Source organism: Elephas maximus, chromosome X, assembly GCF_024166365.1.
Source record: "Elephas maximus indicus isolate mEleMax1 chromosome X, mEleMax1 primary haplotype, whole genome shotgun sequence".
Classification (NCBI taxonomy): Eukaryota; Metazoa; Chordata; class Mammalia; order Proboscidea; family Elephantidae; genus Elephas; species Elephas maximus.
The window spans coordinates 47,080,000-47,152,088 of NC_064846.1; positions in this window are offsets into that span (position 1 = coordinate 47,080,000).

Genomic DNA, 72,089 nt, shown 5'->3' on the forward strand with positions numbered 1-72,089 from the left:
TTAAGTCTTTCTATCCGTTAAAGTCACTTTCTTGCTCTGGACTTTGCATCCAGCTTGTCATCATCTGACATCTGATTCTTTGGACTTGAGCCAGTGGCCTGCTGCCCTACCTGTAGATCTTGGGATTCGACAGCCTCTGTAGCCTATGAGCCAGTGGCTATAGGCTGACCTGCTGATCTTGGCTTCATTAGCCCCTGCAGCTACGTGAGTCAGGAAAAGCCTTCAGTCTTAAAGGTACTGATTAATCTGCCTCCAATAGTAAAGAGGGTGCTCCTAATCCATTGTGTGAGGTGGCAATATTAATATACAAAATATCACCATCAATACATCAAACACTTGTGAAAATTGAGGCTCTGGGTGATCATATGTTTGATACTTTTCTACAATTTTGTCAGAATGAGAAGCATAGAGAGGGTGGTTGGTTGGTCCTACTTTTGCTAGACAAAGTGGTGAAAGAAAGGGATGAGCTTAAGGCTTCAGAGTCACAGCACAAGCACCACATAAAAGACCACAAATTTGCCATTTGCACCCTGAAACAAAGCCTTATTTCCTGTAGTAACAGAGCTGATATTGCTGAAAGCCAAACCCAGAGTCTTACTTAAGAGTGGCTGAATTAGAACGCCAATGAATTCCCAGCCTCAAATGGTGGCTGAAGTTAAAGTGAGGGCATTGATTGGGAAGGAATGGATCCCAAAACTTGAGATGGAGACATATGGACAGATAATCAGGAAACTGGGGACATTGAACCCCTAAATTCAGTTAAATCACTCCTGCCAACAGAATCAGCCCACTTACTCCCATCTCAAGGGATCACTCCATCTTCATCTGCTAAGCCACCCTCCCCAGTAAAGTCATTATCCCTTCCACCCCCACCTGATGAGATTAGCCCAGCTGTGCCTGAAGAATCGTTGTCTGAGACATCACCTGAGGCAGCAACTGAGGAGTTCCCTGGGGCATCACCTGAGGTAGATGCCTTACAAGATGTTGCTGAATGTTCCCAGGACCCACCCCCACCACCCATTCTTGCTTCTATACCTATAATAAGACTGAAGTCCCAGCGAACCCCAAAAGGTGAAGTACAATTTGTAACCTAGGAGGAGGTATGCTACACTGCAAAAAAACTTCTTAGGCACACAAATTGGTCACTATTCATCTGGAGCAACAGAGGAAGAAGGAGAGTCAAGAATAAGAGGAAGATACCTAATGTATGGAAATCCTGGTGGTGTAGTGATTAAGAGCTATGCATGCTAGCCAAAAGGTAGCAGTTTGAATCCATCAGGTGGTCCTTGGAAACTCTGCGGAGCAATTCTACTCTGTCCTATAGGGTCCCTATGAGTCAGAATTGACTTGATGGCAGTGGAGTTTTTTGTTTGTTTGGTATCTAATGTGTGGCTAATTGCTCCCATGAACAACTGCCTCCTTTGCCATGAGAACATAAGAAATTGGTGGTGCCCAGCTACCATTACTGAACGTTTTGATCAAATATTCCACAGAGATCCTACAAAAAAACTACAAAAAGACAAATGACCCAATTAAAAAATGGGCAAAGGATATGAACAGGCACCTCACTAAAGAAGACATTCAGGCTGCTAACGGAAACGTGAGGAAAAGCTCACGATCATTAGCTATTAGAGAAAGGCAAATCCAAGCTACAATGAGATTTCATCTCATTCCAAGAAGGCTGGCATTAATCCAAAAAACACAAAATAATAAATGTTGGAGAGGTTGTGGAGAGACTGGAACACTTATACACTGCTGGTGGGAATGTCAAATGATACAACCACTTTGGAAATCAATTTGACCCTGCCTTTAAAAACTAGAAACACAACTACCATACAATCCAGCAATCCCACTGCTTGGAATTTATTCTAGAGAAATAAGAGCCTTTACACGAACAGATATATGCATAACCATGTTCATTGCTGCACTGTTTACAAGAGCAAAAAGTTGGATTCAACCAAGGTGTCCATCAATGGATGAATGGATAAATAAATTATGGTATATTCACGCAATGGAACACTATACATCAACAAAGAACAATGAGGAATCCATGAAACTTTTCATAACATGGAGAAACCTGGAAGACACTATGCTGAGTGAAATTGGTCAGTTGCAAAAGGACAAATATTGTGCAAGACCACTATTATAAGAACTGGAGAAATAGTTCAAACAGAGAAGAAAATATTCTTTGATGGTTATGGGGAGGGAGGGAGGGAGGAAGGAGAGATGTATTCACTAATTTGATAGTAAAAAAAAAGATAAGTTTTATTTTAGGTGAAGGGAAAGACAATACACAATATAGGAGAGGTCAACACAACGGGACTAAACCAAAAGCAAAGAAGTTTCCTGAATAGACCGAATGTTTCAAAGCCCAGTGTAGCAGGGGCGAGGGTTTGAGGACCATGGTTTCAGGGGACGTCTAAGACAATTGGCATAATAAAATCTATTAAGAATATATTCTGCATCACACTTTGGAGAGTGGCATCTTGGGTCTTAAACACTAGCAAGTGGCCATCTAAGATGCTTCAATTTGTCTCAAACCACCTGGAGCAAGGAAGAATGAAGAACACCAAAGACACAAGGTAATTATGAGCCTAAGAGACAGAAAGGACCACACAAACCAGAGACTACATCAGCCTGAGACCAGAAGAACTAGATAATGCCCGGCCACAACCGATGACTTCCCTGACAGGGAACACAACAGAGAACCCTTGAGGGAGCAGGAGAGCAGTGGGGTGCAGACCCCAAATTCTCATAAAAAGACCAGACTTAATGGTCAGACTGGGACTAGAAGGACCCCAGAGGCCATGGTCCCCAGACCTTCTGTTAGCCTGAGACAGGAACCATTTCCAAAGCCAACTCTTCAGATAGGGATTGGACTGGAATATGGGATGGAAAATGATACTGGTGAAGAACGAGCTTCTTGGATCAAGGAGACATATGAGACATATGAGACTATTTTGGTATCTCCTGACTGGTGGGGAGATGAGAGGGCAGAGGGGGCCAGAAACTACCTGAGTGGACATGAGGAGTGAGAATGGAGGGAAGAACTGTGCTATCTCATTAGAGGGAGAGCAATTAGGAGTGTATAGCAAGGTGTATGCAAATTTTTGTATAAAGACTGACCTGATTTGTAAACTTTCACTTAAAGCACAATAAAAATTAATTTAAAAAAAGACCTAGAAGTAATGGCATCCAATAGCAATGAGAACATCTAGCTCCCAGATCTTGGTTTCTAAATACCATTCTTCAAGAAAAGGAACGGGGTTCCTTAACTAATTATCAATTCCATATCTGGAGCAGGGGTAGAACAAGACAAGCATGAAACGACTTGTGATGTCAGAAAGTCACAAAGTGCTCAAAGAATGATAGGGACATGTCAAAAGTAGACAGGAATCTATTTGATGGAGCTCCCAATGGCCAAATCTGGAAAAACTGAGGAACCAGTCTAGATTAAAGGAAACTAAGAAGGCTTGACAATTAAATGCAGTATGAGATCTTTGATGGGAACTTGGGACAGTAAAAGAACATTAATGGGACAACTGGGAAAATTAGAATAAATAGGGTCTGGAAATTAGATAACAGTATTGCTTCAGTGTTAATTTCCTGATTTTAATCATTGCACTATGATTATGTAAGATGTTAACATTTGGGGAGTTGTGGTGAAAGGTATACATTAATTAATTATATATTTTAAGCTTGAAGTTATCTTAAAATGAAAAGCTATAAAAATAAAAAGATTCCACAGAAGGATTCTGATCAAAAGGAGAACATGCAGAACAGAATTTTAAATTCTCATGGACTCTAGACTTTCTGGGACCATGGAGGGTAGATGAACCCCTGAAATTATTGCTCTGAGATAATCTATAAACCTCAAATCAAAAATACCTCCTGAGAAAACCTGAGGTGGTGCCAAGATGATGGAGTGCTCAGACGCTCCCTGTGGTCCATCTTACAACAAAGACCTGAATAAACAAGTGGATTGATTCTATATGACAAACTAGGATCCCTGAACATCAAAGGAAAAGTTGAGGAATTGGACCGAGCAGCAGGGAGAAGGAGAAATGGTTCAGAAGCAGAGAGGAGTTGCCAGACCTCACCTGGTGGGAACCGCACCCCACAGGCTGAGTCTGCCGGCATGAGCACAGTGAGCCAAGCAGTAGCATTCGGGATGCGTTTTCCGTATCAGGAGAGAACAAGCGGTGGACAGCCTGCTCAACCCTATGGAACAAGTGAGAAGTGGCTCTCAATCAGCAAAAGATATATACCTGCATTTAACTTACCTTGTGGATCCAAAAATACCCCTTTGGGAAAACCTCTCTCCCACTCACCTGCTACCTTCCTGCTCTGCATTGAGTCCCAGCTGGCTGCATCCTCTGGGCCAGAAGAAGGATCTTTACACTTCCACTGAGCTATTCTCCTGGCCTTGGAGAGGGAACAAATTAAGAAACAGGGAAAAAATAATCTACTGGCTCCCTTAAGCCAGGAACTCAGGGCAGAAACAGCTCCTTTGCCTAGGCATAGGCATAAGGGGTCCATGGACTTTGAATGCCTTCCACCCCTGCATAGACCTGTGTGGGCCCATTTCAACAGCGTAGGCCCTCATTAGCACAGTACAACAGGGTACATACCTGAAGTCTAACTTCAACTGTTTCAGCTACATGGTGGAGACATGACATTTGACACAGCTCTGCCTATTAAGAAGGGTCCTCACCTACCTACATCACAGGCCTGAGGGGTGGTAGCTCCAGCCATGACATCTAACCACCCATGACAGGGGTCCAAGAATAAGTGGTACCTCCCAGTCCTTACAACTAACACCACTGGGTGCCTATAGTCTGGCTGCAAAACTCAGCCACCTACGTGCTCTAGGGAACAGGGACATGCTTTCCTCACAGACACTCAGGGGCAGTTGTCAGCCCCCAGCCTTGCTCAGCACGTGACCCCCTCCTGCAGCCAGATATCTGTGCCTATACCAATCACCACTGCTCATCTAAGACTGTAGGTGAGAGCCTGTACCACATGCTTGGTGACTGACTACGTGGACATCTGAACTGAATCCATACAAGAAAAGTGAATGGGCTCCTGGGCTCACAGACCTAGTAACAGTTCTAACCACCTGGTGACAGGATGTGAGAGCTTGAAAGTCACCAATAATCAAATTAGCTCACTCAAGGAGCCTATTTGGGCATATCAAAATAAAACAAAACAAGAAGCTAGCACACAGAGTAAGCAAACAAAATAAATAAATACAATAACTTATTGATGGCTCAAAGACAACAGTCAATAGCAAATGACATAAAGAGGCAGACCATGATGGCTTCGGGAAGCTCCCAAAACAATTAGAAATCTTCTGGATGAAGAGAACTTCCTGGAATTACTAGAGGGAGAATACAAAAGGTTAATATACAGAACTCTTCAAAAGATCAGAAGATCAGGCAAAATGCAGAACAAGCCAAGCAGCACACAGACAAAGCAATAGAGGAACTTAAGCAGATTAGACAAGAGAATAATGAAAATTTAATAGACTGCAAGCATCTATAGAGAGAGACCAAACAGAAATTCAAAAGACTAACAATAGAATTTCAGAAAGTTGTAAGAGCAGAATAGAGGCAATGGAAGTCAGAATTAGTGAGACTGAAGATAAAGCACATGGCACCAACATATTTGAGGAAAAATCAGATAAAAGAATTTTTAAAAATGAAGAAACCCTAAGAATTATGTGGGACTTCATCAAGAGGAATGACCTATGAGTGACTGGAGTACCAGAACAGGGAGAGAGAACAGAAAACACGGAGAGAGTTGTTGAAGATTTGTTGGCAGAAAACTTCCCTGATATTGTAAAAGATGAGACGATATCTATCCAAGTTGCTCATTGAACCCCATGCAATGTGGATCCCAGAAGAAATTCATCAAGACATATTATAATGAAATTTGCCAAAACCAAAAATAAAGAGAGAATTTTAAGCGTGGCTAGGGATAAACAAAAAGTCACCTACGAAGGAGAGTCAATAAGACTAAGCTCAGACTACTCAGCAGAAACCATGCAGGCAAGAAGGCAATTGGATGACATATATAAAGCCTTGAAGGAAAAAAAATTGCCAGCCAAGAATTATATATCCAGCAAAACTGTCTCTCAAATATGAAGATGAAATTAGGGCATTTCCAGAAAAACAGAAGTTTAGAGAATTCCCAAATTCAAACCAAAGTTACAAGAAATTTTTAAGTGTATCCTCTGGTTAGAAAGTCAATAACATCAGATAACAAGCCAAAACTAGAACACAGGACAGAGCAACCAGATATTCACCCAGATAGGGAAATCACAAAAATAAATAAAAACTAAACCACTCAAAACAGGGAAACCAAGAAGTCATTGCATAAAAGATGATAACATTAAATCAAAAAAGAGGGACTAAAAAATGTACTCATAGATCTTTCATATGCAGAGGAAGTCAAGGTGATATAAAGAAATAAAATATTGGTTTAAACTTAGAAAAATGGGGGTAAATATTAAGGTAACCACAAAGGAAACTAACAATCCTGCACATCAAAATAAAAAGCAAGAAAAACATAAAGACTTAGCAAATACAAAATCAACAATGAAAAAGAGGAAAAGAAAATATGTAAAGAAAAACGGCTCAGCATAGAAAATGAAGTGGAACAAAGAAACTGTCAACAACATACACACACACACACACACAAGACATCAAAATGACAGCACTAAACTCACACCTATCCATAATTACACTGAATGTAAATAGACTAAAGGCACCAATAAAGAGACCAAGTGTGGCAGAATGGATTTAAAAAAAAAAACATGATTTGTCTATATGCTGCCTACAAGAGACATGCCTTAGACTTAAAGACACAAACAAACTAAAACTCAAAGGATGGAAAGATATATTAAGCAAACAGCAATCAAAAAAGAGCAGGAGTGGCAATATTAATTCCTGACAAAACAGACCTTAAAGTAAAATCCAACACAAAGGATAAGGAAAGACACTATATAATGATTAAAGGGTCAATACATCAGGAGGACATAACCATAAGAAATATTTACACACCCAATGACAGGGCTCCAAAACACATAAAACAAACTCTAACAGCATTGACAAGAGAGATAGACAGCTTCACAATAATAACAGGAGATTTCAACATACCTCTTTCGGTGGAGCACAGGACATCCAGAAAGAAGCTCGATAAAGCCATGGAAGATCTAAATGCCACAATCAACTAACTTGACCTCGTAGACATATAAAGAACACTCCACCCAACACCAGCCAAGTATACTTCCTTTTCTAGTGCACATGAAACATTCTCTAGAATAGACCACATATTAGGTCATAAAGCAAGCCTTAGCAGAATCCAAAACATTGAAATATTACACAGCACCTTTTCTGACCAAAAAGCCATAAAAGTAGAAATCAATAACAGAATAATCAAGGAAAAAAATTCAAATACATGGGACCTGAACAACACCTTGCTCAAAAACTATTGTGTCATAGAAGAAATAAAGGACGGAATAAAGCAATTCACAGAATCCAATGAGAATGAAAACACATCCTACCAGAATCTTTGGGACACAGCAAAAGCAGTGCTCAGAGGTCAATTTATAGCAATAAATGCACATATCCAAAAAGAAGAAAGGGCAAAAATAAAAAAATTAACCCTACAACTCGAACAAACAGAAAGAGAACAGCAAAAGGAGCCCTCAGTCACCAGAAGAATGCAAATAATAAAAATTAGAACAGAATTAAGTGAAATAGAGAATAGAAAAACAATCAAGAGAGTTAACAAGACCAAAAGCTGGTTCTTTGAAAAAAAAAAATCGGTAAAATAGATAAACCACTGGCCAAACTGACAAAAGAAAAACAGGAGAGAAAACCTGAATAAGAAATGAGATGGGCGATATCACAACAGACCCAACTGAAATTAAAGGAATCATAACAGAATACTATGAAAAATTGTACTGTAACAAATTTGAAAACATAGAAGAAATGGACAAATTTCTAGAAACACACTACCTACCTAAACTAACACAAACAGAGGTAGAACAAATAAATAAACCTATAACAAAAGAAGAGATTGAAAAGGTAATTAAAAATCTCCCAACAAAAAAAGCCCTGGTCCTGACAGCTTCACTGGAGAATTCTACCAAACTTCAGAGAAGAGTTAACACCACCACTCCCAAAGTTACTTCAGAGCATAGAAAAGGATGGAATACTCCCGAACTCATTCTATGAAGCCAGCACAACCTTGACACCAAAACCAGGTAAAGACACCACAAAAAAAGAAAATTACACACCAATTTTTTTTTTACTCTCATGAATTTATACACAAAAATCTTCAATAAAATTCTGGCCAATAGAATTCAACAACGTATCAAACAGATAATTCACCATGACCAAGTTGGATTCATACCAGGTCATCTAATGCTGCTATAACAGAAATACAAGTGGATGGCTTTAACAAAGAGAAATTTTTTTTCTCACAGTCTAGTAGCTAGAAGTCCAAATTCAGTGTATCAGCTCCAGGGGAAGGCTCTCTCTGTTGGCTGTGGAGGAAGTCCTTTTCCTTAATCTTGCCCTGGTTGAGGAGCTTCTCAGGCACAGGGTCCTGGGTCTAAAGGACATGCTCTGCTCCTGATGCTGCTTTCTTGGCGGTATGAGGTCTCCCTGTCTCTCTGCTCACTTCTCTCTTTTATATTCAAGAGATTGCCTCAAGACAAAATCCAACGTTGTAGGTTGAATCCTGCCTCACTAACACAACTGCCACCCACCCTCCTTCATTAACATCATAGAGGCAGGATTTACAACACATAGGAAGATCACACAATACTAGGAATCATGGCCCAGCCAAATTGATACACACATTTTTGGGGGGACATAATTCAATCCATGACATTCCACCCTTTTGCCTCCCAAAAATCACATCTTCGCAACATGCAAAAAAACATGCAAAACATATTATAGCAAAAGTCCTAACTCCAAGTCCCAAATCCCCAAATTTCTCTTCATCTGCGAAATGTAGATAACAAGTTATCTGTTTCTAAAAGGTGCAATGGCAGAACAGGCACAAGCGAGACATTTCCATGACAAATGGGAAAAACTGGAGGAAAAGAAGGGATAACAGGCACCAAGCAAGTCAGCAGAACATATTACATTAGCCCTCAAAGATCTGAAAATAATCTGTTCTCTGAGACAATTTATACAACGGCCCTGCCCTCCAGACTCTAGGTATTGGCTACATTCTTTAGATTCTGAGTGGAGGCCCCTTGGCCCTGGGCTTCAACCTCACCTTCCAGGCCCACTGGGACAGCAACTCTGCTCCCTCAGCTTTTGGCGCACCATTCTCCTAGTCCATCTGAGTGGGGACTCCACCATTAGAAATGCCAGAGGCCATGGCTCCACCCTTTGAAACCCTTGAGATCATGGCCATACCTTTTGAGACTGAGGCAGCTCGGCTTCTTATGTTCTTTGTCTCTTCAGCTTCTGCTTCCTGGTTTCTTGGCCTCTTGGCTCCTCGGGCCTCACTCCCACAGCTGCCTTGCTGGGACAAGGGTTCCAAAGCTCTGTAGCTCAACCAGTAAGTGCCTGGAGGCACCCCACTCTGCAAGGAAGCCTCCTGTGCACAGGCACTCAGCTCTCTTGCTCCGTGGGTCAGCTCCAGCACTGCCTTGCACTGGTCTTCTGGTTCTGCTGCTGCTGGTTTTCTGCTGTTGCCACTTCTCTGCTGCTGCAGGTTCCCTGCTACTGTCGCAACTCTATCCATTCACACTTTTAGGTATTAGTTAGAACAGCACACAATTCTCGGTACCAAATTCTGTTTTAGTCACCTAGTGCTGCTATAACAGATATACCACAAGTGGATGGCTTTAACAAAGAGAAATTTATTTTCTCACAGCCTATAACCTAGAAGTCCAAATTCAGGGCATCATCTCCAGGGGAAGACTTTCTCTCTCTGTTGTCTCTGGAGGGAGGTCCTTATCCTCAATTTTCCCCTGGTTGAGGAGCTTCTCAGGCACAGGGTCCCAGGTCCAAAGGACATGCTCTGCTCCAGGTGCTGCTTTCTCAGTGGTCTGAGGTCCCCCTGTCTCTCTGCTCATTTCTCTCTTTTATACTTCAAGAGATTGCCTCAAGACACAATCCAATGTTGTAGGTTGAGTCCTGCCTCATTAACACAACTGCTGCCCATCCTCTCTCACTGACATCATAGATGCAGGATTTATAACATAGAGGAAGATCACACAATACCAGGAAACATGGCCCAGCCAAATTGATACACACATTTTGGGGGGGACATAATTCAATCCATAACAGCAAGTGTGCAGGGATGGTTCAACATTAGAAAAACAATCAAAGTAATCCATCACATAAATAAAAAACAAATAAAATAAAAACCACACGATCCTATCAATTGATGCAGAAAAAGCATTTGACAAAGCCCAACACCAATTCATGATAAAAACTCTCAGCAAAATAGGATTAGAAGGAAAATTCCTCAACAGAAAAGGGCATTTATACAAAGCCAACAGCCAACATTATCCTAAATGGAGAGAGTCTGAAAATATCCTCCTTCAGAATGGGAACCAGACAAGGATGCCCTTTATCACCTTTCTTACTCTGCACTGTGCTGGAGGTCCTAGCCAGAGCAATTAGGCTAGAAAAAGAAATAAAGTGCATGGAAATTGGTAAGGAAGAAGTAAAAGTATCTCTATTTGCAGATAACATGATCTTATACACAGAAAAAACTAAAGAATCCACAAGAAAACTACGGGAACTAATAGAAGATTTCAGCAAAGGATCAGGATACAAGATAAACATACAGAAATCAGTTGGATTCCTCTACATCAACAAAGAGGACTTCAAAAAGAAAATCACCAAATCTATACCATTTACAATAGCCCCCAAGAAGATAAAATATTTAGGAATAAATCTAACCAAAGATGTAAAAGTCCTATACAAAGAAAACTGTAAGACACTACTACAAGAAACCAAAAGAAACCTACAAAAGTGGGAAAACATACCTTGCCCATGGATAGGAAGACTCAACATTGTGAAAATGTCTATTCTACCCAAAGCAGTCTACAGATACAATGCAATCCCAATCCAAATTCTAATGGCATTTTTTAATGAGATGGAGAAACAAATCATCAATTTCAAATGGAAAGGGAAGAGGCCCCAGATAAGCAAAGCATTACTGAAAAAGAAGAACAAAGTGGGACACCTCACTCTACCTGATTTTAGTAACTATTATACTGCCACAGTAGTCAAAACAGCCTGGTACTGGTACAACAACAGATACATAGACCAGTGGAACAGAATTGAGAATTCAGACATAAATTCATCCACCTAAGAGCAGCTGATATTTGACAAAGGCCCAAAGTCCATTAAATGGGGAAAACAGTCTCTTTAACAAATGGTGCTGGCATAACTGGATATCCATCTGCAAAAAAATGAAACAAGACCCATACCTCACACCATGCACAAAAACTAACTCGAAATGAATCAAAGACCTAAATATAAAACCTAAAACAATAAAGACCATGGAAGAAAAAATGGGGACAACTCTAGGAGCCCTAATACATGGCATAAACAGAGTACAAAACATTACTAACAATGCACAAACACCAGGAGAGAAACTAGGTAACTGGCAGCTCCTCAAAATCAAACACTTATGCTCATCCAAAGACTTCAGCAAAAGAGTAAAAAGACAACCTAAAGATTGGGAAAAAGTTTTTGGCTACAACAAATCAGATCAGTGTCTAATCTCTAAAATCTATAAGATACTACAAAACCTCAACAACAAAAGACAAATAACCCAATTAAAAAATGAGCAAAGGATATGAACAGGCCCTTCACCAAAGAAGACATTCAGGCAGGTAACAGATACATGAGGAAATGCTCACAGTCATTACCCATTAGAGAAATGCAAATCAAAACTACAATGAGATTCCATCTCAGCCCAACAACGCTGGCATTAATCCAAAAAACACAAACTAATAAATGTTGGAGAGGTTGTGGAGAGCCTGGAACACTTATACACTGCTGGTGGGAATGTAAAATGGTACAACCACTTTGGAAATTGATTTGGCGCTTCCTTTTTAAAAAGCTAGAAATAGAACTACCGTATGATCCAGCAATCCCACTCCTTGGAATATATCCTAGAGAAAAAACAGCCTTTACATGAACAGATATATGCACACCCATGTTCATTGCAGCACTGTTTACAATAGCAAAAAGATGGAAACAGGCAAGGTGCCCATCAACGGATGAATGGATAAATAAATTATGGTATATTCACATGAAGGAGTAATACACAATGATAAAGAACAACGATGAACCTGTGAAACATCTCATAACATGGGTGGATCTGGAAGGCGTTATGCTGAATGAAGTTAGTCCATCACAAAAGGACAAATATTGTATGAGATCACTACTATAAGAACTCAAAAAAAGGTTTAAACACAGAAGAAAACATTCTTTGATGTTTATGATGGTGGGAAGAGAGGGAGAGTGGTATCCACTAATTAGATAGTAGACAGGAACTATTTTAGGTGAAGGGAAGGACAACACACAATACTGGGGAAATCAGCACAACTGGACCAATCCAAAAGCTAAGAAGTTTCCTGAATACAACCAAACACTTCTAGGGACAGAGTAGCAGGGGTGGGGGTCTGGGGACAACGGTTTCAGGAAACATCTAGGTCAATTGGCATAACAAAGTGTATTAAGAAAACATTCTGCATCCCACTTTGGTGAGTGGTGTCTGGGGTCTTAAAAGCTATCAAGGAGCCATCTAAGATGCATCAATTGGTCTCAACCCACCTGGAGCAAAGGAGAATGAAGAATACCAAAGACACAAGGAAAATATGAGCCCAAGAGACAGAAAGGCACACATAAACCAGAGTCTCCATCAGCCTGAGCCCAGAAGAACTAGATGGTGCCTGGCTTCCACCAATGACTACCCTGACAGGGAACACAGCAGAGAATCTCTGATGGAGCAGGAGAAAAGTGGTACGCAGACCTCAGATTCTAGTGAAAAGATCAGACTTAATGGTCTGACTGAGACTGGAGGGACCCCAGAGTTCATGGCCCATGGACTCTCTTTTAGCCCAAAACTAAAACTGTTCTGAAGCCAACTCTTCAGACAAAGATTAGACTATAAGTGTAAGACATAACATGATACTGGTGAGGAGTGTGCTTCTTAGCTCAAGTAGACGCATGAGACTATGTGGGCAGTTCTTGTCTGGAGATGAGATGAGAAGGCTGAGGGGGACAGAAGCTGGTTGAATGGACATGGGATGTACAGGGTGGAGGGAAGTACTGTGCTGTCACATTGTAGGGAGCGCAAATAGGGTCACATAACAACGTGTGTATAAGTTTTTTTTTTTTAAGGAGAAACTGACTCGAACTGTAAACTTTCACTTAAAGCACAATAAAAAAAGAAATCATTTTATAAGTGAATAACAGTTTAGTTTAACTAGTAAAAAAGGACTGCATCGGGCATTATGATCTTTAAGAACTATCTGTATGGGATCAAATTAAGAACAGCAACTCAAAAGTTTAGATAGGAACCTTAGTGGGCTGTAAGCTTATGTTAATGAGGGAGGGACAACCCAGAGAGGGATGATGAGAATGGTTGTACAACTTGAAGAATGTAATCGATGTCTCCAAACTGTACATCTAGAAACTTGAATTGGTATATGTTTTGCTGTGTATATTCGCAACAACATCAACAGAATAAGAAAAAAAAAAAAAAAGAATTGCTTGAGTTTTCCAAGATGGACAAACAGAAACCTGGGTAATATGTGTGGGAATGGCTATTAAGAGCGTGGGATAACAGTGCAAAGAACATAAAGTTGAATCGGTCTGAGTTTATTGATATGGGCCCACTAAGCACAGATTCTTAATTCAGTGTTTCAGCTCAAGAGGATAGAAAGGGATCTAACAGTTTATTTGGTCGGTTCATGGAAGCATGGAATACCTGGTGGCCTACAGTAAATCAAACTGAAATACCAGACCTGCCTTGGTATACTGTAAAATAAGGTATCCACAGGCTTAAGGAAATTGGTACATTAGAGTGGATTTATTAGGCTAGACCCACAGATGCAAACATGGGGTACCCAGAGGACACACCTTTCACCACAACAGTGGAGAACAAATTTGTGAAGGGAGCCTCAGCATCCTTAAAGACTGTGGTGATTGCTATTTTATGTAAGTCATATTTGACAGTGGGAACTGCCCTACCTGAATTAAGACATCTACTGATAATGGTGTGATTGGACCTCATGGTGGTAGAGGCCAAGTGGTGGCACTCAATCCACGAAGACAAGGTGGGTGTGGTTACTATAATGGAAAGCAGAGTCAAAGTAGTAATCAGAATAGTCTTACTCATATGGATTTAGGTCATTGGCTACTTAGTCATGGAGCCCCTGGGAGTAAAATAGATAGGAAATCTACTAAATATTTACTTGACCTGTACAAGTGGAAGAATTCTAGGTCAAGTGAACTGCAGTCTAACTCTAATCACCAGAATAGTCACCGCCCCTCAATCATTTCCCAGACTTAAGGGAGGCCTAAAGATCCACAAGCACTTGAATGAAGGGGAGGCCGAGTCCCCTTGAAGAAGGAAGCCAATACACTGCCAACAGTTTATACTGTTAATGTTTCTCCCAGTCTGCCCCAAAGGGGTCTATGGCCTTTTAAGAGAGTGACTGTTCATTGGAGAAAAGGAAATAATCTGGCATTTCAGGGATTACTGGATACAGGCTCTGAACTGACACTAACTCCAGGGCACCCAAAACATCACTGCAGCTCACCAGTCATAGTGGGGGCATATGGAAGTCAGGCTATTAATGGAGTCTTAGCTCAAATTTTGTCTCACAGTGGGTCCACTGGGTCCCCGAACCCATCCTGTAATGATTTCCCTAGTTCCAGAATGCATAGTTGGAATATATATACTCAGCAACTGGCAGAACACTGACAAGTAAAGTAATGTAAGGGCTATTATGGTAGGAAAAGCCAAGTAGAAGCATTAGAACTGTCCCTACCTAGGAAAATAGTAAACCAAAAGCAATATCACATTTCTGGAGGGATTGCAGAGATTAGTGCCACCATCAAAGACTTGAAGGATGCAGGCAGGGGTTGTGATTCCTAACAAATCCCCATTCGATTCACCTATTTGGCCTATGCAAAAAAGCAGATGAACCTTGAATAATGACAGTGGATTATCGTAAATTTAACCAGGTGGTGACTCCAACTGCAGTGCTGTTCCAGATGTGGTTTCATTGCTTGAACAAATTCACACATCTTGGTATGCAGCTATTGATCTGTCCGACGCCTTTTTCTTGATTCTGGTTTCAAAGGAACACCAGAAGTAGTTTGCCTTCAGCTGGCAAGACCAGTGATACGCCTTCACTGTTCTTCCTCAGGGTATATCTACTCTTCAGCCTTATGTCATAGTTTAGCCCACAGGGACCTTGATTGCCTTTCCACAAGAGATTACATTGATGATATTATGCTGATTGGACTTAATAAAGAAGAAATGTCAATGACTCTGGACTTATCAGTAAAACATTTGCATGCTAACCAAAAAACCCATTGCTGTTGAGTTGACTCCGACTCATAGCGACCCTATAGGACAGAGTAGAACTGCTCCTTAGAGTTATTTGTGTGCTAACCTAGAGCTAAAGGGTGGGAAATTAATCCCACAAAAATTCAAGTACCTTCCACCTCAGTGAAATTTCTAGGAGGCCAGTGATGTGGGGCATGTTGAGATATTCCTTCTAAAGTGAAAGGTAAGTTGTTACATCGGGTCCCTCCTACAACTAAAAAGGAGGTACAATACCTGGTGGGCCTCTTTGGATTTAGGAGGCAACATATCCCTCATTTAGGAATGCTACTCTGGCCTATTTATCAAATGACTGGAAAAGCTGCTAGTTTTGAGTGGGGCCTAGAACAAGAGATGGCTCTGCAACAGGCTCAGGATGCCATGCAAGTGGCTCTGCCACTTGGGCCATATGATCCAGCTGATCCAATGGTGCTTGAAGTGTCAGTGGCAGATGGAGATGCTGTTTGGAGTCTTTGGAAGGCCCATATTAGTGAATCACAGTGCATACATTAGGATTTTGGAGTAAAGCCCTGCCATCCTCTGCTAACTACTCTCCTTTTGAGAAACAGCTTTTGGCTTGCTACTAGGCCGTAAGAGAGACAGAACATTTAACCATGGGTCTCCAAGTCACCATGCGGCCTGAGCTGCCCATCGTGAACTGGGTGTAGTCTGACCCACAGAGCCATAAATTCGGGCATGCACGGCAGCAGCACTCCACCATTAAATAGAAGTGGTATATATGAGATCGGGCTCTAGCAGGATCTGAAGGCATAAGTAAGTTGCATGAGGAAGTGGCCCAAATGCCCATGGTCTCCACTCCTGTCGCCCTACCTGCCATCTCCCAATCTGCACCTGTGGCCACATGGGAAGTTACTTATGATCAATTGACTGAGGAAGAGAAAATTTGTGACTGGCTTACTGATGATTCTGCATGATATGCAGGCACTACTCAAAAGTGGACAGCAGCAGTATTGCAGACCCTTTCTGGGACCTCCCTGAAAGACAGTGGTGAAGGAGAATCCTACCAATGGGCAGAACTTTCAGCAGTGCACCTGATTTTTCACTTTGCTTGGAAGAAGAATTGACCCAATGTGCAGTTATATACTGATTCATGGGCTGTGGCCAATGGTTTGGCGAGATGGTGAGGGATTTGGAAGGAACATGATTGGAAAATTGGTGACAAGGAGGTATGGGGAAGAGGTATGTGGATAGACCTCTCTGAATGGGCCAAAGAAGTGAAGATATTTATGTTTCATGTGAATGCTCACCAAAGTGACCTCAGCAGAGGAGAATTTTAACAATCAACTGGATAGGATGTATTCTGTGGACACCAGTCATCCTCTTTCCCCAGCCACTCCCGTCATTGCCCAATGGGCTCAGGAACAAAGTGGCCATGGTGGCAGGGATAGAGATCATATATGGGGTCAGCAACATGAACTTCCACTAACCAAGGCTGATTTGGCTACAGCCATTGCTGAATGCCCAACCTGACAGCAGCAGAAACTATCACAGTGTCCCCAATATACCAGTGTTCCTCGAAGTGATCAGCCAGCCAGCAACCTGGTGACAAATTGATTAGATTGGGCCACTTCCATCATGGAAACAGCAGCTTTTCATTCTTATTGGAATAGACACTGATTCTGGATATGGATTTGCCTGCCCTGCATGCAATGCCTCCCCCAAAACTACTATCCATGGACGTACAGACTGCCTTATCCACAGTCATGGTATCCCACACAGCATTGCCTTGGATCAAGGAACTCACTTCATAGCAAATGAAGCATGACAATTGGTCTGTGCTCAAGGAATTCACTGTTCTTACTATGTTCCCCATCATCCTGAAACAGCTGGCTTGATGCAATGACAGAATGGCCTTCTAAAGACACAATTATGGTATGAGCTAGGTGGCAACACTTTGCAGGGTTGGATCAATGTCCTCTAGGAGGCTGTATACGCTCTAAACCAGCATCCAATATATGGTACTGTTTCTCCCATAGCCGGGATTCACGGTTCCAGGAATCAAGGGGTGTAGATGGGAGTGGCATCACTCACTATTAACCCTAGTGACCCACTAGAAAAATTTTTGCTTCCTGTCCTCATGACCCTATGCTCTGTGGGTCTTGAGGTCTTAGTTCCAAAGGGAGGGATTCTCCTACCAGCAGACACAACAATTATTCCATTGAACTGGAAGTTAAGAAAGCCACCCGGCCACTTTGGGCTCCTCATGGCTCTGGATCAGCAGGGAAAGAAGGGAGTTATCATATTGGCTGGTGTGACTGACTCTCATGGATTGAATTGTGTCCCCCAAAAATATGTGTAACAATTTGCCTAGGCCATGATTCCCAGTATTGTGTGATTGTCCACCATTTTTTCATCTAATATGATTTTCCTACGTGTCAGAAATCCTACCTCTATGAGGTTAATGAGGTGGGATAGGTGGCAATTATGTTAATGAGACAGAAAACAATCAAGATTGGATTGTGTCTTGAGCCAATCTGTTTTTTTTTTAATTAACTTTTATTGAGCTTCAAGTGAACGTTTACAATTCAAGTCAGTCTGTCACATATAAGTTTACATACATCTTACTCTGTACTCCCACTTGCTCTCCCCCTAATGAGTCAGCCCTTCCAGTCTCTCCTTTCCTGACAATTTTGCCAGCTTCCCACTCTCTCTATCCTCCCACCCCCCCCCCTCCAGAGAGGAGATGCCAACACAGTCTCAAGTGTCCACCTGATATTATTAGCTCACTCTTCATCAGCATCTCTCCCACCCACTGTCCAGTCCCTTTCATGTCCGATGAATTGTCTTCAGGGATGGTTCCCGTCCTGTGCCAACAGAAGGTTTGGGGACCATGGCTGCCAGGATTCCTCTAGTCTCAGTCAGACCATTAAGTATGGTCTTTTTATGAGAGTTTGGGGTCTGCATCCCACTGACCTCCTGCTCCCTCAGGGGTTCTCTGTTGTGCTCCCTGTCAGGGCAGTCATCGATTGTGGCCAGGCACCAACTAGTTCTTCTGGTCTCAGGATGATGTAGGTCTCTGGTTCATGTGGCCCTTTCTGTCTCTTGGGCCCTTAGTTGTCGTGTGACCTTGGTGTTCTTCATTCTCCTTTGATCCAGGTGGGTTGAGACCAATTGATGCATCTTAGATGGCCGCTTGTTAGCATTTAAGACCCCAGACGCCACATTTCAAAGTGGGATGCAGAATGTTTTCATAATAGAATTATTTTGCCAATTGACTTAAAAGTCCCCTTAAACCATGGTCCCCAAACCCCCGCCCTTGCTCCGATGACCTTTGAAGCATTCATTTTATCCCGGAAACTTCTTTGCTTTTGGTCCAGTCCAATTGAGCTGACCTTCCATGTATTGAGTGTTGTCCTTCCCTTCACCTAAAGTAGTTCTTGTCTACTAATTAATCAATAAAAAACCCTCTCCCTCCCTCCCTCCCCCCATCGTAACCACAAAAGTATGTGTTCTTCTCAGTTTTTACTATTTCTCAAGATCTTATAATAGTGGTCTTATACAATATTTGTCCTTTTGCCTCTGACTAATTTCGCTCAGCTTAAATGCCTTCCAGGTTCCTCCATGTTATGAAATGTTTCACTGATTCGTCACTGTTCTTTATCGATGCGTAGTATTCCATTGAGTGAATATACCACAATTTATTTACCCATTCATCCGTTGATGGACACCTTGGTTGCTTCCAGCTTTTTGCTATTGTAAACAGAGCTGCAATAAACATGGGTGTGCATATATCTGTTTGTGTGAAGGCTCTTGTTTCTCTAGGGTATATTCCGAGGAGTGGGATTTCTGGGTTGTATGGTAGTTCTATTTCTAACTCTTTAAGATAACGCCAGATAGATTTCCAAAGTGGTTGTACCATTTTACATTCCCACCAGCAGTGTATAAGAGTTCCGATCTCGCCGCAGCCTCTCCAACATTTATTATTTTGTGTTTTTTGGATTAATGCCAGCCTTGTTGGAGTGAGATGGAATCTCATCGTAGTTTTAATTTGCGTTTCTCTAATGGCTAATGATCGGGAGCATTTTCTCATGTATCTGTTGGCTGCCTGAATATCTTCTTTAGTGAAGTGTGTGTTCATATCCTTTGCCCACTTCTTGATTGGGTTGTTTGTCTTTTTGTGGTTGAGTTTTGACAGAATCATGTAGATTTTAGAGATCAGGCGCTGGTCGGAGATGTCATAGCTGAAAATTCTTTCCCAGTCTGTAGGTGGTCTTTTTACTCTTTTGGTGAAGTCTTTAGATGAGCATAGGTGTTTGATTTTTAGGAGCTCCAAGTTATCGGGTTTCTCTTCATCATTTTTGGTAATGTTTTGTATTCTGTTTATGCCTTGTATTAGGGCTCCTAGAGTTGTCCCTATTTTTTCTTCCATGATCTTTATCGTTTTAGTCTTTATGTTTAGGTCTTTGATCCACTTGGAGTTAATTTTTGTGCATGGTGTGAGGTATGGGTCCTGTTTCATTTTTTTGCAAATGGATATCCAGTTATGCCAGCACCATTTGTTAAAAAGACTATCTTTTCCCCAATTAACTGACACTGGTCCTTTGTCAAATATCAGCTGCCTTGAGCCAATCTGTTTTGAGATACAAAAGAGAGAAGTGAGCAGAGAGACAGGGGAGCCTCATACCACCAAGAAAGTAGCTCCCGGAGCAGAGAGTGTCCTTTGGACCTGGGGTTCCTGCACAGAGAAGCTCCTAGTCCATGTGAAGATTGATGATAAGGACCTTCCTCCAGAGTCAACAGAGAAGCCTTTCCCTGGAGCTGACGTCCTGAATTTGGGCTTCGGGCCTACTAAACTGTGAGAGAATAAACTTCTGTTTGTTAAAGGTATCCACTTGTGGTATTTCTGTTACAGCAGCACTAGATGACTAGGACACTGACCCTAATTACCAAGAGAAAATCAGATTGATGTTGCATAATGGAGGAAAAAAAGAGAATGCCTGGAATGCAGGAGATTCCTCAGGATGTCTCAGTACTACCATGCTCTGTGATTAAAGTCAATGGAAAACTATAGCAACCCAATTCGAGCATGACTTCTAACGGTCCAGACCTTTCAGGAATGAAGGTTTGGGTCACACCACCAGGCAAAGAACCATGACCAGCTGAGTTGTTTGCTGAGGGCAAAGGGAATATGGACTGTGTGGTGGAAGAAGGTAGTTCTAAATACCAGTTATGACCATGTGACAAGCTGCAGAAACGAGGGCTGTAATTGTTATGAGTATTTCTTCCTTGTTTTATTATATGTGTATGTATGTGTGTGTATATTATGTATATAGTAATTATTGTTGTTTTCTTTCCTTATCCCATCACTTATAAAATATAAGATGTGAACAGGGTTAGTGCATTTTCAGTTGTATACGTGTTAGTTGTATCATGTTAGGCACAAGTATGACTTTGTAATTATCTTTATTTAGATTTTTAGAGATTGTGTATGGTTTAAGAAGATGTGTGCAGATGCCATGTTGGCAAGGGGTGGACTTTGATGGTTAAGTTTGTGTGTCAACTTGGCTGGGACATGATTTTCTCTGGTTTGGCAGTTATGTAATGATGTAGTTAGGCAGTTACGTAATGGCATAATTTGGCAGTTATGTAATGATATAATCATCTTCCATGATGCAATCTGATGTGATCAGCCAATCAGTTGTAAGGGGAGTTTCCTTGAGGGTATGGCCAGCATCCAATATATATATGGACCTTCTGGCAAACCTTGCTTGCTTGCTCTGTATCCTGCATCCAGCTCATCATCTTCTGACCTCCAGTTCATGGGACTTGAGCCAGCAGCCTGCTGTCTTACCTGCTGATTTTGAGATTCATCAGCTTCTGCAGCCTATGAGCCAGGAGTCTGTCATCTTACCTGCCAGTCTTGGATTCATCAGCTTCCACAGCCTGTGAGCCAGTGGCCTGCTGTCTGATCTGCCAATCTTGTGTTTGGCAGCCCATGTAGCTATATGAGCCAGGAGAAGCCTCCAGCCTGATGTGTGGCCTACAGACTTGGGACTTGCCAGCCTCTACAACCGCATGAGCCATTTCCTTGCGATAAATCTCTCTGTCTCTCTCAAGGGGGTACTGCATTGTTTAAAGTCAGGGACGGTGTGCATCAGGGTTGTATCCTTTCACATACTTATTTAATCTGTATGCTGAGCAAATAATCAAAGAAGCTGGACTATGTGAAGGAGAATGGGGCATCAGATTGGAGGAAGACTCATTAACAACCTGCTATATGCAGATGACACAACCTTGCTTGCTGAAAGTGAAGACGACTTGAAACACTTACTGATGAAGATCAAAGACTATACTCTTCTGTATGGATTGCACCTCAACATAAGAAAATGAAAATCCTCACAACTGGAACAGTAAGCAACATCATGATAAATGGAGAAAAGACTGAAGCTGTCAAGGATTTCATTTTACTTGGATCCACAACCAACGTCCATGGAAGAGCGGTCAAGAAATCAAACGACGCATTGCATTAAGCGAATCTGCTGCAAAAGACTTCTTTAAAGTGTTAAAAAGCAAAGATGTCACCTTGAAGACTAAGGCGCCCTGACCCAGGCCATGGTGTTTTCAATCCCTTCTTATGCATGCAAAAACTGGATAACGAATAAGAAAGACTGAAGAAGAATTGACGATTTTGAATTACTGTGTTGGCGAAGAATATTAAATATACCATGGAATGCAAAAAAAACAAAAAAAATTTGTCTTGGAAGAAATACAGCCAGAATGCTCCTTAGAAGCAAGATTGGTGAGTCTACGTGTCACATATTTTAGACATGTTATCAGGAGGGATCAAGTCCTGGAGAAGGACATCATGTTTGGTAAAGTAGAAGGTCAGCAAAAAAGAGGAAGACCGTGAATGAGATGGATTGACACAGTGACTGCAACCATGGGCTCAAGCATAACAATGACTGGAGAACGGCACATGACCAGGCAGTGTTTCATTCTGTTGTACATAGGTTCATTATTAGATGGAACCAACTAAACGGCACCTAACAACAACAACAACAACAATATATATATATACATATATACACTTCCCTGGTTTTGCTTTTCTAGAGAACTCAGCCTTTTAGGGACTTCGTTGGTTGTACCTGTTGTTGAAATCCAGGGTCTTACCTATTTGACTTCCCTGGTTTTGCTTTTCTAGAGAACCCAGCCTTTTAGGGACTTCACTGGTTTGTACCTGTTGTTGAAATGTAGGGTCCTACCTATCTGTCTCTGGTTGCGAAGCCTCCTGATTTTGCAGTTTCTTCATCCTACCCTTCTGGTGGCCACTGGTTATCTCTACTTCTTCAAATTCTGAATTTTCTGCATGCCAGGTGCAGGCTATGAAGAAGCAGGAGTGCTACATCAGGCCCTCCCCTATTTCTGTCCTATCCCTGGATGTCAGATTACTCTAGCACTGCACTTCAGCAGACACCAGAATAGGTGTATGGAGCTGTTCCAGATCAGCCACCCCATAGCTGAGAATACTGAGAACCCAGAAGAATGAGAATGGATCTAAGGGTCCATTCTCCCCCAACCCCATTCCCCCACACACCAAAAAAAAAAAAAAAAAACCCTTTGCCATCGAGTCGGTTCCAACTCATAGTGACCCTATAGGACAGAGTAGAGCTGACCCATAGGGTTTCCAAGGAGCAGCTGGTGAATTTGAACAGCCTACCCTTTAGTATGCAGCTGTAGCTCTTAACCACTATGACACCAGGATCTTGTGTAATATGAGGGGAAGTGAAGCTAAATCATGCAAGACTCAGCATTCATCCAAAGAGAACGGTTCTTTCAATTGTCACAATGAGTTGTGTTTTCTTCATTTCCTCCCCAATACCCAGAAGGATAGAAGTTCCTGATGTAGTATGTTCAATTCTAGAGAACATTTTTGCACATCTTAGTTGCTGGGTATACATTCCAACATTGCTGTACATGTTTTGGCGCTATGATATAGAAGGCAGTTGAGAGTCCAGGTGAGGAAAAAGGAAGAAGTGTTCAGTTCCATGTGAGTGTGAGTGTGGGTAGGTGTACCAGGAAAGGCTGCACTGAGGAGGGAGTGCTTGAATTCTCCCAAAGTAGTGCACAGAACATTATCATTAAAGATTCATTCTTTTGGTCTTGAATGCCTTAGAGAGCAGTGCTTCCCAAACTGTAATGTGCATATGAATCACCTGGGGATCTTATTAAGCTGCAGATTCTGGTTCAGTACATCTTGTATGGGGCCTGAGATTATGCATTTCTAACAAAGGGATGCTGGTGCTGCTGGTCCATGGACCTCACTTTGAGTAGCAAGGTTCTAGAGTGCCTTAATAAATGTAGCTTATCATTGCTAATATTTACTGTGTCCTTACTATGTGGTAAGCATTTTACAAAGTCCTTCATGTGATATCACCTCACTTGATCTTCAGAACAACTTTATGAGGAAACACACTCATAGAGTTTTCAGTAATTTGCCCAAGGTCACCACTGTGATAGAGCTGGGATTGAAAACATGCTGCCTCTTCCTGGACTCTAGCTCTTAGCTGCTATTCTGCCTCCCACAGGGGTAGCACCTTATGGGAACAGTTTTGATTTTGTTTTTGTGTTTTTTTTTTTTTAAGAAGCTGGACCTTTTCATAGCAGCCCAGTATACACAGCAGATACAAAGATAACTGATCTGTTTTTCAGAGTTGAGGAACCCAAAGCTCACTTGCTCAGCTACCTCACCAATCTCCCACATTGGCCCCCAAAACACCACCTCAGAACCTTTGTGCTCTGGGATACCCAGTTTACAACATGGTGCTTTGAGATGCTTTGCGTTACTATTTCTGGGGAGATTTCATGGACAGTTAATTGAGAATGAACTCAGCATCTGGATGGAGGCTAAATCAGGGGTGCTGGAAACAGAAAGGGGACACCAAAATAAGAAATGAGAGGTCACAAAAACAGCCACTATTGGCATGCCCATTTCCTCAGAGTTGGTTCTATCTTGGGACTGTCTTCTCAGAAGTCTTTCTGGATTTACCTGGTTCCTTTATCTTTCTCCCCACCCTTGGCTTGCACCCTTGCTCCCAAGAGCAGGAATGGCCTCCTGGTTTGCCCCTCCCAGCCTCTCAGCTAAATGCTGTCCCAAAACCTTGGCAATGGGGTTTGTGCTCTTCTGGGACAGGTTTTAGAGCATGGTTTTCCCATGGGTTTGCTCTGTGGAATCTGGGACTCTTCCAGATCCTTCCATCACTCTACTGGGTAGATGGAGTGAGGGTAGGGAGGAAGAGTAGAGGGGCTTAGCAGGGGCAAGTGACTTACCTATTACAGAAGCAGAGAGCATGAAAGCCTAAGGATTGGGAGTTCTAACTGCAGAATTTTGTTCCTGACACAGCAATCCTGATATGGGCATTCTGAGCCCTCCTCTGCTAACTGTGGCCTGATAAATGCTGTGTCTCTTGGTTTCTGATATGGACTGTGGAATGCTCCCCACTACTGACCTGACCCTGATCATCTCTCCTTCTGTGGTCAGGGGAGCCAGTCAGCCCAGAGTTTCAACAAATTCCAGAAATGCATTTCAATCCTATGATTGTCTCTGACCGTATTCTAGTCTCTTTCATTCATCTCTGCTCAAATGTCCCTGACCACCCTGACTAAAGAAGTACTTCCATACCCTGCTTTGTTTTTCTTCACTGCACTTATCACTGCATGACTTTACATTATGTATTTATTTTCTATTTCCCCACTAGAATGTAAGAGGTGGGAGGGCAGGCATTTGTTTAGTTTTGCTCACACGGTTTCCTGCAGAACCTAGAACAGTGCCTGAGATACAATGGGTGTTCAATAAATATTTGTTCAATGAATGGATGGGTGGATGGAAGGAAGGAAGAAAGGAAGGGAGGGAAGGAGGGAGGGAGGGAGGGAGGGAGGGAGGAAGGGAGGGAGGGAGGGAGGGAGGGAGGGAGGGAGGGAGGGAGGGAGGGAGGGAGGAAGGAAGGAAGGAAGGAAGGAAGGAAGGAAGGAAGGAAGGAAGGAAGGAAGGAAGGAAGGAAGGAAGGAAGGAAGGAAGGAAGGAAGGAAGGAAGGAAGGAAGGAAGGAAGAATGGACAGACGGATGGGTGGACGGATGGACGGACGGATGGACAGACGGATGGACGGACGGATGGATGGATGGATCCAATTCTCATTGAACCCCACCCCCCAAAAAAGAAAGCCAAAGTCAATTCAGTGGTGATCCCATTGAACCACAAACGTATTCATTAGATCTGTAGAGCTTATCTTTTCATACAAAGGCATAGAACATGAGCTTGTACGTTCCCCGGAACATGGTAGTGGCTCAATAATTAACTGAATGAAAGAAAGAGCTGGACAAGCGAGTGGGTACTTGGCTGAGACTAATGATTCTTGCTATTTGTGGGGACATTGGGGACACTCCCCAGAAGTGTAGAATATCAAAATCAGAACTTTTCAAAAAGTATATTTGATATTACAAATATGGTTTTATAAAGGGAAAATGTGAAGAAGCAAGATCGTTTTGATGATACAAACTACAAAAACATGAGCTTTTAATGCTTATAGAAAGGTCAGAATGGACTATAACCATTGCTGGTAACACTGTACTGACAGTCCCTAGGGGTACCTCTCACTTGAAAATCCTATAATTCTAAGCCTGAACACATCCCATGGCATGTCATCCAGTTGTACAACATTGCTTTCCTAAGGAGTGACTCTCGCGAAAGAAAATGCTGCTAAAATTGTTATCCCTATCATAAAAAATGCCATGGAAATTAGAAAACCACAACTGAGCTGTGGTCAAAGCAGTCTTGAATGAGCACTAAAAAGAAGAGGGTGGCATGAAACAAAGGTGAATTTTCCCTTTCCTTCCCTCCTCCCACGCGGATCACATTCCATTTTTCAATGCAGTGGCAGCTATCCAGCCTGTGTTTAATTTATGCAAATCCACAGCAGCTCATAGGTGAAACTGACACAGCAAGGGGCCGAAGAACACAGACCTTGATGTTCTCATTGAGATTCTGTCCTCTGCTGTCTGTGGAGAATGTAAAATACCTCATGTACTATCTGTGCTGCATCTATTAGTGGCCAAACCCCCTGCCAGGTGAGGCCGATTAGACATTGGCAAGCTTCCACTTTTTTAACTGACTGTTTAAAATCACATAAATAATACATGTTAATTGACCCAAAAAAAAAAAAGAGTAACATAAAAATAAGCCAAGAGGGCATACAAATGACCAACAACTCAGGGATAGCTACTGTTTATGTATTGATATTTCAGACCTTTGTCCAAATACATATATTTGTGTGTGTGTATATATATATTATATATATATATACACATATAGACATACACATATACATATGTTGTTATTAGATGCCGTCGAGTAGGTTCCGACTCATAGTAACTCTATGAACAGCAGAACGAAACACCGCCCAGTCCTGCACCATCCTCACAACTGTTGCTATGCTTGAGCCCATTGTTGCAGCCACTGTGTCAATCCATCTCGTTCAGGGTCTTCCTCTTTTTTGCTGACTCTCTACTTTACCAAGCATGATGTCTTTCTCCAGGGACTGATCCCTCCTAATAACATGCCCAAAGTATGTGAGACACGGTCTTACCATCCTTGCTTCCAAGGAGCATTCTGGTTGCACTTCTTCCAAGACAGATTTTTCATTCTCTTGGCAGTCCATGGTATATTCAGTATTCTTCTCCAACACCACAATTGAAAGGCGTCAATTCTTCTTTGGTCTTCCTTATTCATTGTCCAGCCTTCATGTGCATATGAGGTGATTGAAAACACCATGCCTTGGGTAAAGCGCAACATCTTTGCTTTTCAACACTTTAAAGAGGTCTTTTGCAGCAGATTTGTCCAATGCAATGCGTCTTTTGATTTCTTGACTGCTGCTTCCATGGGTGTTAATTGTGGATCCAAGTAAAATGAAATCCTTGACAAATTCAATCCTTTCTCCGTTTATCATGATGTTGCTTATTCATTCAGTTGTGAGGATTTTTGTTTTCTTTATGCTGAGGTGTAAGCCATACTGAAGGCTGTGGTCTTTGATTTTCATCTGTGTTTCAAGTCCTCTTCATTTTCAGCAAGCAAGGTTGTGTCATCTGCATATGGAAGGCTGTTAACGAGTCTTCCTCCATCCTGATACTTCCTCATATACTCCAGCTTCTCTAATTATTTGCTCAGCATAGAGGTTGAATAAGTATGGTGAAAGGATACAACCCTGACACACAACTTTCCCGACTATAAATTACACAGTATCCCCTTCTGTTCAGACGACTGCCTCTTGGTCTATGCACAGGCTCCTCATGAGCACAGTAAAGTGTTCTGGAATTCCTATTCTTCTCAATGTTACCCATAATTTGTTATGAACCACACAGTCGAATGCCTTTGCATAGTCAATAAAACACAAATGAAAACATCTTTCTGGTGTTCTCTGTTTAGCCAGGATCCATCTGACATCAGCAACGATATCCCTTATTCCATGTCCTCTTCTGAATCCTGCTTGAGTTTCTGGCAATTCCTTGTTGATGTACTGCTGCAACTGCTTTTGAATGATCTTCAGCAAAATTTTACTTACATGTAACGTTAATGATATTTTACCGTAGTTCCCGCATTTGGTTGTATCACCTTCCTTTGGAATAGGTATAAATATGGATCCCTTCCAGGTGATTGGTCAGGTAGCTGTCTTCCAATTTTCTTGGCATAGAAGACTAAACACTTCCAGTGCTGCATCCATTTGTTGAAACATCTCAATTGGTATTCTGTCAACTACCGAAGCCTTGTTTTTCACCAATGTCTTCAGTGTGGCTTGGACTTCTTCCTTCAGTACCATCGGTTCTTGATCATATGCTACCTCCTGAAATGTTTGAACGTCAACCAATTCTTTTTGGTACAGTGACTCTGTGTATTCTTTCCACCCTGTTTTGGTGCTTCCTGTGTCATTTAGTATTTTGCCCGTGGAATCCTTCACTACTGCAACTCAAGGCTTGAATTTTTTTCTTCAGTTCTTTCAGCTTGAGAAATGCTGAATGTGTTCTTCCCTTTTGGTTTTCTAACTCCAGGTCTTTGCACATGTCATTAAAATACTTTACTTTTTCTTCTCGAGCTGCCCTTTGAAATCCTCTGTTCAGCTCCTCTACTTCATCATTTCTTCTGTTCATTTTAGCTACTCAACATTCAAGAGCAAGTTTCAGAGTCTCTTCTGACATCCTCTTTGGTCCTTTCTTTCCTGTCTTTTTAATGACCTCTTGCTTTCTTCATGGATGATGTCCTTGATGTCATTCCACAACTTGTCTGGTCTTCGGTCATTAGTGTTCAATGCATCAAATCTATTCTTGAGATGGCCTCTAAATTCAGGTGGGATACACTCAAGGTGGTACTTTGACTCTTATGGACTTGTTCTAATTTTCTTCAGCTTCAAATTGAACTCGAATGTGAGCAATTCATGGTCTGTTCCACAGCTGGCTGCTGACGTTGTTCTGATGGAAGATATTGAGCTTTTCCATCTTATCTTTCCACAGATGTAGTCAATTTGATCCCTGTGTATTCTATCTGGTAACGTCCATGTGTGTAGTTGCCGTTTATGTTGTTGAAAAAAGGTATTTACAATGAAGAAGTCATTGGTCTTGCAGAATTTTGTCATTTGATTTCCAGCATCATTTCTATCACCAAGGCCATATTTTCCAACCACCGATTCTTCTTCTTTGTTTCCAATTTTCACATTCCAAAGATCAATAATTATCAATACATCCTGATTGCATGTTTGATCAATTTCAGACTGCAGATGTTGGTAAAAATCCTCAATTTCTTCATCTTTGGTCTTAGTGGTTGGCACATAAAGTTGAAGAATAGTCGTATTAACTGGTCTTCCTTGTAGGTGTATGGATATTATCCTAACATTGACGGTGTTGTACTTCGGGATAGAACTTGAAATGTCTTTTTATTTTTGGCTTTAACAAACAAAAATTTAGTATAGTAGGCTAGAAGCCTGAATTCAGGGTGTCAGCTCCAGGAGAAGACTTTCTATCTCTGTCAGCTATGGAGGAAGGCCCTTGTCATCAATCTTCTCTTGGTCTAGGAGCTTTCTCTGTGCAGGAACCCTGGGTCCAAAGGACATGCTCTGTTCCCAGCACTGCTTTCATGGTGGTATGAGGTCCTCTCATCTCTCTGCTCGCGTCTCTCTTTTATATCTCAAAAGAGATTGGCTTAAAATACAACGTAATCTTGTAGATTGAATCCTGCCTCATTACCATAGCTTCCTCTAATCCCACCTCATTAACACCATAGAGATAGGATTTACAACACACAGGAAAAATCACGTCTGATGACAAAATGGTGGAAAATCACACAATACTGAGAATCATGGCCTAGCCAAGTAGACAGATATTTTGGGGCGACACAATTCAGTCCATGACAACCCTCAATGAGATGGATTGACACAGTGGCTGCAACAATGGGCTCAAGCTTAACAACAATTGTGAGGATGGTTGAAATGTTCTTTTCGAATGCAACACCATTCCTCTTCAATTTGTCATTCCTGGCACAGTAGGTTATATGATTGTCTGACTCAAATTGGCCAATATCAGTCCATTTTAGCTCATTAATGCCTAGGATACCAATGTTTATGCATTCCATTTCATTTTTGACGATTTCCAATTTTCTTAGATTCATACCTCATACATTTCACATTCTGATTATTAATGGATGTTTGCAGCTGTTTCTTCTCATTTTGAGTCATGCCACATCCATAAATGAAGGTCCCGAAAGCTTGATTCCATTCACATAATTTAGATCGACTCTACTTTGAGGAGGCAGCTCTTCCCCAGTCGTATTTTGAGTGCCTTCCAACCTGAGGGGCTCATCTCCCGGCACTATATCAGACAATGTTCCACTGATATTCACAGGGTTTTCACTGGCTGATTTTTTTTTTCAGAAGTAGAACGCCAGGTCCTTCTTCCTAGTCTGACTTGGTCTGGAAGCTCACCTGAAACCTATCCACCATGGGTGACCCTGCTGGTATTTGAATACTGATAACATAGCTTCCAGCATCACAGCAACGCGCAAGCCCCCACAGTATGACAAACTGTCGAATGCATGCCCTCAGGTTCCGGGGTTTTTATAGGCCAGCCCATGTACTTCTTGTCAATTACAAGAATAAAAAAAAAACCCATTGCCATCAAGTGGATTCCGACTCATACAAACCCTATAAGACAGAGTAGAACTGCCCCATAGGGTTTCCAAGGAGCGGCTGGTGGATTCAAACTGCCAACCTGTTGGTTAGCAGCCAAGCTCTTAACCACTATGCCACCAGGGCTCCTACAACTATATATATATATATATATATACAACCAATTGCTGTGGAATCGACTCTGACTCATGGTGACCTATGTGTGTCAGTGTAGAGCTATGCTCCATAGGATTTCCAATGACTCTGATCTTTCAGAAGTAGATTGCCAGGCCTTTCTTCTGTGGTACCTCTGGGTAGACTCAAACATCCAACCTTTCTGTTAGTAGCTGAGCATGTTAACCCATTTGCATCACCCAAGAACTCCATAAATATCTATATCCACATACATAGATAAGTATGTCTATCTGTCTGTGTGTGCACATATTTTCAAATCAAGGAATTATACTGTTTCATGGCCTGATTTTTCTCACTTAGTAATGCATCATAAAAAGCCTTTCTTGTCAAGACATGTAGGCCTACATTATCAATGAGTAGTTTCCAGTTTTTCACTATGTAAACATAGTTATAATGTATAACGAACATGCCTGTAATTAAATTTGTAATTATTTATTTAGGATAATTATCTAAAAGTAGAATTTCAAGGTCAAAGGGTATATACATTTTAAGATTTATGATATTACCTCTTTTCTGACAACATTGGGTATTATCACATAGTAATAGTAATATTAAAAAAACTACTACTAATAATATGAGCAGCCAACCCTTATTGAAATCTTAAGTATATGCCAGGCACTATTCTAATTATTTTGTACATATTGACCCTTTGATTCTCACCATGATTGTATGTGACAGATACTATGATTCCCATTTTACAGATGGGAAAACTGGGATAGAAAGACGTTAAGTAACTTGATTAAGGTTACGCTGCGAGTAAGTAGAGGAGTCCAGAATAGAACTGAGAGAGACAGTCACCTGTAATATTAAGAAACACAGTCTTTGTCATTTCGATGAAGCAAACAAACAGCTTTAAGGTTTTAAGTTTTAACACACTGCCTGAATTATACATATTTCCCAGTGTTTTCCAAACTTGTCCAGTACATCCCTCGTCCCTCATTCATCAATGCAAGTACCTTATCCAAGGAGTCTAATGCTGATTTCTTACCCTGGAAAAGACAAAATGCCAAATGTAAAACTTTTATTATTATTTTAAAAAATAGAAGTGTGATTTAAAACTACTCTAAAAGAAAGACAGTGCTTCCTCTTTGGCACCAGTGCCAACTATTGGTGGCAAGCCAGTGGAAATGCATTCTTACTTGGATACGGACTTCCTCGTGTCACCAAGTCTCACCTGAACCTTTCAGCTAGTTTCACATCCACTTTTTAATTGCAAGTGGTTGCAAGCAGGTGTCACTGGGAACTCATTAATATTGACATGGCCCTGTTTCTTGTATGTCTAATAGTGGTGACTACTTATGGGTACTACTTTCCCTTCAGCTTCTACCGCTGCAACTGCTTGAGCTTTTGCTCCATGTTCAAAAGAGCAGAGTGGCTAAGCAAACTCGACCTGAATTTGCACCTTGGTTTTACAAAATACAAACCGTGTGACCTTCGTAAGTTACTTAGCCTCTCCATGGCTTAGTCACCTCATCTGTGAAATGGAGATGATAAAAATAGCATCTAATTCTCTGGCATTTTGTGAGAATGAAATGAAAAAGCAGGTGTAAAACACTTAGAATGTGAGCTACTAATAGAAAGGCAGTGTTGCATGTATATAAAGAGCACAACTTTGGAGTCAAACTGCCTAGATTCAAATTTTGACCCTAACACTTTTTAACTGTGGACTTGGGTTCACTTACCCTCTCTATGCCTCATTTTCTTCATCTGAAAAATGGGGATAATAATAGTATCTCCTTCAAGGGTTTTTATGAGGATTCAATGAGTTAATTTTTATAGTGCTTAACAGTGCCTGAAATATAGTATTTGCTATTGTTGTTGTTGTTATGGTTATTACTATAAAGCACTACAAAGCCTACTTTAAAGAGGTTTATAAAACGTTGGTGAGGATGTGGAAAAGCTGGAGCCCTCACACATTGCTGATGGGAATGTAAAATCTGCAGCCACTGTAGAAAATGGTTTTGCAATTCTTCAAAATGTTAAAGAGAATTACCATAAAATCCAACAATTTCACTCCTAGGTATATGCCCCAAAGAATTGAAAGCAAGAATGCAAACAGATACCTGTACACCAATGTTCATTGTAACACTATTCCCAATAGTCAAAAGGCAGAAACAACTCAAGGGTCCATCAAGAGATGAATGGACAAACAAAATGTTGTATACACACACACACACACACATATACACACAATGGAATATTATTCGGCCTTAAAAAAGAATGGAGGATTCACACATGCTACAATATAGATGAATCTTGAAAACGTTATGCCAAGTAAAAGAAGCCAGTCACAAAGGACCACTTATCATATGATTTCATTTATGTGAAATGTCCAGAATAGGCAAATCCATAGAGACAGAAAGATTAGTGGTTTCCTGGCACTGGAGCAGGGAGGGAGGGAAAGCAGGAATGGGGAATGTCTGCTAATACTTACGCAGTTTTTTTTTCATGTGTGTGTGGTGATGAAAGTGTTATAAAATTAGATTGTGGTGATTGTTGCACAGCTCTGAATATACTAAAAACCACTGGAGTATATACTTAAAATGGGTAGATTTTATGGTACTTGTATTATACCATAATAAAGCCATTTTTTAAAGATGTTTGTATGCATTATAAGGGTTGAGTTCCCCTCATTCCACTTTGCCAGCAGCTTTGGTCAAATGAGATGGCATCTTATGAGGATACTCACAAGATGATGAGCAGATCAAGGACTGGTCCTTCTCCTAACTAGTATTAACCAGATCTCACTAGGGATCTTTATAATTAAGTCATCTGTTTTGAGTCTTACTACAGCCATGGGATACTCACTGTCCTATGGTCAACGGTATTCAGGATAATTTCATGCTGTAAATGAAAAATTATAGAGAGCAAGAACTTTGTTTATCTTGTTCCCTGTTATATCCATAGTGCCTTTCTGGCATATAATATGTGCTCAATAAATATATGGTGAATGAATAAATTGATGGATGGATGGACAGGCAGCATAAACTTTGGAAAGACTTTGAAACCAGAAGGACTTGGATTTAAATCTCATCTCCACTACTTGCTAGATATGCAACATTGAGCAAGTCATTTAAATTCTCTCAAACTCTTATAAAGTGGGAAACATACCTACTTCATAGGCATTAAGTTTTAACTGATATAATACACACTATATGATAACACGGAAACCCTGGTGGCATTGTGGTTAAGTGCTAGGGCTGCTAACCAAAGGGTCGGCAGTTCAAATCTGCCAGGTGCTCCTTGGAAACTCTACGGGGCAGTTCTACTTTGTCCTATAGGGTCGCTATGAGTTGGAATCGACTCGAGGGCACTGGGATTTTTGGTATATGATAACACAATCAATGCTAGTCTCCTTCACTTTTCTTCCACCAATCAGGGAAGCCCTGGGACACTAGAGTATTTGCTACTAAAACTATGATGAAAAATAGCTTTTTGTTAAGTCCTGTGGTGGCAATAAACATGGACATTGACACTTTCTTAAGCACAAATTTAATGTCCTGTGATATCTGCCCTCGATCATGGAAGCTGGCAGTGAAATTTGAGCCCATAAAATGCCAGAATTGGGAGAGCTCTTAGTAAGAGATCATCAAGTCCAAGCCCTACACTTGATAGAGAATACTCAAATGCCACAATCTTAGTGGGCCATTTGGAGACTCTGGCTTAACAAAAAAGAGTGGGCAAAGAAATAGCTGGCAAGGTGGATGGCAGACATCTGGAGGGACATCAGTGAGAAATTCCAGGAGTGATTAATTGTCCTCTTCCCCGGAAAAGTCCCTTATGATATCTGACAGCTTAATCACCACGGTCGTATTTTTACAGGGTGAGGCAAAGTTCACTGTATAAGAGAGAACCACTAGAGGAACAGGTGTTGATCTTCAGTCTTCTAAACATATTAGTCAAAGCAGAATGTCTGCAGCAGGAAAAGCAATCAGCATATCTGTCCAGGATCCTGCTTGCACTTCACTCGAGGACTAAATTTTAGTTTTTTTCATTAAGTTTGGGTTCTTGTTTTCACACGAAGGAAGTATCTGAATTTGTCTCCCCAGTGTCCAGTGAAAGGTGGTATACAACTGAAATAGGCAAATACTGTCTTTATTTATTAAGGTACTAAGTTGAGAACCAAGCTGTTAGCTAATGAAGGAAATAATTGGCTCATTTGGAAAGTAAACAAAGGATAACTAGTTTACTAACTTATCTTCTATACTTGAAAACTTCACGTGTGGTGGATATGTCTATTTATATTGCATGGAGAAAGTATATGTTACTGATTCTGTCTATTTATAAAATGCACAGAAGCATCAGGGTGATATTAGAAGATTAAGAGGAAAAATAACACTGAGAGGCAGTAGGTCCTAGTGGTTAAGAACACAGGCTTGTTTTACAGTCAAGACTCAAACCTAAGCTGATGTAGGAAGTAACCCAACATCTCTCTTACACACACACACACACGCACACACACACACGTACACATTCCACATATTCAGAAATGTCAGATATTTAAAGTATAAATGTATAGTTGAGCTGGAAAGCAAAAAAAGGAAACCTCCAGGTGCCAGAAACAAAGAAAATACCCAAAATGGTAAATAGGATGTGAAGGTTTGAGGCTCAGAGGAATAAGCAGACCAAATGTAGCTCTTAGGATCTAGGATTTTAACGCTTAAAAGAGGATAGCAATGGGCATTAGGGTGGCAATTCTGTGTATGGCGGAGAGCTAAAACTGGTATACTCAGGTGGGCTTCAGGGAAATGGAAAGGGTGTCCCTTTGGGGGGAAAAATAATCACTGGCCTAAGGACATCAATTATGTGGTCCCTGCTCCAGGTTATGGGTGGAAACAGAGTCAGCCTGAAAAATAAAACCCCCTAAATGATGTGGAGAAAAAAAAGAAGGGGAGAAAAAACATGGTAAACAGAATACAAAATAGCATATCAGTAGTCACAATAAATGTAAATGGATTAAAATAATCTATTTGAATAAGAGTCACTCAGATTGGATATTAAAAATTCATCTATATACTGTTTATAAGAAATATACCTAGAACATTATGACAGAAAAGTTAAAAAAAAAAGCAGGAGGAGATAGAAAAAGACATATCAGGCAAAATAGAGTTAAAGTGAAAGCGTTAATAAGGACAGAGAGACACATGACTTAAATGATGAAAATATAACAACCCACTAAGAAAAATATAATTTGTGTGCATCTAAAAATACAGCTCAAAAATGCTTAAAGTGAAAGTTGACAGACTTAAAATGAGATATAACCAAATCCTTATTCATACTGAGAGGTTTTAACATACCTCCTTCAGGAACTGATAGATAAAGTAGATAAAATTACTAGAGATATGTAAGATTTAATAAAAAAAAATTGAGCTAATATATAGGTATATAAAAAATCAGTGCACCCACCAAATGGAGAAAAAATATTCCTCTCAATCACATATAAAAAACTTGGAAAACTAGAACACATTCTAAGCCACAAAAATCTTAATCAAATAAAAAATATGAATATCAACATCATTTTTCAATATAATGCAATGAAATCAATAACCAAAGAAGCTCCTCAGAAAGCCATACACTTTGAAACTAGAAATATACACTTCTAAATATTCCATAGTTTAAAGGATAAATGCCAATGAAAATTATTAAATATTTAGAACTGAACAATAAAAAAGTACTACATAACAGAAGTTACAGCTTATAACTAGTCTAGTCGTAAGCTCCTGAGAGCTGGATGTTAAATTTCCAGGAGCTTTGTAAGCCAATTGTTAAATGGCTTGAAATCAACCATGGTAGGGGCATTTATACTATAGAAATCTGCAAACTACAAACCAGGGTTTTTAAATTTTTTTTTCTTTTTGAAAAATCAGTTTACCAAAACATCTCTGGCTAAAGTGTTAATTAGAAGGAAATATAAAGGTATAAATGCTTTTATTACAAAACAGGAAGCACTGAAAATTAATAAGCTAAATGATCAACTCAAGAAGGTAGAAAAGTAAGAGAATAAACCAGTGATGTGCTGGTTAATGTTTAACAACCAGATCTGTGAGTGTAGTTCCACTATGAACGTTGGTTGATATTTTCATTTATGTTAATGAGTAAGATGAAAGTGAAACAACAAAAACATATGTCAGAATTCAATTATTTGTCAATGACATGAGTTTTTTTTTTTTTTATTTGCTGACTCACACAATAGTTTCAAATACTGGCAGAACATTTCCTCAATTCAAAATGTAATAGCTACAGATATATCACAGTTTTAAGTCAATCTGCATTGTCAACATTTTATTCATGACTTTCTAAGTCTATACAATAACCAAAATAATAAATCAAGCCCTGATTTATGGCATTTACAGATTTCAGTGGTTTAAATACACTAACCATGGCCAATTTCAAGCTGCCAATGTTACATCACTGGGAAGAGATGGTAAAAAAAAAAAAAAAAAAAAACCTGTTGCATGCATTGATTCCAGAGACCCTACAGGCCAGAGTAGAACTGCCTATAGAATTTCCAAGGAGTGCCTGATGGATTTGAACTGCCAAACTTTTGGTTAGCAGACATAGCTCTTAACCACTATACCGCCAGTGTTTCCAAGAGATGCACAGTAGGACACCATTACATATTATTTCCACCACTCAGATACAATAGATGTAAATGAACTCCAAAACGCAAATAATAGTAAAATGTTGGAAAATAACTAAGAAACAATAGGGTTTTGAAAAGTTACCTTTGTTTTTAACATAATGTATTTGATTGTGATTTTATAGAATTTAATTTTTGATTTTTAATAATGGCTGCTTTTAACAACCAGATGGCAATTTTCCTGAAAATGTAACAATCCTCAATCACTAGCTGATACGAGCTGGCTCCAGCACACTGCTGGTAAACCTAAACAGTGTAACAGGAAAGAAATGATAAAGGTAAAAGCAGAAGTTAACAAAACAGGAAACAAACTATAGAAGTGATTAACAAAACTAAAACCTGGTTCTTTGAAAAGGTTAATGCAGTAGTCAAATCTTTGGCAAGACCAATGGAAAAAAAAGCCAAGGTACAAAAAAAATTAGGAATATAAGATGCGACAAATGTCTACATACAGAGAATTTTAAAGTATTAGAGAATACTATGAACAACTTTATACCAATGATTTATGCCAATTATTTGAAGGAATAAATAATTTCTAGAAAAAAAAATTGGATAAAATTGACTCACGAAGAAATAGAAAATATGAATATTCTAATAACTATTAAAGAAATTCAATTAGTAATTGAAAATAGCTCTCCAAAAAAGGATCCAAGCCCAGGAAGTTTTTGTAGCTGAGTTTTAGCAAGCTTTCTTTAAGGAACTGATAATACTATCTTTCACAAACTGTTCTAGAGAATTCAAAAAGAGGGGAAGGTACCTATCTCATTTTGTGAACTGATAGAACCTTGACACTAAAACTGAAAAAAAAAACTATATGCGCTGATCACACTTGTGAAAGAAGATGAAAAACCCTAAAATAAAAAAAATAAATAACAAACCAAATTCATCAGTGTAAACACACAATGATAATCATCACCACCAAGTTTATCTGGGGATGCAAGGATGATGCAACATTAGGAAATCCATCAAGACACTGCATTAACAGATTCACTGAGCATCAGCCATTGTTTTTTCCAAGGCAAGGTAAAGGGGAAACTAAAGGGGCCTGATTTATACAGAGTTGTGTAGATGGTTAATAGAATATCAATATCGCATCCTGGAAGGGATGGCAGAGAATAGGTCCACTCTTAAGGATCTTAAGGATGTATGAGTGGTGGCCCTTATCATAAAAAAAAAAAAAAAAACAGTGCTGGCTCTTATCATATCTCTATTTAATTCACTAGCCTGCTTCCTGAAAAATCTAGTTGGATTCTGGAAAATGACTGTAGACTACAAGAAGTTCAATTAAGTAGTAGCCCCATTTGCCGGTGCCATGTGAAACACATATCTTTGCTAGAGGATATTAATGTGGCCTCAAGTATATAGTCGTGACTATTTATTTGGAAAGTGTGCTTTCTTCCATTCCAATCACAAAAGAGCATCAGAAACAGATTGCGTTCATACAGAATGAACAAAAATACCCATTTACTATTTTGCCCCAAGTCTATGTTAACTCTTCTGCTTTCTGTCTAATATAGTCTGAAGAGATCTGGACTGTCTGTACATTCCTCTGGATATCACATAGAATCATTACATTGTTAACATCATGCTGATTGGACAGGATGAACAAGGGGCACACTAGAGGCCTTGGTACGATGTGTGTGCTACAGAGGATAAAAGATAAATCCTATGAAGATTCAGGCACTTTGGTAAAGTTTTTAGATATTCAGTGATCAAGGGCATGCCTTCCATAGCAAAAGAAAACTTTGCAGCATCTTGTTCTCCTTACCACAAAAAAAGTAAGCACAATACCTGATAGGATTCTTTTAGTTCTTCTAGAGGCAAAACATTCCACAGTGGCCCATATACTAGGTGACACAGAAGGTTGCCAGCTTTGAGTGGCCCATGTTGAGAATATATCTGGACTCATGGATAGTACCCAGTGGCCTGCCACCTGGTCAAAGGCCTCAAAGGAAAAAGACTAGAAGATCAGAGAAAAGTACATCTGGCGTACAGGCAAGTGGTTGGACATATGGGAGTGGGTACATAATGTGAAGGCTTTTGTACCACACATTAATGCTTCAGAAAGCAGAGGTTATAGATGAAGATGAAGAGAATTTAGAATGGGTAGTAAAGGAAGAAGGAGTTCTGGTGATGCAGTGGTTAAAGTACTCTGCTGCTAACCTAAAAATTGACAGTTTGAACCTACCAGCTGCTCTGCAGGAGAAAGATATAGCAGTCTTCTTCCATAAAGATTTACAGCCTTGGAACCCTTATGGGGCAGTTCTACTCTGTCCCATAGGGTTGCAGTGAGTTGGAATTGACTTGACAGCAATGGGTTAGTACAAGAGGGAGAAGAAGAGTGCCAGTTGATGCTGAGACCAATTCCACAATGGAGGCTATCATTCATCCAGAGCTTTGAACCAGTTGAAACCAAGTCAGTCATGCCCAACAAGGTGGAAACAGAACAGACATTTACAATTTGGGTGATTCAGAATGATAACCAGAACAGGAAAATTTACAGGTCAAAGCCTGGGAATGGGAAACTCAGAAGGGGTATAGCAAGCCGTTTTAGGAGCCTGATGCGTGAGATTGGATTATTGACAGGACTGTGGAGAGCAACACACATTCCAAGTGGTCGGCCACCATCTTTGAACAGGCACCGTTGTTTCCAACTCTGCTCAAAGACCGAGGGGCAAGAGATTTGGTTGCTATGCAACATATTCACTGCTCTTGTTTTCTAAAAGGGAGATTAGGTTTCTAGCAGGGCTTCGACCTGTAATTTTTCCTGTTCTAGTTATCGTTCCAGTTCACCCAAATTTTAAGAGTTCAGGTCTGCTCTGGTTTTGCTTCCTCAGCCATGACTGAACCAGGAAGAAGAGGTTTGAAGCCCTGCATTCATCCTACTAACTTCCCTTTTCCAAGTCCCCAAATGTGTATGGAGAAGTGGACCCATATGCCATGAAAGTGTGCCTCCCAGATCTGTCTTGAAGAAAGAACTTATCAATCACCTGTGAGGAGTGTAGCTAGCTAATGGCCTCCAGCTGCAGCACCTTTAGAATCAGTTTTAATGCTTTAGCAAAGATCACAAATCTTTTGGGGTAAACCTCAGATAATGACTGAGTATGGGCTCACAATTTCTGGGCAATGTGGAAATCCTTTACCATCAGTAACTGTGCAAGAGCTCCCTATTGGTCTGACAGAAGCTTTCTCAGAGCTTTATTGCGGCCTGAGTCTATTCCTACTTAATCTTCCTTCCTTTCCTCTTTCCTCTAGTGTTAGACCTGCATCACAGCCTGAAAGATTTTCTTTCCTACTCCTGTTGCCCTTCCTCTTTATCTTTCATAGGTGTTACCCCATTAAACACTTTGCCCTTGTAATCCTGTCTTAGTCTCTTTTTCCCAGGAAACCCAACTAACACAACCAGTAATAGCCAACTGGAAAATGTAATGGAGTATTTCATTCAAATTACCAACAAAAAGCATAAGTACCTACGGCATAAATAGATCACAAGATGTATAAAATCTTTATTCAGAATATTATAAAAGTTTATCAAAGGACATAAAAGAAGACCTGAATAAATTGAGAGATATACCATGTCAGTTCTCCTAAGACCCATCCATAAATATCACCACCAAGCACAATCCTAACAGCATTATTGGTAGAACTTGACAAATTGATTCTAAAATTTGTATAGAAAAATGAATGTCCATAAACAGCCAAGTTAATTCTAGAAAGCCAAAGAGGAAGAGCTTGCCTACCAAATGTACCAAATAAGCTATGGCTTATTATAAAATCATAGTAATCAAAATAATGTAGTACTGGCACAGGAATGGTCAAATAAGGCAACGAAACCAAAAAGAAAGCCCAGTGATAGGCTCATGTGTATATTGGAATTTGGCATATGGTTACAGATCAGTGCAGAGAGGATAGACAGTGCAGTACGTGGGGTTGGGATAATTGACTTTACATATGGGGACAAATTTACTAGACCCCCTATCTCTCACCATACAGAAAAATACATTCTACATATATTAAAAATCTAAATAAAACAAAATTTAAAATTATTAGAAGAAAATATAGGTGAATATTGTAATCTCAGGATTTCTTAAACAAGGCACACACGCAGAAAACAAATCAAGGAAAGATGGATAGAGCTGACAAATAAAAATTTAAAACTTTGATATAATATTAGACATCACATATAGTGAATTTCATTTTACTTAGATTCACAATTAATGCCCATGGAAGCATCACTCAGGAAATCAAACGACATATTGCATTGGGCAAATCTGCTGCAAAAGAACTCTTTAAAGTGTTAAAGAATAGATGTCAGGATTGGAGGAAGACTTATTAATAACTTGTGTTATGCAGATGACACAACATTTGCTGCTGAAAGTGAAGAAGACTTGAAGCACTTACCAATGGAGATCAAAGACCACGGCCTTCAGTGTGGATTACACCTCGACATAAAGAAAGCAAAAATCCTCACAACTGGACCAATAAGCAATATCATGATAAACAAAGAAAAGATTGAGGTTGTCAAGGATTTCATTTTACCTGGATCCACAATCAACACCCAAGGAAGCAGCAGTCAAGAAATCAAACTATGCATTGCACAGGGCAAATCTGCTGCAAAAGATCTCTTTAAAGTGTTAAAAAGCAAAGATGTCACATTGAGGACTAAGGCACACCTGACCCAAGCCATGGTATTTTCAGTCAACTCACATTCGTTGAAAGCTGAACAATGAATAAGGAAGACTGAAGAAGAATTGATGCCTTTGAATTATGGCGTTGACGAAGAAAATTGAGTATACCATGGACTGCCAAAAGAAAGAGCAAATCAGTCTTGGAAGAAGTACAGCCAGAATGCTCCTTAGAAGTGAGGGTGGGGAGACTTTGTCTCATGTACTTTGGACATGTTATTGGGAGGGACCAGTCCCTGGAGAAGGACATCATGTTTGGTAAAGTGTGTGTGACCCCACATAGGGTCAGTGAAAAAGAGGAAGACCCTTGACAAGAAGGATTGACACAGTGGCTGCAACAATGGGCTCAAACATAACAATGATCGTGAGGATGACACAAGACTTGGCAGTGTTTTGTTCTGTTGTACATAGGGTCCCTACAAGTCGGAACCAACTAGACGGCACCTAACAACAAAAACAACCGCATATAAAGTGAAAAGTCAATCAACACACTGGGAGAAAGTATTTGCAAGTATGTAATAACAAAGACTATTCATAATATATAAAAAACTTCTAACAATCAGTTAGAAAAATAGAAGCATCCTAATAGAAAAGTAATGGACAAATGTTACAAATAGAAAAAGTCACTTAAGAAGAAGCCTGATTGGCCACACACACACACAAAACAGAGAGAGATTCAATTTTATTTGTAATCAGGTAAATTAAATTAAAAAATAAAAACAAGATACTATTTGATACCCATCAGATCGGCAAAGTGTAAAAGGGTGGAAATGTAAGGTAGTACAACAACTTTGAAGAGCAATTTGGACTTTCTAGTAAAATTAAAAATATGCATGCCATACAAATCAGCGATTCCACTTTCGGATACATACTATAAAGAACTTCTGATATATATGTACCGGTAGATGCATACAGGGATGTTTATTGCAGCACCTTTCTTAATGGTGAAAAATAGGAAACAACCTTATTTTGTATCAATATAGGAATGCACATATAAATTGTGGTATATTCATACAATAAAATTAATGAGTTAGGCCTGTGTGTATCAATATGCACAAATCTCAAAAACATAATATTGAATGAAAAAAGCAAATTTACTATTGTATCACTTACATACAAGTTTCTTAAACCTATAAAAATACTACATATTATTTGTGGATACATGCATTTGTAGTAAATGTATAAATCAAACTCAAAAGATATATACCAAAGTTATGGTAGAAGTTGCTTTTAAACACTAACTAGACAACAAATAAGTGGTAACTTTGGTGAAGGGTAAGACAGTACACAATACTTGGGAAGTCAGCACAACTTTAGAAAGGCAAGGTCATGGAAACTTCATAGACATATGCAAACTCCCTGAGGACCGAGTTACTGGGAGGGGCTGGGGACCATGGTCTTGGAGGACATCTGTCTCAATTGGCAAAACATAGCTTATAAAGAAAATGTTCTACATCCTACTTTGGTGAGTAGTATCTGGGGCCTTAAAAGCTTGTGACAACCATCTGGTCCCACCCTATCTGGAGCAAGGGAGAATGAAGAGAACAAAAGACACAAGGGAAAGACTAGTCCAAAGGACTAATGGATGAGAACTACCACCGTCTCTACCAGACTGAGTCCAGCACAACTAGATAGTGCCTGGCTACCACCACTGACTGCTATGACAAGGATCACAATAGACTGTCCCAGGCAGAGCTGGAGAAAAATGTAGTACAAAACCCAAACTCACACACACACACAAAAAAAGACCAAACTTGCTAGTCTGACAGAAACTGGAGAAACCCTGAGAGTATGTCTCCTGGACATCTTTTTAACTCAGTACTGAAGTCACTCCTGAGATTCACCCTTCAGCCAAAGATTACAACCCAGTGCTGTCCTATAAAACAAACAATAATACACATAGTTCATAGTTCAACAATGTATACAAAACTAAATGGGCACACCAACAAGGACAAGAAGGCAGGAAAAAAACAGTCCCGTTACCTTGAGTTGATTCCGACTCATAGGGACCCTACCGGACAGAGTAGAACTACCCCAAGGAGCGGTTGATGGATTTGAACTGCCAACCATTTGGTTAGCAGCTGTAGCTCTTAACTACTATGCTGCCAGGGTTTCCAAGAAGGCAGGAGGCTACAGAAAAGTTGGACAAATGGAAATGGAGAACTCAAGGTCGAGAAGGGGAGAGTGTTGACAAGCCATGGCATTGGCAACCAATGTCACAGAACAATATGTATAGTAATTGTTTAATGAGAAACTAATTTGCTCTATAAACCATCTAAAACAGTTTAAAAAAAAAGAAATTGCTTTTAAAATGGGAGGGGATTAGATTTGCAGAAGGTTACAAAGGGAATGACAATTTTTTCAGTAATATTTTACTTATATATTTAAAGTTCCAAAGTAAATTTGTGAATTTGGAGTAGTAGTTACATAAATGTTATATTACTCTATGTACTTTTCTGAAGCTTTCAATTTATCTTGCTTCTCAAAAAATACAGGCAAAAGAATTATAGGCTCTAGAGTCTGACAGATCTAGGTTAGAATTTCAGTTCTGCTGAATATTAGCTGTATAACCTTGAATAGTTTTTTTAACCTCTCTGAGCCTCTGTTTCCTTATTTTGTAAATTAAGATATCTCATACAGTTTCTGTGAAAATTAAATAAGATAGTGCCTGGCACATAGTATAATAGTAGCTGTTATTGTTAGAGATTCATGGAGCTGAATGTATCCTCAAATTGTGCAGAGAACTAGCTTTTCCAATAGCTTAATCCTGTATTTAGTTCCTCATCCAAATGAATGCTTTCTCTTTACAATAATTATGCCATTTACTCTGGTTTGAACCCTTGTGTAGTTGAAGAGCAAGTTCATCTCCAGAGTAACACTTTAAGAGCACTGGACTAGGAGTCTAGAAACCTGGGTTCTAGTCACAGCTCTACCACTAAGAAAGTGGATGCCCTTGAACACTTAGTTTTGTGTCTCATCTAACAGGATAATAATTCTTACTCTACCCACCGCACGAGATTGTTGTGAGGGCAGTATAATGTGTCCATTCATGCAGTATAATGTGCCCACTAATGATTTGAAAGTTTAAAGGGCTCTATAAATAGAAGGGATTAATATTTGCTTGAAGAAATGTATTGTTATCTCTTAGCCTTCTGCACTCAAGTCTAATATGTCTCTAACCTCTTCATATTCCTATGAAAATGTGGAGGCTAGTAACATATTTATTCATGAATTCATTCCACAAACATGAACTGAGAGTCTACTTTCTGTCAAGCACTCTATTAGGTGTTCACGGAACAAAGAAGCTTAAAGTTTAACAGAAAAACCAAAAAAAAAAAAAAACCACCAAACCCACTGCTGTCGAGTCGATTCCGACTCATAGCGACCCTATAGGACAGGGTAGAACAGCCCTGTAGAATGTCCAAGGAGCGCCTGGCAGATTCAAACTGCTGACCTTTTGCTTAGCAGCCGTAGCACTTAACCACTACGCCACCAGGGTTTCCAATAGAAAGACACATGTGAAAAATAAATTTGTTATAATGTGGTGTGTTGGGTATATATATATATATATATATATATATATAAAATATGCTATGAAAATCCTCACAACTGGACCAATAAGCAACATCATGATAAATGGAGAAAAGATGGAAGTTGTCAAGGATTTAATTTTACTTGAATCCACAATCAGTGCCCATGGAAGCAGCAGTCAAGAAATCAAAAAATGTATTGCATTGGGCAAATCTGCTGCAAAAGCAAAGATGTCACCTTGAGGACTAAGGTGTGCCTGACCCAAGCCATGGTATTTTCAATCACCTCATATGCATGTGAAAACTGGACTATGAATAAGGAAGACTAAAGAAGAATTGATGCCTTTGAATTACGGTGTTGGCGAAGAAAAGCAAACAAGCCTGTCTTGGAAAAGTATAGCCAGAATGCTCCTTAGAAGCGAGGATGGCAAGACTTTGTCTTATGTACTTTGGACATCGTGCTTGGTAAAATACAGTAAGTCCCTGAACAAGATGGGTTGACATCGTGCCTGCAACAATGCGCTCAAGCATAGTAACAATTGTGAGGATGGTGCATGACCAGCAGTGCTTCATTCTGTTGTACGTATGGTCGCTATGAGTCGGAACCAACTCGATGGCACCTAACAACAACAACATCAGATTACTGGATTTCCTATTGGGAATCTCTCAGTTTCGTTAGAGAATGTCTTTTCCATGGACTGCCAAAAGAACGAACAAATCTGTCTTGGAAGAAGTACTACCAGGATGCTTCTTACAAGCAAGTATGGCGAGCTGAGTCTTACATACTGTGGACACTTTATCAGGAAAGATCACTCCCTGGAGAAGGACATCTTGCTTGGTAAAGTAGAGGGTCAGTGAAAAAGAGGAGACCCTCAATAAGATGGATTGACACAGTGGCTCCAACCATGGTCTCAAGCATAGCAACGATTGTGAGGATGGCACAGGACCTACAGCGTTTTGCTCTATTGTACATAGGGTCGCTACGAGTTGCAACTGAGTCGATGGCACCTAACAACAACAACAACCATAGGAACACAGATGAAAAGAGGGATTATAGGGAGTACCCTGGAAGGCTACATAGATAAGGCGACGTAAGTACTGGACTTGGAAGAATGAATAGGAAATTTCCATGTGGAGAAATGAAGATCATTTCATGCAGAGGGAATAGCATAAGCATAAGCAACTGGATAGATGATGGCGCCTTCATCGAGAAAAGGAAAATATAGGAGGAGCAGAGAGGGTAGGTAGTCATTATGGGCCTTTGGACATGTTGTTTTCAGATAGCTATGGGACTTCCAAATGAAGATGTTCCGGTAGGCATTTGAATATACAGAAAGAGATTTTGGTTGAATATACAGAGAGAGCAAAAAGATGGTAGCTGGAGTAATGAAAATGGGTGAAATTGGCCAGTGTGCAGAATAAGATGAGGTATTAGGACAGAGCCCTGACGAATACCAACATTTAATCACTAGGCTGAGGAGGAGGATTGAGCAAAAGAAACCGAGGACAAGCTAGAGACATATGATGAGAACTGGGAGAAACTTTGTCACAGAAGACAAGAAAAGAGAATATTTCAAGGAGGAAGTAGTCAACTGTGTGAAATGCTTGAGACTGAAAAAATTGAGCAAAGTGAGGACTGGCAAGTTATTGAATACTTAATTTTTGCTTGCAATTGTTTTGACACAAAGGACCCTGAAAATATCAAACCTGAAGCTAGAGAAGGCACTAGCAGTCACTTTCTGGTTTTCCACCCATTGGTCACTAATATAGGACTTTCTCCCAAATTTACCAGTTACTGTGTGTGCTCCAACAGCTTAGTTTACCTCTTGCCCCTGAGCTGCCCAGACAAGGAAATTACCTGGCTACTTGCTGGAACACTTGTAATCAATTCAAACAAAAAAGAAAATCAAAAGTTTAGTCCCTAATGGAATTGACTATTCAGGCCTCCCCAGGGTACAGAAGTTTATGTGCTGGGCCTGGACTATGTTAAGAAAATTAAAACTGGGTCTGTAACAGAAGGGCCAAAGTGTCAACTCACTAAAAGCAGAAAACTCCACTTGCAACACAGATGCCCACTCTCATACTGGTTTATGACGAGAGAAAGTAAAGATTTATAATATGCTTTTCACAAAGTCCTGACAGCCGCTGAACTGGGACCTCTGGGGCCCAGCCCAGAGGTTCTACCTCATTACCCAGGGAGAGAGGACAAAGGGGAGACCCATTCAGTGGTTAGTCACAGAACAGGTCTTGTCTTTAGGAGGACCACCTCTCACACATTGTAGCTGGACTTCTTGAGCTCTGTGATTTGAGTTTTTTTGATATTTACACCAGAATCAAAGTAAGAAGGAAGGTGGCTCCTCAGATTGGAACAATTGTCATGTACCAACTTTAGATAAATTGTTTACAGTCACTCTGCTGTATAGCCAAGATAAATGAGGTTATGCTGCAGTAACACCCACCAAGTCCACTGCCCTTGAGTTGATTCTGACTCATAGTAACACCATAGGACAGAGTAGAACTACCCCATAGAGTTTCCAAGGCTGTAAATGTCTATGGAAGCAGACTGCCACATCTTTCTCTTGTGGAGTGGCTGGTGGGTTCGAACCACTGACCTTTCAGTTAGCAGCCGAGCGCTTAACCATGGCACCACCAGGGCTCTTTCTGCAGTAACAAGCAATCCTGAAACCTCAGTGGCTTATAGAAACAAATGTTCATTTCTTGTTCATACTATTTGTCCAGAATAGGTCAGTTGGAGATCAGTGAGAAGGTTTATAATCATGGTAGATCTTAGGTGTCCTCATTCTGGGTTCTGGGCTGATAGAGTAGGAACCATCTGGAATGATATCAGTCAGCACAGCATATGGTAAAAAAGAAAGAGGCAAAGCCAGCGCTGGCTTTTCAAGTTTCCACCTAGAAGAGACACATGCCACTTCTGCTCAATTTTATTGTCTAAAGCAAGTCATATGTCTAAGTCTGATATTAAAGGTGTGGGGAAGTATAATTCTTCAGTATGCAGAGATATCGTAGGGAGCGACACTGAATATGGGTGAACAATATAACAGTCTACCAGAGAAACTACAGCATTAAGAGTTGAACCTTGAATAGATTACCTAATAGGTACTATCTGAACACAAAGGTCTACATAGCTGTAACAAAAAATCCACCGGCCCACTGGGTGGCTACATAAAAATAAACAAACAAACAAACCCATTGCAATCGAGTTAATCATGACCTATACTGACCCTACAGGAGAGAGTAGAACTGCCCCACAGGGTTTCCAAGGATGTAGTCTTTTTTTTTTTTTTGCATTTTGAAAAAATTTTTTATTGTGCTTTAAGTGAAAGTTTACAAATCAAGTCAATCTGTCCCACAAAAACTTATATATATACCTTGCTACATATTCCCAATTGCTCTCCCCCCAATAAGACAGGCCGCTCCCTCCCTCCCCTCTCTCTTTTCATGTCCATTTCGCCAGCTTTTAACCCCCTCTACCCTTTCATCTCCCCTCCAGGCAGGAGATGCCAAAATAGTCTCAATTGTCCACCTGATCCAAGAAGCTCACTCCTCACCAACATCCCTCTCCAACCCATTGTCCAGCCCAATCCCTGTCTGAAGAGTTGGCTTTAGGAATGGTTCCTGTCCTGGGCCAACAGAAGGTCTGGGGGCCATGACCACTGGGGTCCTTCTAGTCTCAGTCAGACCATTAAGTCTGGTCTTTTTACGAGAATTTGGGGTCTGCAACCCACTGCTCTGCTCCCTCAGGGGTTCTCTGTTGTGTTCCCTATCAGGGCAGTCATCAGTTGTAGCCGGACACCATCTAGTTCTTCTGGTCTCAGGCTCATGTAGTCCTGGTTTATGTGGCCCTTTCTGTCTCTTGGGCTCATAATTACCTTGTGTCCTTGGTGTTCTTCATCCTTCTTTGCTCCAGTTGGGAATGCTTTCAGGTTCTCTCCATTTAGGGTGATGTTGGCTGTTGGCTTTGTATAAATGCCCTTTACTACATTCAGGAATTTTCCTTCTATTACTATTTTGCTGAGAGTTTTTATCATGAATGAGTGTTGAACTTTGTTAAATGCCTTTTCTGTATCAATTGACAAAATCGTGTGATTCTTGTCCTTTGTTTTATTTATGTGGTGGATTACATTAATTGTTTTTCTAATGTTGAACCATCCCTGCATACCTGGTATGAATCCCACTTGGTCATGGTGAATTATTTTTTTGATGTGTTGTTGAATTCTATTGGCTAGAATTTTGTTGAGGATTTTTGCATCTACATCCATGAGGGATATAGGTCTATAATTTTCTTTTCTTGTGGTGTCTTTACCTGGTTTTGGTATCAGGGAGATAGTGGCTTCATAGAATGAGTTTGGTAGTATTCCGTCCTTTTCTATGCTCTGAAATACCTTTAGTAGTAGTGGTGTTAACTCTTCTCTGAAAGCTTGGCAGAACTCTGCAGTGAAGCTGTCAGGGCCAGGGCTTTTTTTTTGTTGGGAGTTTTTTGATTACCTTTTCAATCTCTTCTTTTGTTATGGGTCTATTTAGTTGTTCTACCTCTGTTTGTGTTAGTTTAGGTAGGTAGTGTGTTTCTAGGAATTCATCCATTTCTTCTAGATTTTCAATTTGTTATAGTTTTTCATAGTAATCTGATATGATTCTTTTAATTTCAGTTGGGCCTGTTGTAATATCGCCCTTCTCATTTCTTATTCTGGTTATTTGCTTCCTCCCCTGTTTTTCTTTTGTCAGTTTGGCCAGTGGTTTATCAATTTTGTTGACTTTTTCAAAAAACCAACTTTTGGTCTTGTTAATTCTTTCAATTATTTTTCTGTTTTCTATTTCATTTAGTTCAGCTCTAATTTTAATTATTTGTTTTCTTCTGGTGCCTGTGGGTTTCTTTTGTTGCTCTCTTTCTATTTGTTCAAATTGTAGGGATAATTCTTTGATTTTGGCCCTTTCTTCATTTTGGATGTGTGCCTCGGAGCACCGCTTTTGCTGTGTCCCAAAGGTTCTGATAGAAAGTGTTTTCATTCTCATTGGATTCTAACGAATTTCTTTATCACATCCTTAATGTCTTCTATAATCCAGTCTTTTCTGAGTAGGGTATTGTTCAGTTTCCAAGTGTTTAATTTCTTTTCCCTGCTTTTTCTGTTATTGATTTCCACTTTTATGGCCTTATGGTCAGAGAAGATGCTTTGTAATATTTCAATGTTTTGGCTTCTGCTAAGGCTTGCTTTATGACCTAATATGTGGTCTATTCTAGAGAATGTTCCATGTGCACTAGAAAAGAAAGTATAGTTGGTTGCTGTTGGTTGGAGTGTCCTGTATATGTCTACAAGGTCAAGTTGGTTGATTGTGGCATTTAGATCTTTTGTGTCTTTATTGAGCTTGTTTCTGGATGTCCTGTCCTTCACGGAAAGTGGTGTGTTGAAGTCTCCTACTATTATTGTGGAGCTGTCTATCTCACTTTTCAATGCTGATAGAGTTTGTTTCATGTATCTTGCAGCCCTGTCATTGGGTGCATAAATATTTAATATGGTTATATCTTCTTGGTGTATTGTCCCTTTAATCATTATATAGTGTCCTTCCTTATCCTTTCTGATGGATTTAAAGTCTATTTTGTTAGAAATTAATGTTGCCACTCCTGCTCTTTTTTGATTGTTGTTTGCTTGATATATTTTTTTCCATCCTTTGAGTTTTAGTTTGTTTGTGCCTCTAAGTCTAAGGTTGTCTCTTGTAGACAGCATACAGAGGTATCTTGTTTTTCAATCCATTCTGCCACTCTCTGTCTCTTTATTGGCGCATTTAGTCCATTGACATTCAGGGTAATTATGGATAGGTATGAATTTAGTGCTATCATTTTGATGTCTTTTTTTGTGTGTTGACAGTTTCTTTTTCCCACTTGATTTTTTGTGCTCAGTGTATTTTCTTTATATATTGTCCTTTCCTCATATTTGTTGTTGTTGATATTGTTCCTGCTGAGTCTGTATTTATCCCTCGTATTTTATTTTCATGAGTAGGATAGTTTGTCTCCTTTGCGGTTACCTTATTATTTACCCCTATTTTTCTAAATTTAAAACTAACTTTTATTTCTTTGTATCACTGTATCCTCCTCTCCATATGGAAGGTATATAATTACATTTCTTTTTTTTTTTTTGTCCCTATTTATTATTTTAATATTATCTTCTTTTATATAATAACATCGCTGTTATGCTCTTTTGGGCTTTTTTTTAAATATAATCTTGCTTTGTTTTTTTTTGGATTTCCCTGTCTGGGTTGACTTCTGGTTGCTCTGCCCAGTGTTCTAGTCTTGGGTTGATACCTGATATTATTGATTTTCTAACCAAAGAACTCCCTTTAGTATTTCTTGTAGTTTTGGTTTGGTTTTTACAAATTCCCTCAACTTGTGTTTATCTGGAAATGTCTTAATTTCACCTTCATATTTAAGAGACAGTTTTGCTGGATATATGATTCTTGGCAGGCAATTTTTTTCCTTCAATTTTTTAAATATATCATCCCATAGCCTTCTTGCCTGCATGGTTTCTACCGAGTAGTCCGATCTTATTCTTATTGGCTCTCCTTTGTAGGTGACTTTTCGTTTATCCCTCGCTGCTCTTATAATTCTCTCTTTATCTTTGGTTTTGGCAAGTTTGATTATAACATGTCTTGGTGACTTTCTTTTAACAACTACCTTATGTGGAGTTCGATGAGCATCTTGGATAGATATCTTCTCATCTTTCACAATATCAGGGAAGTTTTCTGTCAACAAATCTTCAACAATTCTCTCTGTATTTTCTGTTATCCCTCCCTGTTCTGGTACTCCAATCACTCGTAGGTTATTTCTCTGGATAAGAGTCCCACATGATTCTTAAGGTTTCCTCATTTTTTTTAATTCTTTTATCTGATTTTTCTTAAATATATTAGTGTCAAGTGATTTATCTTTGAGTTCAGAAATCCTAGCTTCTACTTGCTCAATTCTGCTCCTCTGACTGTCTATTGAGTTGTCTACTTCTGTAATTTTATTGTTAATCTTCTGAATTTCTGATTGCTGTCTGTCTATGGATTTTTCCAGCTTATTAAACTTTTCATTATGTTCCTGAATAATCTTTCTAATTTCTTCAGGCGCTTTATCTGTGTGTTCCTTGGCTTCTTCTGCGTATTGCCTCATTTCCTTCCTGATGTCTTGAAGGGTTCTGTATATTAAGCTTTTGTATTCTGGCTCTGGTAGTTCCAGGAATGCACTTTCATCTAGAAGATTCCTGGATTCTTTGTTTTAAGAGCCTGTTGAGGTGATCATGGTCTGTTTCTTTATGTGACTTGATATTGACTGTTGTCTCTAAGCCATCTATAAGTTATTGTATTAGTTTATGCTTGCTTACTGTGTTGTAACTGCTTGCTTTGCTTTGTTTTGGTATACCCCTATGGGTTGCTTGAGTGAGCTAGCTTGATAATTTTCTCCTTTGGAGCTCTGGTGTCCTGTCCACAGCTGGCTAGAGCTGTTATCAGGCATATCAGTCTAGGAGTCCATTCAGTTTTCTTGTATGAATTCAGCTTTGGTTTCCAGGTAGCTGATCATCAAGTGTGTGGTACAGGCTCTGTCCTACAGTCTTAGAGGGGCAGGGGTGATTGGTGTATACACCGGAATCTGATGGCAGCAGGGGGCCACGCTCTGAACAAGGCAGGGGGCTGAGAACCGACCCCCAAGTGTCTCTGAGGAAAACGCATCTCTGTTCCCTAGAGCGTGCTGGTGGTTGGGTTCTGCAGAGGGACCATGGGCACCCAAATAAGGACTGGGAGGTACCAGTTATCTTTGGACCCCTGCCATGGGTGGCTGGGTGACCTGAGTGTACCTACCAGTCCTTAGGTCCCTGATGTGGGTAGGTGAGGACCTTGTTTAATAGGCAAAACAATGTCAAATGTCAAACACCCATCTCTCCACTGCACGGCTGAAATGGTTGGAGTTTGCCAACAGGGGCCTATTGTCCTGAAATAGGCCCACACAGGTCCATGTAGAAGGGAAAGGTGCTCAAGGTTCATGGAGTGTTTATGCCTGGACGGGAGCCGCTTCTGTCCTGAGCTCCCCCGGTTAATGGAGCTGGCAAATTACCATTCCCCCCTCCCGTTGCAAACTTTTTCCTTCCCCAACGCCCACGAGGATGGCTCTAGGTGCTCACCAGGGTCTATCTCAGGCCCAGGGATTCAGCAGCTGAAGCTGGCTTGGGGTGGAGGGGGCATGGTAAAATATACGCAGGTACTTAGCTTTCACCACGAACACCATTCTTCTCAGGTTCCAGAGGTGTGAGTGGGCTGTGTGGCTGGCTGCTTCTGCCTGAGGAAACTGTGGCTGAACGCTAGTACCAGCCCGCCGCCAGCTCTGCTTCTGCTGTGGGAATGGTACCTGAGAGCTCCCCACGATTCAGGTCCAGTAACTCCTCTCCACTTCTGAACAGTCTCTTCCTCCCCCTTCCCCTCAGTTCATTGTCTAAGCTTGCCTTTGATGCTCAGGGCTCCCAGCTTGTCACACATATACTCATTTCACTTGTTTTTTCTGGTCTTTGCTGTAAAGAGGGCTCGACGGAAGCGTCTGTCTATTCCGCCATCTTGGCTCTGCCTCTAAATCGTTAATTATTTTTTTTAACACGTTGTTGAATTCTATTGGCTAGAATTTTGTTGAGGGTTTTTGCATCTGTGTTCATGAGGGATATAGGTCTGTGATTTTCTTTTCTTGTGGTATCTTTACCTGGTTTTGGTATCAGGGATATGCTGGCTTCATAGAATGAGTTTGGGAGTATTCCATCCTTTTCTAAGCTCTGAAACACCAGCAGTAGTAGTGGTGTTAACTCTTCTCTGAAAGTTTGGTAGAACTCTGCAGTGAAGCCATCCAGGACAGGGCTTTTTTTTGTTGGGAGTTTTTAAATTTCCTTTTCAATCTTCCAAGGCTGTAGTCTTTATGGAAGCAGGTTGCCACAGCTTTTTCCCACAGAGCAGCTGGTGGCTTTGAACCGACAACCTTTTGGTTAGCAGCCGTACACTTAACCACCACATCATGAGGGCTCCTTGGATGGCTACAGTGCCTCAGAACCCACCCTTCAAAATTCGTTCCATAAGATTAGAACATTTCACTACCAGATTCCTTGGGTTGTATAGCACTTTAAAAAAGCCAACCAAGCCCATTGCCGTCAAGTCAGTTCTGACTTATAGCAACCCTATAAGACTGAATAGAACTGCCCCATAGGGTTTCCAAGGAGTGGCTGGTGGATTCGAACTGCCAACCCTTTGGTTAGCAGCCAACTCTTAACCACTGAGCCACCAGGGCTCCCCAGCACATTAACCTGTATCAAACTAATATAATATTTGGATTAGTTGTCCTACAGTGGACTGTTATTATCAGAAGCAGGAAGCACAGCCCTGAGGCATTTTATTTAATACCTACTGTATGTCAGGTGGAAACCCTGGTGGCATAGTGGTTAAGAACTATGGCTACTAATGAAAAGGTCGGCAGTTCATATCCACCAGGTGCTCCTTGGAAACTCTATGGGGCAGTTCTACTCTGTCCTATAGGGTTGCTATGAATCAGAATTGGCTCGATGGCAACAGGCTTGTGTTTCAGTTGAAAACTCTGGTGGCATAGTGGTTAAGTGCTACAGCTGCTAACCAAAAGTTTGACAGTTTAAATCCACCAGGCACTCCTTGGAAACTCTATGAGACAGTTCTACTCTGTTCTATAGGGTCACTATGAGTTGGAATCAACTTGATGTCAATGTTTTTTTGTTTGTTTGTTTTGTTTTGTTTTGCATGTCAGGCACTATGCTAGTTCTTTCATATATCATATCTTACTTTCTTTCCATACCAATTCTAATTTAAAGATAATGCAAAAGGTCAGAGAAGGCAAGTTGCCTGTGGTTACACAGCTAGTCCAGAAAGTCATAATGAGTGCCAGGTGAAGGTCCAGCATGTAGGAAACCACCATGAGGGCACATAAGGAGCCATGCAGTGTTGTCTTTGGGCAATTAAGGAGACAGCAGCAGGACACCAAGTTCTAGGGTTGAGGAGGCGTTATGCACCGAATAATGCAGAAGAGATGTGCCCAAAGAGAAAATTCCAGCAACAGGTTTGGCCTACTTCCCAGTTCTGCTCATGGCCAACTCTTTCATAACTGCACCTGGGTTTGGGTGATGTATTTTAGATGAAAGAGAGACTCAACCTGATTCCCCAGAGAGATCCTTTGCCAGGCCTTCTCCAGGCAGCTGGAGAAGTTTCTTTCAGAAGATGCCTGTTAGTGGAATCTGGCCTGCCAATCAATCAGCCTTCTGCTAGTGGCTACTGGCAGAATTTTTTTTTAGTTAAAAAATTTTTTTATTGTGATAAATATATATGTAACACAATTTTTCCATTTCAACATTCTTCTTCACATATACAATTCAGTGACATTAATTGTATTTATCATGCTGTTCAATCATCACCATTACCCATTTCCAGATTATCCCATTACTCTTAATAGAAACTCCGCGACCCCCAAGCAATGAGCTTATCTTTTCCCCTCCCTCACACCTCCTCCCTGTAACCAATATGAACTTTGTATATACTTGCCCATTCTAGATATTTCATGTGAGATCATAAAATATTTGTGAATTATATATTTTATTTATAGCTAATTAAAAGTTTTATTTCCAATAAATCATGAGTAAGTGTTGGATTTTATAGGAAGTTGTTTATTCCTAACAAAATCATTAGTATTTTCTCCTATATCTACTAATGAGGTAAATTATATTAATGAACTCTTTAACAGTATTGTATCTTTGCATTCCTGGATAAAGTCCTACTTTATTGTGATGTATTTTTTAAATACAGTGGTGGAAATGGGGTGTTAATGTAGGTGTATTGTGCACATGTTCTGCACCTGGGTTCATAAGTGAGCTTGGGCTATTAATTTCGTCTCTCATATACTCCTTGCCCAGTTTTGATATCAAGGTTATATCAGCTTCATAAAATGAGTAGGAGAGCTTTCTCTCTTTTACTCTCTGAATAATTCCTATATCAATTAATTTAGTAGAACTTAGAAGTAAAATATTTGGCTTTTGGTGTTTTATGGGGCGGGGGTAATTTATAATTGGTTTAGTATCCTTCATGGATATATACGACTATGCAGGTTTTCTATCTTTACTGAAGTAAATTTAGGTAATTTAATATGCCAATTTTTTTTCATAGATTTTGATTTTGTTGGTACAATTTCTTTGTTTTTTGTTTGTTTGTTTGTTTTTGCGTCATTAATTTTGCCACTATCTTTATTATTTTTTGTACTTTGTGCGTTTACTCTACTTTTTTATTTAGTTATTTTTTATTGTGCTTTAAGTGAAAGTTTACAATTCAAGTCAGTCTCTCATACAAAAATGTATACAGACCTTGCTATGTACTCCCAGCTGTTCTCCCCCTAATGAGGCAGCACACTCCTCCTCTCCACCCTCTATTTTCCTTGTCCATTCAACCAGCTCCTGTCCCTCTCTGTCTTCTCATCTCACCTCCAGAGAGGAGCTACTGGCACCAGACTTGATTATGAATTTATTGAATTATAAAACCAGCCAGAGTAGATTGCATTGGCTGTCTTTTAGCTCCGTCTGTCTGATAGTGGATAATGGAGCAAGGAATGGATGTTTAAAAGCCATAGAAGGTACAACACATCTGAACCTGTGCCTCATGCCCCAAATCACAACAAGGATTATAAAGTTAGTAAAGGCCAACAGGAGGATTTCTCCCAAAAGGGACAGCACTAGTGAGGTCTACTCAGATGTTTAGCAAATCTCTTCCACATCCTGTGTAAATGCATTTATGCATTCATTCAACAAATATTTATTGAGCACTTACTGTGTGCTAGGCTCTGCATTAAGGTGCTGGGGAGACACCAATGAACAAAACAGAAATGACCCCTGCCTTCATGGCGATTAGTCCAGTGGGAAACTGACAAACACACAAATTGATACATAATCACAAATTAGAATGAGTGCTGTGAAGAAAATAAACAGGGGATACAACCCAGAAATCCCACTCCTTGGAATATACCCTAGAGAAATAAGAGCCTTTACAGGAACAGATATATGCACACCCATGTTTATTGCAGCACTGTTTACAATAGCAAAAAGCTGGAAGCAACCAAGGTGTCCATCATCGGAAGAATGGTTAAATAAATTGTGGTATATTCACACAATGGAGTACTACGCATCGATAAAGAACAGTGACGAATCTGTGAAACATTTCATAACATGGAGGAACCTGGAAGGCATTATGCTGAGTGAAATTAGTCAGATGCAAAAGGACAAATACTGTATAAGACCACTATTATAAGTTCTTGAGAAGTAGTATAAACTGATAAGAACACATTCTTTTGTGGTTAGGAGAGGGGGAGGGAGGGAGGGTGGGAGAGGGTTATTTACTGATTAGTTAGTAGATAAGAACTACTTTAGGTGAAGGGAAGGACAATACTCAATACAGGGAAGGTCAGCTCAACTGGACTGGACCAAAAGCAAAGAAGGTTCCAGGATAAACTGAATGCTTCAAAGATCAGCAGAGCAAGGGCGGGGGTTTGGGGACTATGGCTTAAGGGGACTTCTAAGTCAATTGGCATAAGAAACTCCATTATGAAAACATTCTGCATCCCACTTTGAACAGTGGCATCTGAGGTCTTAAATGCTAACAAGCGGCCATCTAAGATGCATCAATTGGTCTCAACCCACCTGGATCAAAGGAGAATGAAGAATACCAAGGTCACACGATAACTATGAGCCCGAGACAGAAAGGGCCACACGAACTAGAGACTTACATCATCCTGAGACCAGAAGAACTAGATGGTGCCTGGCCACAACTGATGACTGCCCTGACAGGGAGCACAACAGAGAACTCCTGAGGGAGCAGGAGGTCAGTGGGATGCAGACCCCAAATTCTCATAAAAAGACCAGACTTAATGGTCTGACTGAGACTAGAGGAATCCCGGCAGTCATGGTCCCCAAACCTTCTGTTGACCCAGGACAGGAACCATTCCCGAAGACAACTCAACAGACATGGAAGGCACTGGACAATGGGTTGGATAGAGATGCTTTTGAAGAGTGAGCTACTTGTATCAGGTGGACACTTGAGACTGTATTGGCATCTCCTGTCTGGAGGGGAGATGGAAGGGTAGACAGGGTTAGAAACTGGCAAAACAGTCACGAAAGGAGAGACTGGAAGAAGGGAGCGGGCTGACTCATTAAAAAAAAAAAAGACTCATTAGGGGGAGAGTAAATGGGAGTATGTAGTAAGGTGTATAAAAAAAAAAAAACTGGTGCCATCGAGTCGTTTCCGACTCTTGGCGACCACAAGGGTAAGGTGTATATATAAGCTTATATGTGACAGACTGACTTGATTTGTAAACTTTCACTTAAAGAACAATAAAAATTATTTTTTTTTAAAAAGAAATTCAATATGTGATTGTTGGCTGAATCCTGTACTAAATGCTATAAAGGACATATTGGAATTAACTGACAAATTTGAATTCAGATGGCAGATTAGATAAAAAGAATTGCATCAATCTTTAATTGCTTGTGATTGATTACCATACTATGAATATCTAAGAGAATATTCTTATACTTGGGAAATAGATGCTAAAATAGTTAAGGGTAAAGAGTCACAATGTATGCAACTTGTACACCCATGCTTTTTTTAAAAAAAATATATAGTTAAAGAGAGCAAATGGAGGTGAAATGTTCATACAAGGTGAATCTCGGTAAAGGATATATTGTTCCATAAATTTAAAAATACTTCCAAATAAAATGCCAAAACAGGAAAAGGAGCCAACCATGAAAAGAATTGGGTTACTAGGTCTGCTCCCTAGTAACAGTCTTTTTTTTTTTTTCTTTTAGGGCACTTAAGATAATTTGTAATTAGATATTTATATGTCTGATTGGTTGTTTATATGTGAACTCCTCTATAAGACTATAAGCTTCATGAAAGCCAGGGCCTCATCAGCCTGGACTACCCCTGTATCCCCAGCACCCAGCACAGTGAACTGCAGACAGAGCACAGCAGGTGTGAAGGTTCCAAGGCAGGTAGGACAGGAGTGATGTGATTTGCATTTACATCCTCAGAAGATGCTTTGTCATAAAAAAAGTAAAGACTAGTTTTCTGAAGGAATTATAGGCTTCTCTTTCCCTATCCATGAATCAAAGACCTTTCTAAGCCAATGAATAGTATATAGAAGATATAATGGGGAGTTTCAGCTATTAAGAAAATAAAAATATCTTAATGGCAACTATTTTTATACAAATAACTAATGCATCTTAACTGCCCAGCCTATGACATAAGGTTTTCTCCAAATATAACCTCTTCTTACCAATAATTTATTGGAGTTCTTACTTTGAAATACTGTAAATATTAGTCAACAATATAGCTGACATTGTAATACCAAACAGCAACTACAAAAGCTACTCATCACAGTATTTGTCATTTCCCTATTCAGAGGCTACTGCAACAGTCCAGGCAAGAGAGAAATTGGTGGCTTGGGTTAGGGTAGAGACAGCAGAGATGAAGGGGAGGTGGAGGGGGAGGGATTCGAGAACAGTTGTGAAGGCGTATTTGTTGTGCATCACCTATGTTCCTGTTTCCTATAGGCAACTAAGGAAGTTTGGTAGCATCTGGGGCTGCTGGGTGTGGTTGGGTTGACTATGGGTAGGGATCTCTTAAAAAGCCCTCTTTCTCTCTATCTATTGGATTTCTAGTTTATATCTTTACTGGGTTGAAGAAGGTAAATAAGCATTTTGGCGGGATTGCAGTCCTCATGAGGGATTAAAAGGAAGCAAAAACTGGTAAACAGTGATCATAAAGTGTTTCATTGTCTACGAACTGAGGCTAATTATTTCACTGTAATGTGGACATGCCATCCAAGGATAACTGAGAGTTGACTGTACTTGCATTTAAGGTGTTAGCTCAATAATGTGGTGAAGGGCTCCTCATAGTGCTGCAGCCTCTAAAATGCAGACGAGAGAAAGTCTTCCTTTTGTCCACCACTTATATACCCCAGGACAGCCAGGAGTGTATCAGGCCTCCAGAAAATCATCCATTCACTCCCACAGTCAGGATCCTGATGAAACTGTGCGCATGTAAATGGTTCTCCAGATGCTGGCCTGGCGTAAGCAAACAAACCCACAAAGAGGTCAGCTCCAGAGGCCCAGGGTTACACAGGCAGGAACTGTAACCCAGAAAACAATCCATTAGTCAAGCAGTTAGTCATAAATATTTATACTGCACCTACTATGTACTAACTAAACACATGCTTGTGGTTCTCAACCAAGGGACAGGATCTCCTCCAAAACGCATTGGAAAAATGTACAGAGAGGCCTTTTTTTCATTCAGTATAAGTCACTGGAGAGCCATCCAAGTGGTATATATCAATAGCGAGTTCCTTTATATTGCTGAGTAGTATTCTACAATATGAATGTATCACAGTTTAACCATTCAACTCTTTAAGGACATCTGGGGTAATTCTAGTTTTTAGCTATTAAGAATAAAGCTGCTATAAACATTCATATACAGGTTTGTGTGTGAACATAAGTTTTTATTTCCATAGCATAAATGCCCAAGAGCATAATTGCTGGTCATTTGATGATTGTATGCTTGGGTGTTTTTTTTTTTTTTTTGTAAAACACTGCCAAACTGGTTTCCAGAATAACTGTACCATTTTACATTCTCATCAACGAAGTATGTGTGATCCACTTTCTCCACATTCTCGCCAGAATTTGGTAATAATAATAAACAATATTATTTTATTTTAGCCATTCTTGTAGGTTTGTAGTGGTATTTCATTGTGGTTAATTTACATTTCTCTGATGGCTAATGATGTTGAACATCTTTTCATGTGCTTAGTTGACATCCATACACCCTCTTTGGTGAAAAGTCTCTTCATGTCTTTTGCCCATTTTTTACTTGGATTATTTTCTTACTGTTGAGATTTGAGAGTCCTTTATATATTCTCCAAAGGGTCGGCAGTTCGAATCCTCCAGGCGCTCCTTGGAAACTCTATGGGGCAGTTCTACTCTGTCCTATAGGGTCGCTATGAGTAGGAATCGACTCGACGGCACTGGGTTTGTTTTTTTGTTGTTTTGTTATATATTCTAGATACTAGTCCTTTATCAGATACCCAGTTGCAAATATTTTCTCCCAGTCTCTAGCTTGTCTTTTCATTCTCTTCAGGTGATGAACTTTTCCAAAACAAAAAAAATTTAATTTTGATAAAGTTCAGTTTATCAGTTTTTCCTTTCATGGATCATGTATTGGTGTCAAGTCTTAGAATTCTTTGTTTAGCCATAGACCCTCAAGATTATCTCCTGTGTTTTTTCCCAAAAGTTTTATGGCTTTATGTTTTACATTTAAGTCTACGATCCACTTTTGAGTTAATTTTTGTATAAGGTGTGAGGTTTAGGTCGAGGTTCACTTTTTTGCCAGGCACCATTTGTTGAAATGGCTATCCTTCCTCCATTGAATTGCTTTTGTATCTTTGTCAACAGTATGCTAAGCATAATGGCGTGGCTTCTGTGCTCTGTTCCACTGATCTATATTCCATCTATCTATGTATCAATACCACACTGTCCTGATTACTGCAGCCATATAGATTCTTCCCACTTCATTCTCCTTTTTTTCAGGATTGTTTTAGCTATTCTAGGGCCTGTGCCTTTCCATATAAAGTTTAAAATGTTGACAAAAAGCCTTGTTGGAATTTTGATAAGACTTGTATTAAACTTATAGATAAAGTGGAGTATTGACATTTGTACTTTGGTGAGTCTTCCAATCAATGAATACAGCATGTTTCTCTGTTTATTTAGGTCTTCTTTGATTTCTTTCATCAGTGTTTTTTAATTTCAGCATACAGATACCATACATATTTTATTAAGTTTATGCCCAAGTACTTCATTTTCTTTGGAGTGATTTTAAAGTTTGTGTTTTAATTTCATTTTCTGTATATTCGTTGTTGATATACAGAAATGCAATTGATTTTTGGGTGTTGATTTTGTATCCTGTGACCTTGCTGAACTCACATATTAGTCCTAGGAGGGTTCTTCTTGGAGTGTTACTTGTGATTTTCTATGTAGACCACCCTGTCATCTGCCAGTGGGACAATTTGATTTCTTCCCTCCAAACTGTATGCCTTTTATTTCTTTCCTTTTCTTGCCTTATTGAGTTGTTAGGACTTCTAGTACAATGTCAAATAAGAGTGAGGAAAGTGCACATTCTTGCCTTGTTCCCAGTCTTAGGGGGGAAAGCATTCAGTCTTTCACAATTAAGTATGATGTTAGCTGTAGGTTTTTTGTAGATGCTCTTTATCAGGTTAAGGCAATTCTCCATTCTTAGCTTGTTGAGAGTTATTATAATGAATTGGGGCTTGATTTGTCAAATGCTTTTTCTGCATCAATTGATATAATCATGTGATTAGTTTTCTTTAGCTTGTTGATGTGGTGGATTACATTAGTTTCTTTTTTTAGGTTTCTCATTCTTTTTTTTAATTTTTATTGTGCTTTAAGTGAAAGTTTACAAATGAAGTCAGACTCTCATACAAAAATTTATAAACACCTTGCTATATACTCCTAATTGCTCTCGCCCAAATGAGACAGAATGATCCTTCCCTCCACTCTCTTTTCCTGTCCACTCAGCCAGCTTCTGAAGCCCTCTCTCTACCCTCTAACCTCTCCTTCAGACAGGAGATGTCAACATAGTTTCATGTGTCTACTTGATCCAAGAAGCTCATTATTCCCCAGTATCATTTTCTATCCCATAGTCCAGTCCAATCCCTGTCTGAAGAGTTGGCTTTGGGAATGGTTCTTGTCTTGGGCTAACAGAAGGTCTCGGGCCATGACTTCCAGGGTCCTTCTAGTCTCAGGCAGAACATTAAGTCTGGCCTTTTTACGAGAATTTGGGGTCTGCATCCCACTGGTCTCCTGCTCCCTCAGGGGTTCTCTGTTGTGTTGCCTGTCAGGGCAGTCATCAGTTGTAGCCGGGCACCATCTAGTTCTTCTGGTCTCAGGCTGATGTAGTCTCTGGCTTATGTGGCCCTTTCTATCTCTTGGGCTCATAATTACCTTGTGTCTTTGGTGTTCTTCATTCTCCTTTGCTCCAGGTGGGTTGAGACCCATTGATGCATCTTAGATGGCCACTTGCTGGTGTTTAAGACCCCAGACGCCACTCTCCAAAGTGGGATTCAGAATGTTTTCTTAATAGATATTATTATGCCAATTAACTTAGATGTCCCCTGAAACCATGGCCCCCAAACCCCTGCCCCTGCTATGTTGGCCTTCGAAGCATTCAATTTAATCAGGAAACTTCTTTGCTTTTGTCTTAGTCCAGTTGTGCTGACGTCTCCTGTACTGTGTGATGTCTTTCCCTTCACCTAAAGTAGTTCTTGTCCACTATCTAATTAGTGAATACCCCTCTCCCTCCCTCCCTCCTCCTTCTCCTAACCGTCAAAGAATATTTTCTTCTCTGTTTAAACTATTTCTTCAGTTATCATAATAGTGGTCTTATACAATATTTGTCCTTTTGCAACTGACTAATTTCACTCAGCTTAAAGCCTTCCAGATTCCTCCATGTTATGAAATGTTTCACAAACTCATCACTGTTCTTAATTGATACGTAGTATTCCATTGTGTGAATATACCATAATTTATTTATCCATTCATCCATTGATGGGCACCTTGGTTACTTCCATCTTTTTGCTATTATAAACAGTGCTGCAATAAACACGGGTGTGCATATATCTGTTCGTATAAAGGCTCTTATTTCTCTAGGATATATTCCAAGGAGTGGGATTGCTGGATCGTATGGTAGTTCTATTTCTAGCTTTTTAAGGAAACTCCAAATTGATTTCCAAAGTGGTTGTACCATTTTACACTCCCATCAGCAGTGTATAAGAGTTCCAGTCTCTTCACAACCTCTCCAACATTTCTTATTTTTTGTTTTTTGGATTAATGCTAGCCTCGTTGGAGTGAGATGGAATCTCATTGTAGTTTTGATTTGCATTTCCCTAATGGCTAATGATCCTGAGCATTTCCTCATGTATCTCTTAGCTACCTGAATGTCTTCTTTAGTGAAGTACCTGACCATATCCTTTGCCTATTTTTTAATTGGGTTATTTGTCTTTTTGTGATTGAGTTTTTGCAGTATCATGTAGGATTTAGAGATTAGACGCTGATCGGAAATGTCAGACCTAAAAACTTTCCCAGTCTGCAGGTAATCTTTTTACTCTTTTGGTGAAGTCTTTGGATGAGCATAGGTGTTTGATTTTTAGGAGCTCCCAGTTATCTGGTTTCTCTTCTGCATTGTTAGTAATGTTTTGTACACTGTTTATGCCATGTATTAGGGCTCCTAACATTGTCCCTATTTTTTCTTCCATGATCTTTATTGTTTTAGATTTTATATTTAGGTCTTTGATCCATTTTGAGTTTGATTTTGTATACAGTGTGAGGTACGGGTCTTGTTTCATTTTTTTGCAGATGGATATCCAGTTATACCAGCACCATTTGTTAAAAAGACTGTCTTTTCCCCCATTTAACTGATGTTGGGCCTTTGTCAAATATCAGCTCCTCATGTGTGGATGGATTTATGTCAGGATTCAATTCTGTTCCAATGGTCTATATATCTGTTGTTGTACCAATACAAGGATGTTTTAACTACTATGGCGGTATAATAGGCTCTAAAATTAGGCAGAGTGAGGCCTCCCACTTTGTTCTTCTTTTTCAGTAATGCCTTATTTATCCAGGGCCTCTTTCCCTTCCATATGAAATTGGTGATTTGTTTCTCCATCTCATTAAAGAATGTCGTTGGGATTTGGATCGGAATTACACTAAATGTATAGATTGCTTTTCATAGAATAGACATTTTTGTAATGTTAAGTCTTCCTATCCATGAGCAAGGTATGTTTTTCCACTTGTGTGGGTCTCTTTTGGTTGCTTGCAGAAGTGTATTGTAGTTTTCTTTGTATAAGTCTTTTACATCTCTGGTAAGATTTATTCCTAATTATTTTCTCTTCTTGGGGGCTACTGTAAATGGCATTGATTTGGTGATTTCCTCTTCGATGTTCTTTTTGTTGGTGTAGAGGAATCCAACTGATTTTTGTATATTTATCTTGTATCCTGATGCTCTGCTGAACTCTTCTATTAGTTTCAGTAGTTTTCTTGAGGATTCTTTAGGGTTTTCTGTGTATAAGATCATGTCATCTGCAAATAGAGATACTTTTACTTCTTCCTTACCAATCTGGATGCTCTTTATTTCTTTATCTAGCCTAATTGCTCCGGCTAGGACTTCCAGCACAATGTGGAATAAGAGTGGTGATAAAAGGCATCCTTGTCTGGTTCCCAATCTCAAGGGGAATGCTTTCAGACTCTCTCCATTTAGGGTGATGTTGGCTGTTGGCTTTGTATAAATGCCCTTTATTACGTTGAGGAATTTTCCTTCAACTCCTATTTTGCTGAGAGTTTTTTTTTTTTTATCATGAATGGGTGTTAAACTTTGTCAAATGCCTTTTCTGTATCAGTTGATAAAATCATGCAGTTCTTGTCTTTTGTTTTATTTATATGATGGATTACATTCATGGTTTTTGTAATGTTGAACCATCCCTGCATACTTGGCATGAGTCCCACTTGGTCACGGTGAATTATTTTTTTGATATGCTGTTCAATTCTATTGGCTACAATTTTGTTGAGAATATTTACATCTACATTCATAGGGGATAGAGGATATAGGCCTGTAATTTTCTTTTTTTGTGGTGTCTTTACCTGGTTTTGGTATCAGAGATATGCCAGCTTCATAGAATGAGTTTGGGAGCATTCCGTCATTTTCTATGCTCTGAAATACCTTTAGTAGTAGTGGTGTTAACTCTTCTCTGAAAGTTTGGTATAACTCTGCAGTGAAGCCATCCGGGCCAGGGTTTTGTTGTTGTTGTTGTTGGGAGTTTTTTTTAATTACCTTTTCAACCTCTTCTTTTGTTATGGCCCCATTTAGTTGTTTTACTTCTGTTTATGTTAGTTTAGGTAGGTAGTGTGTTTCTAGGAATTCACCCATTTCTTCTAGGTTTTCAAATTTGTTAGAGTACAATTTTTCATAGTAATCTGATATGATTCTTTTCATTTCAGTTGGGTCTTTTGTAATACCGCCCATCTCATTTCTTATTCAGGTTATTTGTTTCCTCTCCTGTTTTTCTTTTGTCAGTTTGGCCAATGGTTTATGAATTTTGTTAATTTTTTCAATCACTTTCAATTGTTTTTCTGCTTTCTAATTCATCTAATTGTGCTCTAATTTTTATTATTTCTTTTCTTCTAGTGCCTTTGATTGCTCTTTTTCTATTTGTTCAAGTTGTAGGGATAATTCTTTGATTTTGGCCCTTTCTTCCTTTTGGGTGTATGGATTTATTGAAATAAATTGACCTCTGAGCACTGTTTTCGCTGTGTCCCAAAGGTTCTGATAAGAAGTGTTTTCATTCTCATTGGATTCTATGAATTTCTTTATTCCATCCTTAATGCCTTCTATACCCCAGTCTTTTTTGAGCAGGGTATTGTTCAGTTTCCACGTGTTTGATTTCTTTTCACTGCTTTTTCTGTTATGGATTTCTACTCTTATGACCTTATGGTCAGAGAAGACACTTTATAATATTTCGGTGTTTTCGATTCTGGTAAGGCTTGATTTATGACCTAATATGTGGTCTATTCTAGAGAATATTCCATATGCACTAGAAAACAAAGTATACTTGGCTATTGTTGGGTGGAGTGTTCTGTATATGTCTATAAGGTCAATTTGGTTGATTGTGGCATTTAGATCTTCAGTGTCTTTATTGAGCTTCTTCTCAAATGTCCTGTCCTTCACTGAAAGTGGTGTGTTGAAGTCTCCTACTATAATTGTGGAGCTGTCTATCTCACTTTTCAATGCTGTTAGAATTTGTTTTATGTATCTTGCAGCCCTATCATTGGGCGCATAAATATTTAATATGGTTATATCTCCTGGTATATTGTCACTGTAATCATTATATAGTGTTCTTCCTTATCCTTTGTGGTGGGTTTAACTTTAAAGTCTATTTTTTCAGAAATTATTATTGCCATTCCTGCTGTTTTTTGATTGTTGTTTGCTTCATATTTTTTTTTCCATCCTCTGAGTTTTAGTTTGTGTCTTTAAGTCTAAGGTGTGTCTGTTGTAGGCAGCATATAGATGGATGGTGTTTTTTTATCCATTCTGCCACTCCCTCTCTCTTTATCAGTGTATTTGGTCCGTTAATATTCAGCATAATTATGGATGGGTATGAGTTTAGTGCTGTCGTTTTGTGTGTGCTGTTGACAGTTTTTTCCGCACTTAATTTTTTTTCTGAATAGTTTATCTTTTCATACTGTCTTTTGCTCTTTTTTTTTTTTTTTTTTTTGCTCTTACTCATCGTTGATTTTGTTTCTGCTGTCTTTTTTTTTTCTTGTATTTTATTTTGATGAGTAGGATGGTTAGTCTCCTTTGTGGTTACCTTAATATTTACCCCTATATTTCTAAGTTTAAACCTAACTTTTATTTCTTTATATTGCCTTGTCTTCCTCTCCATATGAAAGATCTATGGCTACATTTCTTAATCCCTCTTTACCATTTTAATGTTTGCTTCTTTTACATAATTACATCGCTGTTTCCTTGTTTTGAGCATTTTTTATCTCAATTTATTTTTGTGGTTTCCCTGTCTGGGTTAACGTCTGGTTCCTCTGTCCAGCATTCTAGTCTTGGGTTGATATCTGATATTATTGATTTCCTAACCAAAGAACTCCCTTTAGTATTTCTTGTAGTTTTGGTCTGGTTTTTACTAATTCCCTAAACTTCTGTTTATCTGGAAATGTCCTAATTTCACCTTCATATTTGAGAGACAGTTTTCCTGTATATATGATTCTTGGCTGGTAGGTTTTGTCCTTCAATGCTTTATATAAGTCATCCCATTGACTTCTTGCCTGCATGATTTCTGCCGAGTAGTCTGAGCTTATTTTTATTGACTCTTCTTTGTAGGTGGCTTTTCATTTATCTCTAGCTGCTCTTAAAATTCTCTGTTTATCTTTGGTTTTGACAAGTTTGATTATAATATGTCTCGGTAACTTTCTTTTAAAATCTACCTTATGTGGAGTTCGATGAGCATCTTGGATAGATATCTTCTCATCTTTCACGATATCAGGGATGTTTTCTGCCAACAAATCTTCAACAATTCTCTCTGTATTCTCTGTTATCCCTCCCTGCTCTGGGACTGTAGTCACTCATAGGTTATTTCTCTTGATAGAGTCCCACATGATTCTTAAGGGTTCTTCATTTTTTTTTTAACTCTTTAACTGATTTTTCTTCAAATATGTTGGCACCAAGTGCTTTATCTTCAAGCTCACTAATTCTGCCTTCCAGTTGCTCAATTCTGCTCCTCTGACTTCCTATTGAGTTGTCTAATCAGTAATTTTGTTAATCTTCTGAATTTCTGATTGCTGTCTCTCTATGGATTCTTGCAGCTTATTAAATTTTTCCTTATGTTCTTGAATAAGCTTTTTTAATTTCTTCAACTGTTTTATCTGTGTGTTCCTTGGCTTGTTCTGTGCTTTGTTTGATCTCGTTCCTGATGTCGAGTTCTGTATATTAAGCTTTTGAATTTTACATCTGGTAATTCCAGGAACGCACCTTCATCCAGAAGATCCTATGATTCTCTTTGTTGAGAGCTTGTTAAAGCCATCATGGTCTGTTTCTTTATGTGGTTTTATACCGACTGTTGTCTCTGAGCCATCTATGAATTATTATATTAGTTTATTTTATGTTTGCTTACTGTATCCTAGTTTCTTGCTTTGTTTTATTTTGATTTGCCCAAATGCATTGCTTGAGTGAGCTAGCTTGATTATTTTCACTTTTGGAGCTCTGATGTCCTGTCACCAGATGGCTAGAACTGTTATCAGGTATATGAGCTTGTGAATTTATTCACTTTTCTTGTGTGGATTCAGCTCAGGTGTCCAGGTAGCTGGTTATCAAGTGTGTGATATAGCCTCTGTCATACAGTCTTAGAGTGGTGGGGGTGTTTGGTGTATGTACCAGTATCTGATTGCAGCAGGGGGTCATGCTCTGAACAAGAACCATTCCCCAGGTGTCTCTGAGGAAAGTGCATCCCTGTTCCCTAGAGCATACAGGTGGGTGGGTTCTGCAGATGAAACATGGGCACCCAGTGCTTTTGGTTGTAAGGGTTGGGAGGTACCAGTTATCCTTGGACTACTGTCATGGGTGGCTGGGTGCCCTGGGTGGCATAAGGACTGGTGGTCCTTAGGCCCCTGATGTGGGTAGGTGAAGACCCTGTTTAATAGGCAAAACGGTGTCAAACATCAAACACTCACCTCTCTACTGCACAGCTTAAACAGTTGCAGTCTACCAGCAAGGGTCTATTTTCCTGAAATAGGCCCACACAGGTCCATGCAGGGGGGAAAGGTATTCAAAGTCCATGGACCATTTATGCCTGGACAGGAGGCACTTCTCTCCTGAGCTCTCCAGGTTAGTGGAGCTGGCAAGTTATCTTTTCCACCTGATGTGAATTTATTACTTTTCCATGGCTGGGAGCATGGCTCAGGGCACTCACATGGGCCTATCTCAGGTCCAGGGAAATCAACAGCCACTGAAGCCTTCTTGGGGGTGGGGGGGGTGGTAAAATATACGCAAGTACTTAGCTTTTGCCGAGCGCCATTCTTTTCTGTTTCTGGAGGTGTGGGTAGGCTGTGCAGCTGGCTGCTTCTCCCTGAGGAAACTGTGGCTGAATGCTACTACGAGCCTGCCACAGCCATTCCCAGGAATGGTGCCTGAGGGATACCAGCAATTCAGGTCCTGCAACTCCTCTCCGCTTCTGAACTGCCTCTCTCTCCCCCCACTGCTCAGTCCATTTTCTACCTTTGCCTCTGATGTTCAGGGCTCCTAGCTTGTCATAAATATAATCATTTCATTTGATTTTTCAAGTCTTTGTTGTAAGAGGGATCACTGGAAGCATCTGGCTATTCCACCATCTTGGCCTGGCCTCTTACACTGATTTCTTAATGTAGTTATTTTATAATTATTATAACCAATAGCTATTGAACACTTACAACATTATCTCATTTAAACCTTGCAGCAAACACATGAGATGACTACTGTTATTATCAGCCTTACTGTATAAATGACAAAACAAGTTCAGAGAAGTTAAGTAACTTGTCTAAACCCACACAGTCAGCAAGGAACAAATCTGGGAATTGAACTCAGGACAGGTTCATACTATTTCCCATGTCTTCCCATTCTGCTAGCCTCCCTACAGTTGTTCATCAGAAATTCCTTAGAAGAGGCACTTCTACCACTGTGCAAATAAACAGGGGAACTTGACTATACTAAGTGGGCTTTTGACAAAGATAAGCATTTCTTTTTTATTTTGCCATTCTTAAGCTCGAGCAACAGTCCCTTTCCTGAAAGTCATGAATGTTGGTTTTGAATCAGAGCCAAAGCTCTTGGAAACAACTTCTTGAGGACCGTAGGGTGAGTGGGGGTAGCAGAGGGTGTAATGATCAAGCTTAATTATTCCAAGTTCTAAGATCAGCACTCTAAGGTAGCTGGCAAGGCCACCCAGCCCAAAGAAGACACTGCTGATCAAACTGCTCTTAAAATGAATCATGTGTGTGCAAAATCAGTGTGAAATTCTCCTAAAGGGGCCCATTGGAATCATGGACTCTCTGGTGACTCAGAGGCAGGGGATTTCACAGCAGAGTAGGAAAAGCTACTTCATGCAGTTTTTTTCCCCAAGTTATTAAAATAAACATCTTTCTCTGTTGTTGTTTTCATTTTTCTAAATAAAAAGACACCCAGAATTTTTTTTTCTCTCTAGTCTCCTTAATACTACACCACAGACATTTCACACAAACACTTTTGGGACAGAATTTACAATGTTTATTAGATTTCCATTTGTTTTCTTGGTTAATCCAAATAAACATTTCCCTCTTCTTTTAAGGGGAAAAAGTATCTGGGGCCAACTTTTTTAGATTTCTCTGTCTTTTTTACACACACAAGCACCACTCAGGCAGAATTTTCCAAGAAAGGCACACATTCCCACTTCTCTAGATCTTATTTCTTCAAAAATGGCTCCGATGGCTATGACTTGTGCTACTCTTGCTCAGTAGACTCTCAAATTTTGCCTTTACATGCCTTCCTTTCAAAATTCATGAGCCCCACAAATCCATAGATAGTATACGGCCATTTTTCACCCTCAAGATGTCAGAA